The sequence below is a fragment of the Megalobrama amblycephala genome, linkage group LG9, assembly GCF_018812025.1.
Source record: "Megalobrama amblycephala isolate DHTTF-2021 linkage group LG9, ASM1881202v1, whole genome shotgun sequence".
Taxonomy (NCBI): Eukaryota; Metazoa; Chordata; class Actinopteri; order Cypriniformes; family Xenocyprididae; genus Megalobrama; species Megalobrama amblycephala.
The window spans coordinates 21,795,509-21,867,597 of NC_063052.1; the positions used below are offsets into that span (position 1 = coordinate 21,795,509).

General features: G+C 37.4%; 3 protein-coding genes across 10 annotated transcripts in view; all 3 read right to left on the reverse strand.

The window, feature by feature from the left end:
* The window catches only part of si:dkey-14o18.2 (neuronal pentraxin-1), a 55,147-nt gene extending 47,343 nt beyond the window's left edge, over positions 1 to 7,804 (reverse strand). For all 4 annotated transcript variants that reach the window (XM_048202073.1, XM_048202076.1, XM_048202075.1 and 1 more), the window contains exon 1: positions 7,613 to 7,804. The gene's annotated coding sequence lies outside the window, so the exon portion shown is untranslated. The remainder of the gene's footprint in view (positions 1 to 7,612) is intronic.
* A 3,756-nt stretch (positions 7,805 to 11,560) lies between these two features.
* Positions 11,561 to 25,461, reverse strand: cacng8a (calcium channel, voltage-dependent, gamma subunit 8a). Of its 4 annotated transcripts, none has more exons than XM_048202087.1 (6): positions 24,438 to 25,457; positions 21,847 to 22,131; positions 20,065 to 20,292; positions 15,039 to 15,122; positions 14,753 to 14,893; positions 11,561 to 13,139 (listed from the first exon to the last, which is right to left on the reverse strand). In XM_048202087.1, the coding sequence occupies exons 2-6, from the start codon at positions 21,875 to 21,877 to the stop codon at positions 12,340 to 12,342; spliced, it is 1,284 nt and encodes a 427-aa protein (XP_048058044.1). In that variant the 5' UTR covers positions 21,878 to 22,131; positions 24,438 to 25,457; the 3' UTR covers positions 11,561 to 12,339. The 4 variants fall into 4 exon arrangements, with proteins under 4 accessions (XP_048058044.1, XP_048058047.1, XP_048058046.1 ...); XM_048202090.1 differs by lacking the exon at positions 24,438 to 25,457 and adding an exon at positions 22,519 to 22,882; XM_048202089.1 differs by lacking the exon at positions 24,438 to 25,457 and adding an exon at positions 22,260 to 22,455.
* Positions 25,462 to 31,075: 5,614 nt separating this feature from the next.
* On the reverse strand, positions 31,076 to 57,829 carry cacng7a (calcium channel, voltage-dependent, gamma subunit 7a). 2 transcript variants are annotated; one of them, XM_048202095.1, is made up of 6 exons: positions 57,446 to 57,829; positions 50,060 to 50,255; positions 43,842 to 43,928; positions 41,845 to 41,985; positions 36,507 to 36,652; positions 31,076 to 33,896 (listed from the first exon to the last, which is right to left on the reverse strand). In XM_048202095.1, exons 2-6 carry the CDS (start codon positions 50,253 to 50,255, stop codon positions 33,447 to 33,449), a joined length of 1,020 nt encoding a protein of 339 aa, XP_048058052.1. In that variant the 5' UTR covers positions 57,446 to 57,829; the 3' UTR covers positions 31,076 to 33,446. The 2 variants fall into 2 exon arrangements, with proteins under 2 accessions (XP_048058052.1, XP_048058051.1); XM_048202094.1 differs by lacking the exon at positions 57,446 to 57,829 and adding an exon at positions 57,300 to 57,409.
* Between the last annotated feature and the right edge of the window lie 14,260 nt (positions 57,830 to 72,089).

Sequence of the window (72,089 nt, forward strand, 5' to 3'; positions counted from 1 at the left end):
TTGCCTTTGGGGGGACCCACATCTTTCCTGGCACATGAGAGGGCAGTGTTTCTAGTGTTGAAGCATTTCCTCTCACTGCTGAGGTATCACTACATGTTGATTCAGTAGGGTTGGCCATTGCTACGCTAAAAGTCTATGTGGCCGCTATTTCTGCTAGCCATTTACCTTTGGATGGAGCTTCTGTTGGGAGGCACCCTCTGGTGTCTCAGTTCTTGCACAGTGCCAGATGGCCGGTCACGAGTTCCTTCCAGGAAAGTCTTCACCTTTTATGTCTGGTTCGTGCTTTGAGGATTTATGTCCACAGCTCAGGCCAGTGGCGTAGATCCTCTCAACTTTTGGTCTGTTTTGGTGGTCGCAATAGAAGTAGAGGAAGCCATAGGAAGTGGAGCTCACGGCACATGGAGAGGAGATGGGGATGGCCGATCGATGGTCTGGGAGGCTGAGGCGGAGCCATAGCAACAAATGTCTGAGGTAGAGCCAGCATACCTGAGGACTGAGGCGGAGCCAGTGCGACTGAGGACCAAGGCGGAGCCAGAGGGAAGGCGGAGCCTGCTGGAGCCAAAGGGGTGCAGAGACAGAGTGCAGCATTTGGCTTGAAAGTCTGTGGTGGAAGCAGGGTGACGGCTGACCAAGGTGGAGCAGGAGGGACAAAGGAGCACGGCAGAACAGCACGGACGACGTTCTCTGGTGGAGCCGAGGGAGGGAAGAGCGATGGAATCAGCAGCTGGAGGCGGAGCTTTTGGATCTGCTTGCTTACTTGGACGAAGCTGGTGACCGGAAGACCTTAGGCATAACCACACAATGGCATGGTGTTAGGAGAGAAGTTGATGGGCTGAAGGGAACCAGTGGAGGCGGGGCTGATGGACCTACTGAATAATACAGTGGAGGTGGGAGAGGGAGGCTGGGCAGGATCAGTGACGATAACTCCATCTCAATACAAGACAATGAAACAGGCATTATGCTGGGCAGAACCAGTGGCAATGATGAAGGCTCAGAAGATACAGGGCAGGGCAGGATGGGAAGCATTACCTCCATTTCCCAGTCTATCAAGCACTCGTCAGTGTCCAGCTCCACCAATGTCTCCTCTGTTACGGATGTTGCCAGCTCACACACCTTTTCAGACTTACTTTGGGGCTCTGGCTCAGGGTCCATAGCGGGCATAAGCTCCCTGTCTGCAGTGGGCTCTGGCTTGTAATCCATGTGCGTCATGGAGGTTGGCTGGCTGGGCTCTGAGCTTAGCTGCGTAGTGGGATTTGGATCTGCAGTGGCTGTACCAGATGTTATCAGTTGAGGTAGGCCCACTGCAGACACCAGAGAACTGCTTCTCTCCATGTTTCCTGCTTCAGATCAGGTAGTGGAAATTTGCCCCAATCCAGAAAAGAGACTTTAAAGTGTTATTATCAAAGTCCATTTGTTTGGCGATCTGGCAAAAGCAAAGTGAAAATTCAAACAATTGAAGCCCATCACAGGCAAGGGCAATAAACTGAGACATAATCCTATTTAGTTTCTGGTATTCTGTAATGGTTTAAGTCTAAGGATGAAGAAGAATGTATAAATAATGACAGTCTTTATTAACCATAAGCCAACAACTTGAAACAGTGTGCCATGCACAAACAATACCGGACCATCAAATAGAGAAGGTGAGGAACTTCAATACATATTGGTGATGAACTAAATAATGAACAGCTGTGATGATCAAATGAATATCCATGGTAACTGATTATGGTGGGAAAAGGAGAACAAAGGAACAAAGGCAAACGGGTGATTAAACAGAATGATAGAAAACTAAGCATAACCAAAACTAAGCATAACTGTGACAGAAGAATGGATGAATATTCTATTATTATAGTACACCATATATATATATATACATGTAGTTTTTTAGTTTCATAATTTTTGACTTAAAATGTCTTAACGTACATATGCAATTTTATAATGATATTAATGCATAATCATAAATAAAGGGTGGTGCAGATCTTTGTATGCACTGATTATTATCCTAAACCTTTTTATGCATGTGCATCTACACATGGACTTCAGTATTTGTCAGATATGTGAAATGACATCCATGCTGAAGCCGAGATTCTATTGCCTATTTCCATCCATCCGTTTCGGATGTTTGGCATGCTCTCTTGATATGAATTATTGAGTGTGCCAATCATTGAGTGAACACAACCTTTTTTATGACTTGGATGAATGCAAATTTGAAGAATAAAATATCCACCACCTTGCCTTCATACATTGTTTCTTTTATTCACAGTCACATAGAAACACATGTCACTTTCTTTTTGACCTCCTTCCAGATTTCCATCTCCCTGTTCATCCCACTCATCTCATTTCCTCCCTCCTGCTTCCTCTAAATTTAGAGCGTGGCCAATCGCGCTCCAGAGGACGTAAGCAACACAAACATGGATTAGAAGTGCGGTTCCCGTCTCTTACCGAGCCAACTGAACCTATCGTAGAAATAGTGACCATCAGTATAGCTGATTTTTTTTACATCTAAACTATGACAGACACCAGTATGGTGTGGGTGTTCTACTTAAGTTTAGCTTTGGTTACATATCAGGTATCTTTACCTTCAGTGTGACCTAGATAAATCTGCAGGGCACATAGCAACTGAATCTTCTGATGAGTTACAGCTTGTTTATGTCCGCCTATCTTTAAACTCTGCCCTTGTTGGTTTGACCTCTGAAAACTCTGCACTTACAGTTGACATACACTTTCAGCCAGCTAATGATCACTAACGGTATTCCAATGCATGGGACACGACACCTGATCCTAAAGGCCCTATGAAAATGTTTGACGAGAGCTGTTTTCTTGGGATGACGTATTTCTTAAAATAGCCAGTAGCCTCAGTTTATGTCACAGTTGTGAATCATTATTTGCTACTTGCTAAAGCTAGTCAGAAGCAGGTAGTATAATAAGGAGAAAGGAGATTTTTAAAATAAGGAGAAAGGACATTTTTATTCAGAGAATATTTTATTAGATATAAATTTCTAACAAATTTATGACAGAATAATGCATCATCAATATTTTTGGCCTGGTTTTCTATAAACGAAAGACTTTAAGCTTTAAATCTGATTTAAAGTTCATTTAGTCAACTTTTACGAGTACACATATAGATGACCTCAAAAACTAAAACACAGGCTACTACCTATTACTTCTTCCAAGATTCTGAAGTGCGCATACAATGGACACTTTACTATACCATGAGGCCATGGGAGAGGAGTTGTGAATAGAGTTCTGCGGGGATGGCGTATTTATATTTTTGTTGTTTTTTTTAAAAGGCTTTTTTGGTTAAATATCTGAAATAAGGTCTGTGGTGAACACAAGCTCGAGATATTTTCATGCTTTATGCTATAACATAAAATGCATCAGTAATTCATTCATAGCCTACATAAAGCTTTTACCTCTGGCAATTGTATTTAGGCTTGTGAAGATTATCATGATGAACATAACATGTAAAAATCATAAACTTGTTAGTCACACATTTTCTGCAATAATCCAAAATCCAATGAAAAAAAATCCTCTTGGGTTTTTGTTGAGGGAACCAGGGTCATGCCAGCTTCCGGGTTGGCCTACCAAAATATGTCATCACGGCAGCACATCATATGTGTCTGCATACTACCATATAGTATGGGAAAAACAGTAAGTGAAAAAAAAAGTATTCACAGTACTCATAAAAGAGTAGGAAAAAAATTCCCGGATGACCTACTACTTCCGGCGGTATTCTGAAGTGTGCATACAGTGGATACTTTACTATCCCATAAGGCCACAGGCGAGGATTTGTGAATGACGGTGTAGTGGCGCAACTGAAGCTGGTAGTTCACGTGATAATGGCAGCCTGGTGAATGTAGTACATTCATTCTACACACATACTATCATACTCAAACTATAAAGAACATTATTTTTTAGCGGTCGTAAAGTGATTACTTGTTCAAAATAAGTACCTAGTCGAGAGTATGCGATTTCGGACACAGCCTCTGGCAGTTAAGCAATGCAACTGAGGCTGTAAGTCACATGACAAAGCCAACAAGAAGGATGTAATCCAGATTTCATTCATACTACACACATTAAGACCATACCTTTTTAATGGCCGCGAAGTTCAATAAATGTAGTACCTTCTCAGACAGTATACAATTTTGGAAACACCTCTGAGCTAAAAGCCATAAAAACAAACAAACAACAACAACAACAACTTGCATGTTATTGGCTCTACTTCGTCCTTTTGGCCAAACCTTTATACTGACGCCGGTTTGTGTGGATGCATTAAAATTGGTTTATTAACTTTTTCACACCAAAGCTGTTTTTCTGCGTAAAATACTAGTTTTATAATTATTTTTATAATTATTATTGTGTTAATTGTGTGATATGTTGTTAAAGTTTGATCCTGAACATGTTGTTTCACTGAAGATGTGTATTTTATTGCCGCTGTTTGTGGGTTAGACACAAGCGTTGTTGACGCTGATTCAAACTGTAACCCAGATTGATGACAGACGCACAGGTGACATTTTATTGCCTGGCACTTCTCTGAAAGGTATGTACAGGATGCCTGAATATCTGTGTAGGACTGGCACACATAAATGACTGTCCTCAGTCAGCATTTTTTTTTTATAAAAGTGAACGTGACACTCTAGTGTATTCTTTCTTTTAGTCATGTCCTTCCCTTGAGCAAGGTGCAGGCATTAATGCGTTACTTTCTTTCTAATTACTCTATTTGTGTTTGTGCATGTGTGAGAAATGCATGTGTCTCCTGAAGGCTTGTGAGGAGTGTTGACTACATAGACAGCATATTAAGGCCTATTAAAGTCCTCCTGTAGTGAATAATTTTATCCCTTAAAACTCATCTTTGATCACCAAAATGACATATTTAAATGTTTTTTTTCCTGTGAAAAACACCCTACACCCTTGCCTCATTTAATATACATGGATCAAAGAATACGCAAATTAGCCCCGCCTCCACTTGCTCATGCCAGCTCAGAGATCCACTTGGTCAACACTGCACAATGGTATCGCTCTTTACAACATCGGACACGTAGCGGTAATTAATATGATTAGCCTTTTGCTTGACTATGTAATCAATCAGCTAATATTGTGTTGCTAATGTTACCCAAACCATGTTCCCGTTCACCATGTCAGTCAAACAGCTGCCTTCTAACAATCAGTATCCTTACAGTATGCTTTAACAACTCAGAACGTCAGTGGAGAAAGGCATATATATATATAGTTCATTATAACATCGTAACATCATATACCCGCCTAGTTCGCGGTTAATGATATGCTAAAGCAGAGGTGTCCAAACTTTTTTAAAAGGGGGGCAGATTCGATGTCGTGGAGACATCTGGGGGCCCTCTAAGTGCCGTCTGAAATTTTCTTCTAAAATGAGCATTTTTATCAAGCTCGTATGTTTAGGTTCAGTAATTTCAGTAGTTTCTTGAAAACATAACAGATTTGACAAAAGCTTGAGCTGACAGTAGAGTAGTTTGAGATAGGACACAGATGCAAATTTAATACACAAACAATATCTATAAAACTTAACCTCATTTTTAAAGGGTGAAATTTAAATATTATTACTGAGTTAGAACTTTATTCTTATTTAAATTAAAAGTACTCTAATTAGATAACTGCAAGTAAAACCACACGTGGCACCTCACTACATGGTAAAAAGTAAAAATATTGTTTCTATATCAAGAATTTAGTCTATAAACATATTTAAAGGGATAGTTCACCCAAAAATGAAAATTTGATGTTTATCTGCTTACCCCCAGGGCATCCAAGATGTAGGTGACTTTTTTTCTTCAGTCGAATGCAAATTATGATTTTTAACTGCAACCGCTGCCGTCTGTCAGTCAAATAATAGGAGTGATTGGGAACTTGAACAATAAGAGTCGAAAAAACTTCCATAGACAAATCCTAATTAAACCCTGCGGCTCATGACGACGCATTGATGTCCTAAGACATGAAACGATCGGTTTGTACAAGAAACCGAACAGTATTTATATAATTTTTTACCTCTAATACACCACTATGTCCAACTCCGTTCAGCTTCCGGTTAGTGAGGTCTGATCGCGCTCTGACAACGGAAGTGATGTCTCGCGCTCATTGAAGTATATGGGCGAGACATCACTTCCGTCAGCAGAGCGGGTTTTTTGACCTCACTAACAGGATGCTGAACGAAGTTGGACATAGTGGTGTATTAGAGGTAAAAAATGATATAAATACTGTTCGTTTTCTCACACAAACCGATCGTTTCGTGTCTTAGGACACCAATGTGTCGTCACGAGCTGCAGGGTTTAATTTGGATTTGCCTAAGAAAGTTTTATTTACTGTTACAGTAGAAGTTCCCATCCACTGCTATTATTTGACTGACAGACGGCAGCGGTTGCAGTTAAAAATCATAATTTGCGTTCGACTGAAGAAACAAATTCACCTACATCTTGGATGTACTGGGGGTAAGCAGATAAACATCAAATTTTCATTTTTGGGTGAACTATCCCTTTAATATAAATACGAATGCACAAAACTTTAACTTTATGACAAAAAATAGTTTGTAATGTGGCCTTATTGGCATTTAATACAAGTCTACATTAAAAATGAAATAAAATAAGATATTAACCTACATTTCTGACAATATACCACAGTTACAGTTAGTGTTACCACAGTAAATCCATGATAAATGTTGGTGAATTGTTGGTTAAAAAATATTCTAACTGGATCAGCTTTGACTCAATGTTTCTCCTGATTTGCACGTTAGTGTTGTTGATTAAAGGGTTAGTTCACCCAAAAATGAAAATTCTGTCATTTATTACTTACCGTTCCACACCCGTAAGACCTTCGTTAATCTTCAGAACACAAATTAAGATATTTTAGTTGAAATCCAATGGCTCAGTGAGGCCTCCATAGGGAGCAATGACACTTCCTCTCTCAAGATCCATAAAGGTACTAAAAACATATTTAAATCGGTTCATGTGAGTACAGTGGTTCAATATTAATATTATAAAGCGACGAGAATATTTTTGGAGCGCCAAAAAAAAAAAACAAATAACGACTTATTTAGTGATGGCCGCTTTCAAAACACTGCTTCAGGAAGCATCGGAGCACAGATGAATCAGTGTGTCGAATCTGCTGTTCGGAGCGCCAAAGTCACGTGATTTCAGCTGTTGGCAGTTTGAAACGCGATCTGAATCATGATTCGATACACTGATTCATTTGTGCTCCGAATCTTCCTGAAGCAGTGTTTTGAAATCGGGCATCATTAAATAAGTTGTTATTTTGTTCTTTTTTTTTTTTTTTTTTTTGGTGCACCAAAAACATTCTCATCGTTTTATAATATTAATATTGAACCACTGTACTCACATGAACTGATTTAAATATGTTTTTAGTACCTTTATGGATCTTGAGAGAGAAAATGTCATTGCTCCCTATGAAGGCCTCACGGAGCCATCGGATTTCAACTAAAATATCTTAATTTGTGTTCCGAAGATTAACGAAGGTTTTACGGGTGTGGATAAATGACAGAATTTTCATTTTTGGGTGAACTAACCCTTTAAATCAGCGCTATTTCAACTGGCTTTAAACTGAATTCAATCACAGAGAGATTTGCAGAGTGTACCTGAGACCTCTACGCCGAACTTGAACACTTCTCGCTGGCTGTTTAGTGGTCGTGTGATCGAGACACTCCGCAAGTAAATACATTCGTGAGCTTGTGAGTCGCGCAGTGCGCACAAGTAGTACTGTTTCGTTCCGCTTTTGGTGCGTTAATGTTTCCCTTGCCTAAAATCTAGTACTGCCGCCTTTATGGCGTTATTTTACTGTCAATTGTCGAGAGCACATTATTGTGACGCGAGAGCATATCAATGTAATGCGCGAGCGCAAATCTGTCCGCTCGCGCGCGGATTTCCTCTGCTCTCGCGCAATCTGTCCGCTCGCGCGCGATTTCCTTTGCTCTCGCGCAAATCTGGACGCGCGCGCTCAAATATACAGTGCTCTCTTATGAACTGCCTCTCCTCTCGCTCAGATATTGCGTGTGCACGCTCAAACTGTTTCCTGCGTGCTCAAACGTGTCCTGCGCGCTCAAACTGCACATGTGCGCTCACGAATCTCTCCGTGCTCTTGCAGAAATTAATTTGCTTTTGGATTAAACGCTGTCAAAAGTTATAAACCAATCAGAAGAGACGACTGATCCATGAAAATACTACATGGAATCTTATTGGCTGAGAGTGAACTGCGCCTGGAATTCTTTCGACAAAGATATGTATTTTATTTATTCACAATTTAATAATATTTATCAAATGTAACCTAGTCTAACTGCATCACATTACAGGTCAAACCCCTATTTATCTAAACAAACAAACAAAAAATGTTTCTTAAAGTTATTGTGGTCATACGTTTTGTGTTGAAATTTTTTTTAAAAAAATAGGTAACATTTTACAATAAGGTTTTTATTTGTTAACATTAGTTAATGTATTATCTAACATGAACTAACAATGTGCAATACATTACTGTAATTATTAATCTTTGTTAACATTAAAAATACAGCTGTTTGTTGGTTGTTTACTTCACAGTGCATTTAATAATGTTAACAAATACAACATTTGATTTTAATAACTAATTAGCATTAACAAATATTAATAAATGCTGAAGAAGAGCAATTCATTATTAGTTAATGTTAACTAATGCAGTTAAATAATGTTAACGCAACCTTATTGTAAAGTATTACCAACAAACATCTTCTGATTTAAGACCGAACAAGATCAGGGTCAAATCGTCATTCCCTTAATACTTAATGTGGAGATCACATACCACCATAGTCAATTTCTTTTGAGGTCTGGTATAAAACATGACATACAAAAATACCTAAGCTCTTGTGTATGCACGATTAAGCAAAAGAACGCGATCTTATTCCTAAATGACAACGATTCGGTTATGTCTATTAAACCTTTTGAAATTACAATCATACCAGAATATTTAAACCTGCTTTTGCATTGCTGCTGAAAGCAGTGGTCATGTAAGCTATATGTTTTAAACAGCTTCACAAAGTGTTTTCAACAACATACTATTGCTACATCTGTGTTGCAAACATTAAATAATAATGCAAGTATTGCAATAACAATTTATAGTCTGAATATACACTGATTTCAGCAATTAAAATAAGTAGCTAAATGAATGTTGAAACTAATGTTGTTACACTGTTCTGCCAGTAGGTGGTGACCAGTGACTGTTAAAATGTATTTGATGTATCAGAATCATTAATTCCAGACCTCAAAAGAAATTGACTATAGTGGTATATGTGATCTCCACATTAAGTATTAAGGGAATGACGATTTGACCCTGATCTTGTTCGGTCTTAAATCAGAAGATATTTGTTGGTAATACTTTACAATAAGGTTGCGTTAACATTATTTAACTGCATTAGTTAACATTAACTAATAATGAATTGCTCTTCTTCAGCATTTATTAATATTTGTTAATGCTAATTAGTTATTAAAATCAAATGTTGTATTTGTTAACATTATTAAATGCACTGTGAAGTAAACAACCAACAAACAGCTGTATTTTTAATGTTAACAAAGATTAATAATTACAGTAATGTATTGCACATTGTTAGTTCATGTTAGATAATACATTAACTAATGTTAACAAATAAAAACCTTATTGTAAAATGTTACCTATTTTTTTAAAAAAAATTTCAACACAAAACGTATGACCACAATAACTTTAAGAAACATTTTTTGTTTGTTTGTTTAGATAAATAGGGGTTTGACCTGTAATGTGATGCAGTTAGACTAGGTTACATTTGATAAATATTATTAAATTGTGAATAAATAAAATACATATCTTTGTCGAAAGAATTCCAGGCGCAGTTCACTCTCAGCCAATAAGATTCCATGTAGTATTTTCATGGATCAGTCGTCTCTTCTGATTGGTTTATAACTTTTGACAGCGTTTAATCCAAAAGCAAATTAATTTCTGCAAGAGCACGGAGAGATTCGTGAGCGCACATGTGCAGTTTGAGCGCGCAGGACACGTTTGAGCACGCAGGAAACAGTTTGAGCGTGCACACGCAATATCTGAGCGAGAGGAGAGGCAGTTCATAAGAGAGCACTGTATATTTGAGCGCGCGCGTCCAGATTTGCGCGAGAGCAAAGGAAATCCGCGCGCGAGCGGACAGATTTGCGCGAGAGCAGAGGAAATCCGCGCGCGAGCGGACAGATTTGCGCTCGCGCATTACATTGATATGCTCTCGCGTCACAATAATGTGCTCTCGACAATTGACAGTAAAATAACGCCATACGCCTTGTGTTGACATTCTGAAACTGCACGATTTGTAAATTATGCATGGCGGGCCACACATAACATATGTTAATAGACAAGCTGAAAATTCATCCTCGGGCCGCAGTTTGGACACCCCTGTGCTAAAGCCTGCTGACACATTGACATAATTGGCTAAAAGGTAGTTTGTGACATCACAGACACCAGCGCAGTTTTGAGACCGTCTTTTTTTCACTGCAGATTTAAGGAGAAAATATTCAGCAATGGTGCTGACTTATGAATTTTCACATGGTTTGTCTTAAAGCATATTAAAAATGGCACATAGACTTATAAACAACATTAAACACTTGATTTTCACCACAGGGGGTCTTTAAGATACTTCATTTCAAAATTCAAAAGCAGCCTCTCCAGAGAAGATTATCCCAGAATACTGATGAAAAATTCAGGGAAATGCTGATTAAAAGTATATTTCATCAAATAACATTAAAAAAAGAATTGATCTAATTTATTTATGCTTATATGCTATTGGTATTGCTTTGCTAGCTTAGCCAAATGCTATTGCTAAAATCAAGGAATGTGTACTTTACAATGAGTTGTTGTCTATAAAAACTTTTCAGATGGTCACTTACGAGTTCTCTTAAAAGACAGCTGCCTATGCAGTTTCCCTTTAAGGGATGTCAGCAGCGATGATTACTAGGTGATCATAAAGGCACTCCATCGGTGTAGAGCCATCTCCTCGGAGTTTTGTACTCCTCCCAAAGTTGTAGATTGGAAAATAATGACTTAATTAGAGGAAGAATGTCAAAATATGTGTAAAATGTGGTAGGCTATATCAAATCCCTCTCTAGTCCCCTGGGTCTTGATGATGACCTTTCCTTTGACCCTTCTCTGTCATCCCAAATCCATCCACATGAGCACATACAGGCAATTCACACAAAGCCAAAAGGCAGAGCATTATGAATATATCATATATTAGATATGAATCATGCATACAAAGTTACAAATAAACATGAAAATAATACGCTGCAGTCAAAACTGCTAACAGTATGCACACAGATCTCAGTTTTAGACATTCATAGAATATATCATATTTTATTTTACCAAAAAAGTTTTTCCACGCACACACAATTTTATATATATATATATATATATATATATATTTATATTCATAATATACTATATATTTAATAGATTTTTTTGTCTTTTCTGGTGAGGTTTTTTAGGTATATGTATTGCTCCCCTGGAATGAATGCCTTTCACTTCTGTATTCTATCTCTTTCTTTTTCTCTTTTTGACTTCTAGTCTCAAAAGCAGTTTATTACATTTGCTATCCCATCGTAACAATATTAAGACTGTTAATATGATAAATAACTCAAATATATTTATATGAAGACTTAACTACTTGTACACTTACGGTTACAATGAAAAATTCCACAGATCTAAATATTATCAATCTTTGTAAAAACTAAAAAAAAATTCATAATAGTAATAGTTGTCACTCTCGCAGAATTAACACATGCTTGACACGGAATGACATCGTGAAATATTGTGTCAACATGTGCAAGAAAAAAAATCACAGTTTAAGTTCATCATTCGAAAGGAAATAAATTAAAATGGATACTTGTGCAAAAAAATAAAAATATATAATGTATAAGTTAACTCAGCAATAACAATTACCATAATAATAAAAAAAAAAAACAACAACTATATTGGAATGCTAAATAAGTTACAGGAATAACCTGATGATAAAGCACTGGAATTGAAAGAGCTCGAAGAACCGAAAGATCACCATCACACACATCGATTATTTCAACATGAATCAATAAGAAGTGCGGATGGAACTCTGTTACTCAAGTCACCATGTTCAAAAACGTAAATGGAGAGAAAAAAGAGGATGTATTGCCTTCTTGTTCACTTCTTTGTCGTCTTGTGAGCTGACCTTATTTTGTTTCTCAGCCCTTTCTTGCTCTTTTTGTCTCTCCCATTCTCCCCATTCCCACTTTACATGCAGTTCGTGTAATCGCTTGTTTTCCCCGTCACTCTCTTGCCTCCCCCTCGAGCTTTTCGTTACACAGGTGTTGTTCTCCTGTTGAGAGTGTTAGTGTTTGAACTGTCTCCTTTTCCTAGTCGATCCAAGGTTCCCAGCCCTCGATCCCTCTCCATGGTGGCAGAGGAGCCGGCGGACAGCGGCGGCTGCTGGGGGCCGGAGGAAGATGAGGTATTGAGGGTGGCGTTGGCCGACGCAGCCAGGTTCGACTTGGAAAGAGAAGGCAGTGTTCCCGTCATGAGCGCTCCTCCGCCTCCCTCCTTTGTTGGAAAGTAATTGTGCAGCTGGTAGAGCGTGGCACGGTCGACTGTGCCGTACATGGGTGGCTTACCTTCCCTGCCCAGCGTGTACATCGATATATCTCCCATTCCTCCTCCTCCTCCTCCTCCAGAGTGCGTATGCGGATTGGGAAGTGTGGCTACCGAAAATGGTGGCGGGCCGGCGGCCAGGGGTGGGCCGAAGTTCTTGGGAGCGATGGCAGAGGTGGGGGACTGTTCGCGGGAGCGCGTCGGCTCCGCCGTGGAGCGCGAGCTGGAGCGGGAAGAGCGCCGGCGGAAGCGGTATCCCGGCAAGCGTAACACCGCGGAGGTTGTGCTGCGGAAGAGGTCAGTGCGCGAACGGCAGCGCAGTTCTTTGTTGCGCTCGATGTAAATGTTGACAGCCAGCACGCCCACGACTTCCGCCAGGATGAACGACAGGCCTCCGAAGTAGAAGGACCAGCCATAGGAGTAGTGCCACTTCTTGTCCTCATCCTTTTTGGGAGAGATGTCGCTGAGCGCCGCAGAGATGTATACAATGACACCTATAATGTTGCTCAGGCCTGGATCGATTCAAGACAAAAATGTTTGTTTGTTTTTTCGTTAGTTTAGGTCAACAGATTTATTTTTAATACAAAGCAAGGACTCAAAGTATCTGGAGGTAATTCACTGAGAATGAATCGCGCCCACAGATGCTGTAGTTCATTTGAAATAAATTATTTTTTATAAATCTAACTCTAACCATAACAGCCAAATGTAAATTGCACCTGGCTAATGGCGCTGAGTTTAAAAAATGTGATATAACAAAGCTAATTTATACGGAAGAGGATTAGGGCCAAGCAATAATAAAAAAATAAAACCATCTCGAGATTAAAGTTGTTTAATTTTGAGAAAAAACTCGTTAACTTTCGAGAAAAAAGTCGAGATAAAATGTTGAGAATGCACTCGTTAAATTACAAGAAAAAACTCGTTAAATTACGAGAACAAATTTCGAGAAAAAAGTTGAGATAAGAAACTCGTTAAATTATGAATTAACTCGTTAAATTACGAGAAAAAAACTCGTTACATTTCGAGAAAAAAGTCGAGATAAAATGTTGAGAATAAACTCGTTAAATTACAAGAAAAAAACTTGTTAAATTACGAGAACAAATTTCCTTAAATTACGAATTTGTTCTCATAATTTAATGACTTTTTTCTCGTAATTTAATGACTTTATTCTCATAATTTAATGACTTTATTCTCAACATTTTATCTCGACTTTTTTCTTGAAATGTAATGAGTTTTTTCTCGAAATTTAACAACTTTAATCTCGAGATGGTTTTATTTTTTTATTATTGCTTGGCCCTAATCCTCTTCCGTAAATTTACATAGAAATGAAAAGAACAACAATGATTTGAATATTGCCATTTAATTCTAAAATATTTTTAATATTGGTATATTTGCTTACATAATAAAATGTATTTGTTTTTTTAAATATTTTACATTTTTAAAAAATATTTTAAAAATAAAAGTACTTGTTAGCCTAGTAGACACACACAAGGTGTGACAAAAGCTTGTGAATTCACCTCATCACAAATGACTAAATTAGGATGCTATAATGGTGCTTTTCCACTGCATGGTACGGTTCAGTAAGGCTCGATACGACACACTCAAATAGTACCACCTTGGCTGAGGTTCCAAGCAAGCTGTACCAATACTAAATGTGACATGTAAACACTGTAGATCACTGATTGGTCAGAAAGAATCATCGCTACCAGCGTCACTGAATATGAAACACGAGACACCAAACCCGCTAGATTTAAATAGTTAGCAACAGCCACCGCAGTATCATTTGTTCGTGAAACGACTTGCTTTAAACGACTGTCGCACACAACTTGAAAAAAGAAATGGCTGTATCGTGGTCAGTAGACGAGGTGCATACTCGTTGGTAGCCGAGAAGCGGATCCACGGCAGTCCCTGACAGCAACATAGTGTCGGCCCAGATCCGGCCTACACTATGTTGCTGTCTGGGGTAGAGGCGGCGCAACTATATGATCAGTCTATAATCCCACCCACTTTGAAGCGGTACTGACTGCAACGGAAAAGCAAACCGAAAGTAAAGCAAGCTGAGCCGTGCCGAGCCGTGTAGTACCATGCAGTGGAAAAGCGCCATAAGTATCATAATGAGAAATGTTACCTGCCACTACAAACAAAATGCCTGCTCCCAAAATGATGTGTCTTTTTGTCTTGTAAAACCGACTAGATGCCACACAAACTCCACCTAGCAGCAATAATATGGCACTGAGGATAGGAAATATACTGGAGGCCCTGACTACACCTGAGAAGAGAAAAAAGAAAAGATTGGCAAAAAAATGGCAAAAATGTATGTTTCAAATTCATTGTTTTCCCCATACCCGTACATTCAGAATGCAAACATCATCTTATAGGCCAAAAACATGCACAAATAAACACTCCTGACTCACGTAAAAGGTACTCTGCAGCATCCTGGTCATAATCAGCATCCTCTGGGAAATGATTAATCTGGGAACACACTCCTCTCTTCAATCCTAAATAGAATGAGAGAGAGAGATCCTTCAAAAGTGTCACCATATTTTCTGGTTTCTGAGCAAACTAAATAAAGTAGCACTTGGCATCGGTGATTCAGCACTTGCTTTGGCGACTTGCTTGAGTTCAGCCTGCAACACTCCACAATCCAGACTCCCCCTTTTCTCTAAAAAAAGTTGTCTGAATGGAGTCGGTGAGGTGTTTTGTTCTAAACGGATTCAGAGTAGATGTCAATGGCTGTGAGTCACCCCAGGTCAAAGGCGTCATGCAGTGCCCTCTCTCGTGTGATATGAGCCATTCACCTTAGACATGTTGATGCCCAGTGTCTTCCAGTGATTGCTGTCTTTATTTCATGCCAGGATTATTATCGTTAACTTAGGGCGTTTTCACACCTGGCTCGTTTGGAGCGCTTGTTTCTGAATCTGGTGTTCGCATATATGAACACGACAACTGTGCTTGAATCTGCACCAAAACAATCAGTCTGAGATCGCCTGAAGGAGGTGGTCTCAGCCCAATTGAAAACGAACTCTAGGGCAGTTTGGTTGAGGTGAGAAAGCAATCCGACCCAAACGGACCAACGAACCAAGCGGTATCATAATTCATAACGGGGAATGTGTTATATAAAAAGGAACAGTGTCTGATTCTTGTAGTGAATACATTAGTTATTGCAGGTGAAAACCAAAGAGCGCCTCTTCATGATGTTCAAAATGTGTAATTGCTCTTCTCTCTCTCCATGTTTATATATACATATATATGCACTGGAGTACGTCAGAAATAACAGGGCATCAGTTTACCTTCAGGAATTTATCGTGTTGCATCGCACATCATCTCGTGTAGACAGCATCACTGATTATAATGGGTTTTATTTGCTTTTGTCACGTCACATCACGGCATGTAGACACGGTGTAAGGGAGTCATCCTTGCAGCAGATCATCATTTTGTTTTTTTTTTTTTTTTTATCTATATCTAAGTTTTATTAACTTGGGTTAGTTCACCCAAAAATGAAAATTACCCCATGATTTACTCGCCCTCAAGCCATTTTAGGTGTATATGACTATCTTCTTTCAGATGAATGCAATCAGATTTATATTTAAAAATATCCTTGCTCCTCCAAGCTTTATAATGGTTATAATTTATAATGTATAGTTATTATTAACTACAATAACTAGCTTCCTGTAACGTTGTGCTCAGGCAACAAGATGAAGATAAATCAATCCAAAATACTCCAAGTTTAATCACAATAATACAACAGACAGACAGGCAGGGTGAACACAACATAATGCAACGTAGATCAGACAGAGACTGAAGGTGAAGGTACAACTTAAGTAGTGGACATAATGAGGATAATGACTAACACAGCATATGAACTAATAACGATGGTAACCGGGAGACAGACGAGTGGCGGAAACTAAACAATGGAACATGTGACAGATACAAACAAACTGAAAGTCCAATCAAACTGAAACTAAACAGTAATGAACATGACAGTTCTTCTGCGTTTTGGAGGTGGACGAGGTGATGGAGAAGGGATGGTGAGAGGCAGACAAGGAGGGATGATTGCAGGATGTGGTGAAAGGATAGTGATGGTGGGTTGATGGTGATTGGCCGATGGCACAGACCCAGAGCTCCCCAGTGCTAACAACCCACGGCGGAGACGAGGGAGGGAGGAGTCCAGGTGGTGACGAGGCTGACAACAGCTGGGGGACGACCGACGGAGACTGAGACAGAGCCGGAGGATCTGCAGGCGCAGACCAGAGGGTCGAGGGAGCTAAGAGACATCGCTGGTGCAGGAGACCCAGGCAATGACGCAGAGACGAGCATCGTAGGCGGAGCCAGAGTACCCAAGGACAGGGACGACGCTGGTGAGACCGAGGACAGAGGTGACCACGGAGGGAGGAAGGAGCCCACTGTAGCCATTGGGAAAAAGGGACAGAGTGCAGCAGATGGCCCGGATGTCCGTAGAATAGGCAAAGCTACGACAGTCCAGGCGGGACGAAAGAACACGGTGGAGTCTCTGGAGGAGCCAGGGTGGAGCCGTCAGGTCGACGGGCCGAGATGGAATGAAGGGATCCGAGGCCAGAAGCCTCCTTGACAGGCGCTATTGGTGGAAAGTGGCCCCGATCCAGGATAAGGTCTTCAGGGTCTCATCGTCGAGGGGGCTGGTGTTGGCAAGACAACAAAAGTTAACTGAAATTTACAAAAATTGGTGCTCTCTTGAGCAATGATGACAATTTTGGCCCGGTCGTCCATTTTGGGCAGTCTGATCTTCTAAGAAGATGAAGAAAGATAAATCAATCCAAAATACTCCAAGTTTAATCACAATAATACAACAGGCAGTCAGGTATAGGGTGAACACAACATAACGTAACGTAGATTGGACAGAGACTGAAGGTGAAGGTACAAATTAAGTAGTGGACATAATGAGGATAAAGACTAACACAGCTGACACAAATGAACTGTACACATATGAACATGAGAGCCGTCTAAGCTTACGTTACTCCTATATGCTGCATCATACATCGCGTCAGAGGATTACTCATTTGGCGCAAGTTGACTTACGCAGTATGCGTATGGCTGTCTACCGCAAGCTAGTTATTTTAATGTATTAAGTTTTAAATATGGATTTTTTTCTCATAAAAAGGCATCGCTTCGCTTCAAAGGGCCTTTATTAACCCCTTGTAGCCATATGGATTATTTTTATAATGGATGGATGAATTTTTTTGGGCTTCTAAATCTGCCCCCCCCCCCCCCCTCCCTTCACTAACATTATAAAGCTTGGAAGAGCAAGGATATTTCTAAATATATCTCCGATTGTGTTCGGAGATTGAAAGAAGATAGTCATATTCACCTAGGACAGGGATGGGCAACTTCAGTCCTGGAGGGCCACTGCCCACCAGAGTTTAGCTCCAACCCTAATCGGTCTTTAGGATTAGTAGAAAGTTATAGGCAAGTGAGTTTTTATCAGGGATGGAGATAAACTCTGCAGGACACTGGCCCTCCAGGACCGGAGTTGCCCATCCCTGACCTAGGATATCTTGAGGGTGAGTGAACTTTTCACAATTCCAAAAAATGAAATAATAATAATAAACATGTTTACATGCATGCATACAGTGCAATCAGTGTAGATCAATTCATGACTCTTATGAACCGGTTCTTTTAATGAGTTGTTTAAAAAGAATAACAAACTCATGAGTTACCTGTTTGAATCTTTCACTGAATCCTTTAGTTTTGTTATTGAATCATTGTCACTTACTGAACTTATATGTTCAGTAGAGATTTTTGTAACAGAACTATTATTGCAATAAATTACAATAGTGTAAATTAAAATATTAAAACATACATAGTGGAAGATGGAGCCATAGCCTTGTGGGCAGTGCTCCGACTCCGATAGCACAGTAACATTTCAGGTGACCCGAGTTTGAGTCCCGGCACATGGTCCTTTCCACAGTCACTGTCTCTCCTTGACTGTCCTACCCATATAGTTGACAATGCAAATATGTAAGAAACTCTATTAATAAACATATATATTTCCCTCAAAAATCAGATCAGTTTGCACTCTATATATCAGAGAACCAAAGTGAGCAATATAATAAGTCAAAATGACTTTGTTTTTGTCTGGTTTGATTATGCTGCAAATGAAATGAGAGCTCTGCAGGCACCTTTGACCTGCAATGACTCATCATATAATCATAGCCATTGACATGTACTCTTCTAGGTTTCTAATGCAAATGGGAAAAAATACAGCCCATGATTGTTTAAAACCTGTCTCTTGAGACCTGGCTAGAGCAAAGGAGGTACTCTGTACTGTTAAAACAACTAGCTTAATGTGAATACCCCTCATTGCAGAGCACACTGGCTAAAAGGATCTGGAGGCAACGCTTCCCACAATGCCTTTGGTAGTGTTAAAGTAACCTAAAGCTAGACAGTGAAATCATTTTGCGTTAGCGTTCTGACACATTGCCCTGGTTTTGTTTCCTCTTCCTCTTAGAAAATACTTCATGTGGTTAAAAATGTAAAGGTTTTATTAATGATTTTTTTAATATATTATTTAATATGAGGGAATCAACCTGGTTGCATTAGGTTACACCAATGAAAGTCATTTCCAGTCAGAAAGAAATAGATCCTTAGGAAGCTAACAATGTCTCCTGGAAGCAGACAGACAAAATTTAATTGCAAGTTGACAAATTTGTTGACTGCAATCTTGAAACACTTGTTGAAACTGATTGTGAACATTATAATGTTTCAATGAAAATATGAGTCTTTAATATTTTTATTATGTGGTAGCCATTTTGTAAAAGTAATAAGGCATTCGAGGCTAGGCTATTTTGTGAAATAGCCTTTATTATCAACAATCTTTAAAACATTGATAATAAAAGTAAATGTTTTTTGAGCAGCAAATCAGCAAATTAGAATGATTTCTGAAGGATCATGCGACACTGACAACTGGAGCAATGATGCTGAAAATTCAGCTTTGCCCTCAAAGGAATAAATTAAAATACATTAAAACAGAAAAATAGTTATTTTAAATTGTATTAATATTTCACAATATTTTTTACGATGTTTTTATCAAATAAATGTAGCCTTGGTGAGCATAAGAGACTTCTTTCTAAAACATTAAAACATTTTAATGACCCAAAGCGCATGGTTCAGTCATGGTAATAAATAAAATGTTCTCAAAAAAAACTGTATTCATTTTGCACTTGAGCACTTGAACTGCCCCTGCAAATAATGTATATTAAGTGGCACTGATCAAAACAGAGCTGAAATGTTAGGCCATCCAGACTGTATAACACAAGCTTAAATCCAACCATTTTCCCTTCTGCAATATAACTTCCATGAATCACTTGTGCAAACTGTACAGGTGGGAACCTCCTTCATGCATCATTTCCCCCCATACATCCATACATGACCCAATCCTTCGCCCCCACACAGCCGTTCACTTACCTTCCAGGCAGCAAACCCTCCAGAGGCCAGAGTGGGTGAGAGCTCCAGGATCCTTCTTGTCCTTGTTGTGTGGGTCATCCTGAGAGGAGTTGGCAGTGCTGTTGCAGATAAAGGCCCGAGCGTACAGCCAGTAGTCCGTGCCAATGGCTACGGTCATCAAGGCGAAGGCTGCGAATGCTCCCACAGTGGTGAGAAGCACCTGAATTCCCCGCTCACACCACACCATGGCTGGAGTCATAAACAAAAACACAGCTGTGGTCAAACGAGAGGCTAAGAGAGTGTGAACAGGAACCTGAGTCAAGTGGACACAGTTGAAAAGATGGGTATAAATAAAAGCATAAAGAAAGATTGTAATCGGAGCCCAAGGTTACAGGAAGAAGCAGATGAGATGAGTGTGTGATCCTGCTGAACATATCAAGTGTTGGAAGATCAGTTGACGAGGACATTTTGAACCCAGAGATGCACAAATTGTCATCAGTGTGCCCAAATATAAGTTACTAAGATCATGAGCAAACGCCAATGCAACATTGGAGAAGAATGCACATTTCAGAATATAGTACAATGAAAAACAATAATATGCAAAAAAAAATGCAGAGGTCAGAAAGGACATATATTTTAGATCATACCCAAACTGCTTATAGACCCATTGGGAATGTATAGTTGCCAGGCAGCTATTGTGAATAGTCACGAGACAGTTGTAATTGAGATTTCTTTGCATGGATAGATCTTTTATATGGAGCAATTCAAGCATGTTGATATGGACGAAAGATATTATGGGCAACGGTCCACTGCTTTTTTGTAGAAGATTAGATTGTTTGTGAGTAATAAAGCTAAATATATCTGCTGACTGCACGTCTACGGCAAAAAAAAAATACATAGCTGAACCAAAATCTGTCTGTTCAAAAAAAATCACAAAAAGATCCCAGACATTGCTATATTAAGTATGAGTACAATCATGTGACCGATATTTTATGTTTAATACAATGCTTATTTCAGTAACAGTGATACAAATAAGGTTGAATATGGCCATTATTTCTTAACATACATTCAAATCTCTTTTTTTTTTTTTTTTATTGAAAAAAGAACCCAATTATTCATTGACATTAAGTCTATTAAATATTTGTTGGAGAGGTTTTCCATATGATCTTACTTTAGACCATTACAAAATAACATAATGAACCCAAGCATGAAAATCCAAGAGGAAAAAAATAAATAAAAATAAATATATATATATATATATATATATATATATATATATATATATACTGTGAAAAAAAACATTAGCAGGACATTATCCAGTAATTTTACAGACATTTCCGTTAACCCTAAAACACAATGCAATGAAGTTCAAAATACAAAATACAGGTAAAATGCCTGTAAAAAATAAATGCAATATAACGTCTTCATGATCTGAGTGACATGAAAGTAGCAGCGGTATGTTACCATGGACAATGGTGAACTACACAATTTAGCGGCCATTAATCAAAAATATTTGACTGTTCTACAACTGACCAATCAAGTATTCCAGATAGAGAGTAATAAAAGAACACAATGAACTCAATGAGCTCAATCATGAGAAACCAAGCGCTTTGAACACTTCTGGAACATCTAAAGGTGACTGCAAAAAAGTTCCCTGATAAGACAACAGCAAGCTGAAAATGATGCTGTCATACAGTGGAACACACTTAGACTCACTCAAGAGCATTTCACTAAACATGATAACAAGCACAAGACACGGTGGTCTCTGCACAGCACCGGCGGCCATTAATGAGATCCGATTACCTGGAGGAATGTGTCTTCCCTTCCCATCCATCCCTGCAGCTCTCCAATCCTTGTCACTGAATATTGTGCCGACCAGAACGTCCAAGCAGCATCCATCGACTGTTATCCCTCGCTCTTTCTTTCCCCCCTCTTTCACGCACCCCTCCGCTCACTCTCTCTCTCTCTTTCTTTCTTTCTTTCTCTCTCCCCCTGTCTCCTGCCCGTGGGTGGGCGTAGATTTTCTAGGTTTCGCTGCTTTTCTCCTCTTAGAGAGATTTCATGGCAGGAATCCTACTGCTTCTCCTCCTGAGGAGAAACAAACAATGAGAACAGAGAGAAAGAACATGTTTAAGGTACATGCTGGAGAAAAACAACAGCTAGAGATTGTGTTATTGCCTTTAAATGATCATTATCATGACAGCAGTATGGTTTACATGTATTTCATCCAGACGAGCAGTGAATCTAGATGGTAACATCGCCCATACATCCGAGCAAGGGATATATAAAGAAAAAGAGAATAGAGAGAAAGCAAGACAGAGCGTGCGCCATTCCGTCACCATGGCAACAGCGCATTCTGAAGTCGAGAACAGAACAGGATGGTGTGTGTGATGTTGGTGAGTGAGGTGATGCTATAGTGTGTGTGTGTGTGTGTGTGTGTGGAAGGGGGGGGGGGGTGTATTCATCATAACATACCTAGTGATTTGCCAAACCCTCGACTGTCATGGATGTTCAGAATCCACCTGGTGGGTGCTTTCGATCAACACTCTTTTCTGTAATGACGATGCGGTAATGACATGCACAGCGAGGACAGCTGATTTGTCCCCCCATGACGAGCTCAGACTCTAATAGGCACTTACTTAGAGTTCTGTTCTGTTATGTTCAGAGTATTGTCACTCTTGCTCATTCTCAGAAACAGGAATCCAAATGGTAACAAACACCACAGCCAGACACACACAAAGGAAGTTACACAGTGTTTAGGAACGAAATAAGTTAACACAAAAGTAAAAAGTGAAAAATTCCCCAGAAATATACAAAAGAAAGCTTCTCATGCACACTTACATGCATTTAAAAATAATTTAAAAAATATAATATACCCTGGTCACTATTATATTATTATTATATTATGATAAGTAAGAAAAATAAAATAAAGCATTAATTAATTATTAATAAAAGTACTATTATTATTATGATTATTATGATGCCAAAATCAATAATTTAATTTATAATATAAAAATATTGATAATATAATAAATGCACAAAACTTTCAGTCTCAATCATAATAATAATAAGTGTTATTACTATGGACAGTTATACCTGTAATATAAATATAATATTTAAAAATATACATATGTTTTCACACACAAAACTTTTGGGCTCTGCAAAGATCCTAATAAAAATTTCACTCATCTGAAATATGCATATCGTTATTACTATTACGATGCTAACTTTAAATGTAATATTTAATTTCTAATATAAAATACTGTAATAATATAAAAAACTTTGAGGCACTAAACAGCAGGTCATCCTCTGGTCACATGTTAGTTAAGATTGTGGAGAAAAGATGATGATACATATGAATGAACTTCTCTAGGGCACTAATGGCCTCTCAGCACCAAAACATTCACATAACATGGCAACCATGTGTCATGTCTGATAGAACTGCAGAGGATTCAAGCCTTGCAGGAATGGTTCGACCTTGCTTATACCTCTTACAACAGGAGGAATACATACAAACCTCTCTAAACCAGTAATTTCATTTAAATTTCTCATGCAGCCAGTTCACATTGCTTACATTATTGATTTTGTCACATATAAAAGAATATATATATACTTTTATATGTGAAAATATATATAAATAATCAAAAAAATTATATATATATATATATATATATATATATATACATATATATATATATATATATAACATTGGTACTACTAAACACCAGGAGACATTTGTGTGAATGAATGAATGACTGAATGAATGAATGAATGAATGGAGAAGCATCAATGGTTCTGCTGTGGACTGTTATTAGGCTATATACGTGCATAAATGTAAATAACCTAAATTGTCAAGTATAAAGTGTCAATTAACATCACAACTCTTGGCTGTAAATCAGTGCCATGCACTAGTGCAACATGTAGTGATATTGCAGTGCCAACCGGACCGTCAGTCGATCAATGATTTGTTGTTTTGGTCCTAAAGGGAATGATACAACATAAAACCAATGACTGATTTCCCTCAGCCATCAAAATGACTGACAGATGTTTCTCCCGAGACCGTTAGAAGGGTTCAGTCCGCGCGCGTCTCCATTGAGCGCGCTCATCTGCCATCGAGACGCTCGTGAAACGATTTACAAATTTCACAATTTTCACAAACAATTGAATATAGAAACAGCATAAAACACGTTCGTTAAACATAAATGATACAAAAACTGATTCGAATGAATCGCTAAACAATCGACTGAAGCTTTCACACGTCAGTAAACCGACCACACAGCGTCCGTTAAATTTCCCTTTTCATTTCGGATATTCTATGAATAAATCTCAGCGAATCTACTTAAAATGTACCAAGTCGTATAAAATTGTAAATGCTTGATGCTTTTGTGCCTTACCTTTGCAGTTTAGACATGTATCCCTGTTGCTTTTTGGTCGTAATTCTTTGAGGCGGTTCTGGAGAGGCGGTGAATGAGGGGGCGTTAAGAGACAGTTGTGCTCATATGAATAAACGATGGTGAAGCAGGAATTATTAGCCGACAGGACTTGGTTAATATTGATCAAGAGACAAATCAGTTCTCTAGGAACAGGTCTGCAGGACGACAGAGCCGAACTAATCGAAGAAAGGATATGGATTCTGTCAGAATGTGAAGAATGGACTGATTGTGGCTGCTTGAGCATATGCCTAATATTTTCTGTCTGAATTGTTTAATTGTTTCATTACTCGACACATACTTTTTTTTTTTTATCAAGCCATTTTCATCTCTTAATCTAATCTGTGGAAATGGCAAATGCCCTAAGAACCTTGTTTAATATGGCTAATGAGGGCACTTTACACGATATATGTTTGGCCAGAATGTACCTTAGGGTAGATGCCCTGTTTATTTGCGTTTTTCCCTCCCAGTCTTATTTTCATTTGTGAGAATTTAAATATGGCATCTACCCCATAAGATCCATGAAAGATCCATGATTAAATTAATCTCTAAGATCAAATTTATCAGCAATTAAAACATAGGCATATGCAAAATTGCTGAAATTACATTTATTTTAAACAATATAGCTTAAAATGCACATAAAATATTGAAAAGTGGACATTTACAATATCAGTTGACATGGTAACTAGTTTTGTAACTCGCATAAAGGACAATGAAGTTCTGTTAATCGGCCAATATTTATTTCAGGACTCCTGGATAAGTGACTCTCATAAGAAAGGGAAAAAAGACATTAGATATATTTTTACAGTGAAATAATATCATCAAAATAATATCATCTGCTCATCGTCCGACCTCATCTACCCATCACATTCAAGTTTGATGACCCCCCCATAAAAACATAATTCATATCAATTTGAGCATTGCAATAATTAGCCTTGAACAACCAAAATTAGAGGATTCTTATAAGAGAAAAAGATGCGAAATGGAGCATGTGGTCAAAAAAGGTGGAAATTATATATATATATATATATATATATATATATATATATATATATATATATATACACACACACACACATATATATATATATATATATACAGATCAGGCATAACATTATGAGCACTACCAAGTGAAGTGAATAACACTGATTCTCTCTTCATCACGGCACCTGTTAGTGGGTGGGATATATTAGGCAGCAAATGAACATTTTGTCCTCAAAGTCGATGTGTTAGAAGCAGGAAAAATGGGCAAGCGTAAGGATTTGAGTGAGTTTAACAAGGGCCAAATTGTGAAGGCTAGACAACTGGGTCAGAGCATCTCCAAAACTGCAGCTCTTGTGGGGTGTTCCCAGTATGCAGTGGTCAAAAATGGTCCAAGGAATGAACAGTGGTGAACCGGTGACAGGTGATTCACGTGGGGAGTGAAGGCTGGCCTGTGTGGTCTGATCCAACACACGAGCTACTGTAGCTCAAACTGCTCAAGAAGTTAATGCTGGTTCTGATAGAAAGGTGTCAGAATACACAGTGCATCGCAGTTTGTTGCGTATGGGACTGCATAGCTGCAGACCAGTCAGGATGCCCATGCTGACCCCCGTCCACCACCAAAAGCAGCAACAGTGGACACGTGAGCATCAGAACTGGACCACGGAGCAATGGAAGAAGGTGTCCTGAATCACATTTTCTTTTACATCACGTGGATGGCCGGGTGCAAGTGTGTTGCTTACCTGAGGAACACATGGCACCAGGATGCATTATGTTCCACCTACCTAAGCATTGTTGCAGACCATGTACACCTTGAAGCGGTATTCCCTGGTGGCTGTGGCCTCTTTCAGCAGGATAATGCACCCTGCCACAAAGCAAAAATGGTTCAGGAATGGTTTGAGGCGCACAACAATGAGTTTGAGGTGTTGACTTGGCCTCCAAATTCCCCAGATCTCAATCCAATTGAGCATCTGTGGGATGTGCTGAACAAACAAGTCCACTTCATGGAGGCCCCACCTCGCAACTTACAGGACTTAAAGGTTCTGCTGCTAACAGATACCACAGCACACCTTCAGGGGCCTAGTGGAGTCCATGCCTCGACAGGTCAGGGCTGTTTTGCAGCAAAAGGGGGACCAACACAATATTAAGGAAGGTCATAATGTTATGTCTGCTCGGTGTGTGTGTGTGTGTATTTAATTTGTGTCATTTTTATCCATTTTAAAATTGTAAGGACTCCAGCAGGTTGGTGTGACTATTTAATCTTGTTAATCTTGTACGTGTGATGTATTTATTTTTATGCCTTGGCAAACATTGAAGATATGCAGCTTCAAGTGTACATTTGCTCACATGTTCCTCAGTGTTTTTTCCTCTGAGAGAGAAAAAAAAAGGGGAGAGAGAGAGACACACAGCCACTGTTCGCCCACACATCTTCAGGTAGAGAAGAAGCGCTGATAATCAGCACTCAGTTATGTAGTGCTTCGAACATCCCTGTGGTTTGAACACATTGAGAGATGCATGTATTAGAGACTGGTTCCTTATTCATGTGGGTGTTTATTCTGTCACCAGGGTATTTATGCCATGAAAGCAATTCCTCTGATTCAAGTGATGCTGTTGCAGCAATAATGCGAATTGTTGTTTTAAACAACAGGGAGCCTTTCCTTACAAGCATGGTGCATTGAGCACTCTGGGTAAATTTCCCAAGGTCTTTCAAGGCCATTCTCTCAAAGTCAGACATGAGAAAGCAGGAATCAATAGAATTTCACGCATGAAGTCGATACTGAATCTAAAACACATGGACCAAACATTAGCAAGTGCTCATTGCTGATGCACAGACCCATCAATTCACACACTCCTCCACAGTTTACTCATTTCTCCACAACCAAGTCACCTAGTCACTCATTTGCCCCACAGTTTCTGCCCCACAGACATGCTTACATTGTCATCTGATTATAGAGATCTATTAACTGTTTTTATTCAAATGCTTAAAAGAGATACATTCAATGTCCACGGGCAACATTTCTGTAATAAAACCACCTAGCATTGGCCTCTTTCTATGTTGTTTTTTAAATTGCTGAGAATATTAAAGGGTTAGTTCACCCAAAAATGAAAATTCTGTCATTTATTACTTACCCTCATGCCGTTCCACACCCGTAAGACCTTCTTTAATCTTCAGAACGCAAATTAAGATATTTTTGTTGAAATCCGATGGCTCCGTGAGGCCTGCATAGGGAGCAATGACATTTCCTCTCTCAAGATCCTTAAAGGTACTAAAAACATATTTAAATCAGTTCATGTGAGTACAGTCTTTCAATATTAATATTATAAAGCGATGAGAATATTTTTGGTGCGCCAAAAAAACAAATAATGACTTATATAGTGATGGCGATTTCAAAACACTGCTTCAGGAAGATTCGGAGCGTTATGAATCAGCATGTTGAATCAGCAGTTCGGAGCGCCAAAGTCACGTGATTTCAGCAGTTTGGTGGTTTGACACGAGATCTGAATCATGATTCGACACAGAAGAATCATAACGCTCCAAAGCTTCCTGTGTTTTGAAATCGGCCATCACTAAATAAGTCGTTATTTTGTTTTTTTTGGTGCACCAAAAATATTCTCGTCACTTTATAATATTAATATTGAACCACTGTACACTGTTAAATATGTTTTTAGTACATTAATGGATCTTGAGAGAGGAAATGTCATTGCTGGCTATGCAGGCCTCACCGAGCTATCGGATTTCAACAAAAATGTTTTAATTTGTGTTCCGAAGATTAACGAAGAACTTACAGGTGTGGAACGGCATGAGGGTGAGTAATAAATGACATTATTTTCATTTTTGGGTGAACTAACCCTTTAAGAAATGCAATACGATGAAACATGAAAATGATTTTAAAATGACTTGTCAAACAATAAGAAAACCAGTTAACCACATTTTATAAAACGGATAGTTCCGGCCCTTGATTCTGATTGGTTGAGCCGTCTTCAAAGCTATTGTAAAATTCCCAAAAACATACAGCTGACCGCATAACAGAAGTATGGCTGCTGCACTGAATGTGTAATCTGCGTCTGTCTTAGCAACCACTCTTAGCAACGTAAACATATGAGTGTATTACCTGCATTCAGATTTAGCATTTTCCTTCATGTCAGTCCTATGTTCATAATAAAAAATCAGTTTAAATGTCTGCTGCATATCTTGTCCTTTTAACATTTAATGGGTTTTCCCATGCCCTGCTGACACTGACAGTGCTAGTCAAAGCATTTGTCATTTGCGTCTTGTTTCGTGTTCACAACAAGTTTCAGTATGAAAGTCTGAGTGACTCGCTCAATAAAGACAATCTTTGCCGCCATCTAATGGCATAATAACGTAACTTCTGTTGCTGTTCACGGTCAGTGACTATTTTTTCCAGCGGAAGGAAGGCTTATAATGATTTTACTTCATGAAAGTTGAATTGATACATACTTTTTGGCTTTAATATTTGTATTGTGTGGTAACCATTTTATAAAAGCAATGAGCCCTGTGAAGTTGTGGTTTACAGTTAATTTATAACAGCTAAAGGGGATTTAGGCACTCCGCCTATAAATTCAAACCATGGCTTTTTGGGGCGTATTGCTTTAATAAAAACCACCAGCTGAAATTCACCATGCGATCAATAAGTGATTAACAACACAACAACTAAACACAAAAAACTTACCTGTTTTTCAACTGATTTTCAGTAAAACTGTTCAACTTAAGTTAAAATCTCAAAAACTAGCTGGGTGAATCTCATGAAACATGTCGGTCACACACTATATTGCCAAAAGTATTGGGACACCCCTCCAAATTGTTGAATTCAGCGATTCCAATCACTTCCATGGCCACAGATGTATAAAATCAAGCACCTAGGAATGCAGACCGCTTCTACAAACGTTTGTGAAAGAACGGGTCGCTCTCAGGAGCTCAGTGAATTCAAGGTTGCCACCTGTGCAATAAGTCCATTCATGAAATTTTCTCACTACTAAATATTTCACGGTCAACTGTTAGTGGTATCATAAAGTGGAAGCAATTGGGAACAACAGCAACTCAGCCACAAAGTGGTAGGCCACGTAAAATCACAGAGCGGGGTCAGCGCATACTTAGGCGCACAGTGCGCAGAAGTCGCCAACTTTCTGCAGAGTCAATAGCTACAAACCTCCAAACTTTTTGTGGCCTTCAGATTAGCTCAAGAACAGTGCGTAGAGAGCTTCATGGAATGAGTTCCATGGCCAAGCAGCTGCATCCAAGCCTTACATCACCAAGTGCAATATTATTTATATTATAAATTATATCATTATTTTATAATTTTGATTGCGTGCTGTGTGGTGGGTAAACACGCTACTGAATTTGTTTCTAGAAGAATGGTCAAAAATTCCCATAAACACACTCCTAAACCTTGTGGAAAGCCTTCCCAGAAGAGTTGAGGCTGTTATAGCTGCAAAGGGTGGGCTAACTCCATATTAAACCCTACGGATTAAGAATGGGATGTCATTAGCCCCATCGCAGCCCTGAAGTATCAGCAGAGATCGAGTCGACTAGATTATCCATTGTGAAGACATCATCAACACAACAGCCAGTGCCACAGTTCCTCAACAAACCATCCATACCGGCATGATGAATACGATCCTCAACTGGATGGAACTGAAATAAATACTTTGATTGTTGCGATCCTATCAGACTTATGATAGCAACCTGATTCGTAACAAAGCACTGTTCGCCAGAGGAGAACTGGCCCCCCGACTAAGCCTGGTTTCTCCCAAGGTTTTTTTCTCCATTTTAACACCTATTTGCCACCTGATGTCACCTGTTGGAGTTTGGGTTCCTTGCCGCTGCCGCCTTTGGCTTGCTTAGTTGGGGACACTTGACATTTGACTTGACATTTGATATTCAACAGTATTCTTGACATTTATTCAACAGTGCTTTGATCTGCCTGCATTGACACTATTCTTTAAGAGCTGCTGTGCAGCAAAAATTATGTACCAGTTATCAATGTAAAGCTGCTTTGACACAATCTGCATTGTAAAAAGCGCTATATAAATAAAGGTGACTAATGACTAATTAAAGTTCATGTGCATGTAAAAGCAGACGTCCCAAAACTTTTGGCAATATAGTGTAGTTCACCCTAAAATCAGGAAAACGAATTATATAATGCAAATATATATGTTTTTTTAAATTTTGACATTCTATAATTACATTTATACAAAATATACATTTTTCGCACTGTACTGTCAAAAAAATTGTCAAAATGGAAAGAATCTTAACGATCTTAAATAAGCTTAATCATTAAGCAAATTAGTCTTTTTCACTTTTTTATTGATTTATTTTAGGGTGAACTGTGACTGGACATGTTTTTACATATTTTCTCCTTATTTTTTTTTTTTTTTTAATTCACAGAATACTTGTTTCTCAAGAATATAATAAAATTGTAATTATAACAGAATCACAAATTTAAGCTGTATTTATGGGGTCATACACAACAGTTATAATCTCTCAAATTTTGCCCTGCATTTTTAAATAATAAATTAAAGTACAAGCATACAGTATGTACAGTCAGTAAGTGAATTAGAAATGCATTGTGCATAAAATACAAGTCATTTAATGTGCGATATTTTTCAGTTTCTTAAGTTTTATTTAGCAAATTCAAGATTACAAAGAAGAAATGCCACAGTTTTAATAATAATAATAATAGTAATAATAATAATAACTGTCATCATCATCTTAAGTATCAGGCACAATTGCTTTGGCATTATGAAATGAAAGGCATGCAAAACTGATAACTGAAAAACAGAAAACTAAAGACAGGAAGGCTGAGAGAGAAAAGAGAGAGAATTGAGGGGTAGTAGAAGAAAAGATATGTCATATGAGTGAGGCAGCTTTAGCTTAATGGGACTTTGAGAGAGACAAATCAAGACAAAGGACAGCCAACATGGATGATTTAAAAAAAAAAAAAAAAAAGTAAAAATAAATAAATAAAAAAAAGGGTATGGAGATGAAAAAATGTCATGCAAAATGGTACATACATATTTATAAGCCAGACCCTCAGCGTAAACCGCAACAACAACAAATGTCAACTGGAATCGTGAGAGCGGAAAGATCATTATAACGTAACTATTAGCAAAAGACGAGAAACAAAAACAGATATTCACACGTTTGAGACTTAAAAGCAGACTAAATTTGTACCATCAGCAATGCTCGAATAAATATTAGGATCAAAAATCATTCCTCTTGCTCTTTTAATTGTCCATATATCATACTTTCACTTCTGCATATTTCACTTGTAATATGGCTATAATATAAATGGTTATTCTATGTATTTCTTCTTTACTATCCAGCAGGAGCCAGTCCTGTTCTTTATAACTACTCATATTTCATAACTATTTATGTTTATAATATTTACACACAATAATGAGCTCTATCAGATATAACTCTCTGGAAAATATTTCAAGCTTTTGTGCATGAAAATAGGGCATAACAGATAATTATGATCATATTTATTAGTTAATATTTATTTAGGGATATTTTTCTACAAAGGTCAATGTTTATGGATTAGGGAAAGGGCTTTGGTGGAATTATAATAATTATACTGTACAAACTGTCTTTACTGCATTGCTCAATCGATGCAGCATCCGCAGGCACCAGGTATGGAAATGCTGACTCATCTGCCTCATTTTAGTCAATGAATCGAATACAGATTTCATATACTGTCGCTAGTACTTCAGTGCTTGTTTTGATGCACTATTAATGCTTGACCAGTAGATGGCGCAAGACACCAGGGGCAGAACAACCGTTCACTCAAGGTGGAAAACAAAACCATAACATATTGCTTTGTGCTATTGAAGGCTTCCTCATGATAATTTCTGTTCTTATTTTTCATTACTCTAAAACATGATCTCTGAAATACTGCTGCAACACGCACGGGACTGATTTACAACAGCTTCTGTAATAATATAACACATTTACAATTCATTTTGTATAATAAACAATTCAATTAATAGTTGTAGTGATAATATTAATAATAATAAAAGAGAACGGCTGCATTTTTAAGATGATGACTGAACAGTGAAGGAGAGTAAATCTCCGGCATTCATATAGGAGTCAGCCTCCATTTTAGGTTAAGGTAAATATGTTTAATATGTTCAAACGTTTCCTTTTTGTATCGTGCTATATCACTGCTAAACTTTTTTCTGTTTTTTTCGTTTTTTTTAAAACATTTTTTTTTAATATGAGAGCACAAGAAAACACAAGGCATATTGAGGGCCGTGGGGCCAAGCGTACAACATCCCAGTAAGGAAACATCAGCCAGCTTTGTAGAACATCTACCCTGATGTACAAATCTAAAAACATTACAAATTGATTGTAAAGGACAAATCGGACCCCCTGCACCTTTGCCCACATGATAAAACGTAGGTAAATATGTTGGACTACACTAGATGACTACCGATCTTAATACATTATGTACAGAAATGATGCATCTCGCCCACTGAAATAAATCTGCGACACCAAAATCTGCCACCTTTGGGGCACATTCGTGTCTTTTTGCTTCTGTATAAACAAGAAATGATATAAATAGCCTCATGATGCTCATGATATATGAGGTATGAGTGGATGGAAATACTGTTGTGGTGTGCAATAAGATTTAAACATTTTACATACAAATTTAAATACGTATACAATTGTTCTCAACTATTTTCAGCAAGTCAGTATTTTGTACTTTTGTCCTATTTTCTTCCACCTCCATACATTCTTTCTATATGTATAAATGCTATATTGCCTCACTTATTAATCTCGCTCTGAGAATCTGTTAAAACGTCATTCAGGCACAGAATTGTAAGTGAAGTGCTTCCTCGTCTACCTCTTTTCAACTTAGCACCCTTTTCTCCATTTTTCTCCCATAGTCTCTGGAGTACTAAAAGCCCCTGTTATCCTTTTAGCTAATGTTATGCTCATATTTCTGTTTAGGTATCGCATACGGAGGAACTCTAACATGGAGAGGCGCTCATACGCATATGTGCGTGGTAGCGAGGGGGCGGGACAGCGGATGGGGGTGTGGCCATTGGGAGGGACTGAGGGGCGTGGCCACCAGAATGGGAGGAGTGGATGGTGTGAGGATAGGAAGAGGAAGAGGAGGAAGAAGCAGGTGGGAGGTGATAGCTGGCCCCGGAGGAGGGGCCCGAGGAAGAGGGTGGATTGGCGGGCCCGCTTTTAGGCGGAGGCAGCGGGTTCTGGTTGAGCTGAATGGAGATGTCGCTGGACACCTCGGAGCCGCTGCGTCCGCGCTGAGGAGGAGGCCACGAGTCGGGGTGCAGGTACTGGCCGCTGTAGTCACTGCATTCGGACAGACGAGGGCGATACAGCGCAGGGTGGGGCCGGTACATCTCCTCCTCGGCGTAACGTTTCATGAAGAGATACACAGACATGACCCCAGCACCCTAGCAAAACAAAATCACTTGTTATTCAGTTCATTTTAAATTCATGGATTATCACAGATAAAATGTTCCTACAAACTAACAGCTGTGTATGTTCTGAGAAATTGCACCTTTCTCAGTGAAAGTCCTATGCGAAAAAAAAAGGAGTCGAGCTTGTGCCTCTTTTTTTTTTTAAATTAGAAAACTAACCAATTAAAAGTGCTCGCCACCCAAGGGGTCAAGGTTTGGCTGCTTGACATGACCCATTTAGCCGTAACTACACCATCTGGGGGCAAAAAGCATCTTTTTCCATTGACAGCCATTCAAAACTAATGTATTCAAGTAGTTTTGTGGAATAAACATAAAATAAAATAAAATATGGAATTTTTTTTTTTGCAAGAACAAATATCAGTCACAAATATTTCATTATATTTACCAGTGAGCTTTTGAACACTACCATTCAAAAGTTTGAGGTAAGTATGATTTTTGAAACAAAACAATAGTTTTTTATTCAGCAAGGACGCACAGTGTCTGTAAAGACATTTCTAATGTTATTTCTAATGAATGCATGCTGTTCTTTTGAACTTTCTATTCATCAAATAATCCTGAAATATCATGCATCAAGGTTTCCAAAAAATATTAAGCAACTGTGGTCAACATTTATAATCTTAAGAAATGTTTCTTGAGCATCAAATCAGCATATTAGAATTACACTTTAGTTTAGGTTCCAATTCTCACTATTAACTAGTGGTTTATTAGCATGCATGCAACACTAACTGCTGCATTTGGATCCAGCTCTTTTTTTCATTCATTGCTGTAACCGCAAATGACAGAAGGACAGACGAAGACATGGATCTGGCGGCAGTTTGTTTCCTCCTCCTCTCCCAGGGGACCGTTCCCTCAAGAGAGACACAGAGGAATTTTTAGACCTTGTCCATCCAGTACACTTTGATTTTTGTGGATCAAAACGCAACATGCCTTATATCGCCCCAGAGCCTGAGCCGTCTGACCAGGTGCATGAGCTGGCAACATCGTCTGTCACTGAAGGAATACTGGTGGAATTCGAGGGGATGGAGTGGAGCCCTGTCCCTTCAACCAATGCAGATATAAGTGTGCTGAACTCAGCTCCCTTATATTGTTTGAAAAGAGCACAATGCCTGTTTCGTTGCCCTGCACCGAGCCTGTTTTGTCGCCCAACACTGTGTTATTGATGTCTTTAATGTTCCTGCTCTGCCTCCAACTCTCGCCTCCTCTGCCTGTTCTTAAGAATTCTGTGTGTTCCGCATTGACCAACCATGCCATCCTGTTTCGCACTGGCCAAGAGGGCCATTCCTTAGAAGTCTGCCTGTCCTATATTGTCCAATAAGGCTGTTTCTTAACCCCCTGTTCTGCACTGCCCAGTCCTTCAGCCCTGTCCTCACTGCCTCTCATCAGCCCTTCGTCTCCTCCTACGTTGCATGTTCGGTGCATTGTGTATCCGCCTTGGGCTGACTGTTTGTCAGCTCAACCCTGTACTGCCGACCTGTTTTCTCCACATAAATCCTCAGTGCCTGTCACTCCACCTCTGTCCATCAACCTGTTGGCTCCACCGTGGCTCCTCATCCACTAAGATCCACCTGGACCCATCATCCCTACAGGTCCACCAGGCTTCCTCGTCTTTCCTGCTTCGCCTTGGTCAGTCATCGATCCGCCTTCGTCTGCGACTCATCCCTCCACCCCTTTGGCTCTGTCGGGCTCTGTCTTCCCTCTGGCTCCACCTCAGTCCTCTGGCACCTTGGCTTCGCCTCGGCTGCTAGTCTGCCTTGTTCTCCAGAACCTTCTGTGTCACCCGGTCCCTTCAGCTCTTCAGCTTTTTCTGGTTCTCCACCACCATTGGCTGCATCTAGGTCGGTCTTTTCCCTGGTTCCACCTGTCAAGTCTCAACCATGGCTCCTCCCTCCCTTGACTCCGCCGTGGGCTTACGTCCTGGGATTCCGGCTGGGGATTCTGCCCTGGGTCCTCCTCCGGCTATCTCCTCCTTGGCTTCTGCCTACGTTGTCTCTTCCCTGGCTCTTCTTCTTGTCTGCACCTCCCTGGATCCTGTTTGTTGTCTGTGCTTACTCTGTGTCCCCCATCTAAGCCCCATCCCGCCCTACTTTGATGGACTCTTTGTATTTTTCGTGATTGTTATTAATGAGGTGCAAGGTCATACCTTCTTGAATGTTATTGGTAATCTGCATTTGTAGGGTCTGAGACTACAAGTGAAAATGCTTTTTTTGCATTTCAGTTTAATCTTAAAACTGTATTTCCATTTTTAAATATAAAAAAAAAAAAATTAGTGAAATTGATTGAAAGAGTTATTTCAGACTTTGGACCCCACTGTCTATAGTTGAGGTTACTGCAGACACTAGATGCTGACATTTACAAATTGCTGCACTGAACTTACTGAATTAGCATATATGCAGCATAACGGAAATGTGTAGCCTTCACCCCAGCAAAAGCTAGGCTAAAATTAATGCATACTGATGAGGGCAGACCTATTGGTTTAGCAGAGAAAGCTGTTAACACAGCTGCATATTAATGAACTGAGCTCTGTGATAAGAGTACACACGCAGTCAGCTCGAGTGTTAACAGTAGCTGGTCTCTGTCACTGACCTCTTTGAGCAGGAAGGAGCTGGCAGCAAAGGCAAACGACCAGCCGTAGTGGTAGTGAAAGAACTGCTCTGGCTCTCGAGGCCTGTTCATCACTTCATCGTTGATACTGGAGATATACAGCACCAAACCGACCACTAAACTCAAACCTGAGAAAGAGAATAAAAGAGGATAAAGGCAGTAAATCATGGCAGAAAAAAGGGTAAATCATGCAAAACAACAACAAAAGATCAGAAACAACCCTCCTGAAAAATTGGTTGACTCTTCTAAGATGGTCTAAGCTGATTTAAGATGCTTTCCCAGCCTCACCAAACTTGTGTTTAGTTGGACTGCAGTCAAAAGACCAGCCTGACCAGCCTCTGGTTTGCTGATCTTAGATGGTTTAAGCTAGTCTTAGCTATAAGATGGTCTCCCAGCCTAACCAGGCTTTGGTATGCTGGTGTTAGATGGCTTAAGCTGGTAAAAAGCTAGTTTTAAGATGGTCTCCCAACCTGGAAAAACTTGTGTTTAGCTGGACTAGCCTGACCAGAAGAAATGTGTCCAAAATCCATCTAAATGATATAGCCAAAAGACCAGCCTGACCAGTCTCTGGTTTGCTGGTCTTAGATGGTTTAACCTGGTCTTAGCTAGTTTAAGTTGGTCTCCAAGCGTAGTGCCCCAAACCCCTATAAGACTAGCTAAAAGTCCAGCCTAGTTTAGGCTGGTTTAATGAGTTTTTCTGGAAACATTTTCTAAAGAAAATGTGAATGATGCTTGCAAATGTTTATGTATTGCTATGTGGTTGCTAGGGTGTTCGGTGTGGTTGCTGGGTGGTTACTTACAGGGACTAAAGTCTTTGGGAAAGAATTGGGATACCACCAATGCAATAAGACATTGATTTTTCATTCAAGATGAGTAATGCTTGTAAAAATGTTGTTGCCATGATACTAGTGTTGTGTATGTTTCCCAGGGTGTTGCTACATGCTTTCCAAAGTGTTCTGTGCTGTTTTATAATGTGTAAATCATTCCAATTAGAAAGCTAATAGCACACCTTTCCTCAACAAGCCACATAATTTGAGGTATCACTCATGTCCGATGTGAGTTACAGTACACCCTTATGTGAAGGGGTTTTGGAAAATAAGTATGCTACACCTTTGCATTAGTAAAGAGAGAAACTATTATATACACACAAAGGAGACTAAAAGCTTTTAATGAAAATGACAAATGAAAGAAGCAAATACAGTATGCATAAACATGCAATATGCCTAAACAAAGAGTTGATACCGCAATGTTTTTCTATTACAGTACTATACAACACTGTTTTCTTCCCAAAAGCTCTGTGCGGAGAGTGAACGATAAAGCAGTGCACCAACACGCAACCTGTCATAACAGACATTAACATTTATAGTGTGCTCAAATGTTGCTGTGTTATGATGGAGAAAGCTCTGCTGCGGTAATTTTAGTGTGCAGGAGAAAGAGAGAGACAGCGGTAAGGAAAAGCCTCTGGCATAATCAAACACATTATTGCAGTCTGTCACTGCCAGCTGTCTATGCTGCTAATATCGACAAGGAATGTGCATACATATTTCCTTTTCACATTAGAAATGCAAGACATTGGATGTTAAACTGTTGTCAAATTAAGGCATATATTTCCAGAATACCAAGCAAAAGCAGGATGCATAGAGACTATTCAAACTGGATATACCTGCTTCTATACAATGGTAAACTACAGTCTATAACATCACAGACTATGTTTTTTTTTTTTTTTTTTGCAGCGTTGTCTGTGTTCAGCACTTTGCAACAGCGCTGTTGTGGTGTCTTGTGCTTTATTAATAATTCTGTAGTACAAAATGCTGAGCTAAATGTAACATTAGCACCTGATGCAGCGCTACACGGCACAGCGCTGGGCGTCTGCGCTGCTGCTACACTAATCTGCAGTCGTACTTTCTCCTGCATTACAAAATCCATTATTATTAAACTGCAGTAGTGCATGCATTAGAGCCGCATCTGCTGCAACACATGGGGCATGTTGACCGGGCTCTGCCCCACCCCTATGCAAACGATTGGGGAGCTTGCTGATTCTACCACTGCTGCTGACTCCTTGCTTTTCCCTCTTTGTTCAGTTCCTGATATCTAATGAAGACGGTGAGGCAAATTAGATTTTAACAGCCACTCAATGATTTACTGTATTCTAATTAGCAAATGTTGATTGTTTTGATTGGAGTGTAAATGGTATTGCGTTGAAGTGCAAATCAAGTGCTGCAATTAAGCAATAAGTGAGAGACTAAGCTGCATTTATTGTTAATATAGAAATTTCAGCTCATAGTTAACAAGTTGAAATTATTGTATTATGTGAAATGTACACTACAATGTACACTACCGTTCAAAAGTTTGGGGTTGGTAAGATTTTTAATTGTTTTAATGCATTTATTTTATCAAAAAACAATAAAAACCATACTATTGTGAAATATTATTAAAATTTTTTCAAGTTTTCTATTTGAATATATTTTAAAATGTAATTTATTCCTGACACTCCTAGTTTCTGTTAATAAAAGAAGTTTGGTTTAAACTTTATTAAGACTAAGTGTTTACAATTTATTTTGATAGTAGAGTTAGTAGTATTAGTAGACTGTTAGGGTTAGTAGAATAAGTTGACATCTATTTATAGTCAGTAGAATGTCTGTTGGGGGACCATCACAATAACGTGCTAGCAGATATTAAAGGATTAGTTCACTTTAAAATGAAAATTACCCCATGATTTCCTCAAGCTATCCTAGCTGTATATGACTTTCTTCTTTATTATGAACACAATCTGAGATATATTAAAGGTGCCCTAGAACTTTTTTTTAAAAGATGTAATATAAGTCTAAGGTGTCCCCTGAATGTGTCTGTGAAGTTTCAGCTTAAAATACCCCATAGATTTTTTTTAATTCATTTTTTTAACTGCCTATTTTGGGGCATAATTAGAAATGAGCCGATTCAGGGTGTGTGGCCCTTTAAATCTCGTGCTCCACGCCCCAAGAGCTCGCGCTTGCCTTAAACAACATAAAAAAAGTTCAAACAGCTAATATAACCCTCAAAATGGATCTTTACAAAGGGTTCGTCATGCAGCATGTCTAATCGCGTAAGTACAGTGTTTATTTTGATGTTTACATTGATTCTGAATGAGTTTGATGATATGCTCCGTGGCTAACGGCTAATGCTACACTGTTGGAGAGATTTATAAAGAATGAAGTTGTGTTTATGCATTATACAGACTGCAAGTGTTTAAAAAATGAAAATAGCGATGGCTCTTGTCTCCGTGAATACAGTAAGAAACTATGGTAACTTTAACCACATTTAACAGTACATTAGCAACATGCTAACGAAACATTTAGAAAGACAATTACAAATATCACTAAAAATATCATGTTATCATGAATCATGTCAGTTATTATTGCTCCATCTGCCATTTTTTGCTATTGTCCTTGCTTGCTTACCTAGTCTGATGATTCAGCTGTGCACATCCAGACATCCTGCCCTTGTCTAATGCCTTTCATAATGTTGGGAACATGGGCTGGCATATGCAAATATTGGGGGCGTACACCCCGACTGTTACGTAACAGTCGGTATTATGTTGAGATTCGCCTGTTTTTCGGAGGTCTTTTAAACAAATGAGATTTATATAAGAAGGAGGAAACAATGGAGTTTGAGACTCACTGTATGTCATTTCCATGTACTGAACTCTTGTTATTTAACTATGCCGAGGTAAATTCAATTTTTGAATCTAGGGCACCTTTAATACATATCCTGACGCATCAAAGTTTAATAATGGCAGTGAATGGGACCAACAAGTATGAAGCTCAAGAAAGCGCATCCATCCATCATAAACGTACTTCACACGGCTTCGGGGGGTTAATAAAGGCCTTCTGAAGTGAAGCGATGTGTTGTGTAAGAAAAATATCCATATTTAACACATTATAAAGTAAAATAACTAGCTTCCGGCCAAACGGATTCTACTTACATCTAAAGCGTATATTACGTGACGCCATGATGTACTACGTGACGTAGAACGTAGGATTTCGCATAGTACATCTTGGTGTCGCGTAGTATGTCGCGTAAGTTACAAATATGGATATTTTTATATGGACATATACACCTAGGATGGCTTGAGAGTGAGTAAATCATGGGGTAATTTTCATTTTAAAGTGAACTAATCCTTTAAGTCTACTAATACTCTACTAATACTCTAATAAGAGTTAGTTGACATGTAGGTGCATCATTACTTATAGTCAACAAAATGTCTAAAGGGGACCATCAAAATAAAGTGTTGATAATACTGTAGAGTCAAACAAGCTGCTGCATTCTGTAAGGAATTGATTTGAGTTTAAACTATTTTATTATTTGAGAAGAGACTGTGTGTGGAGTGATACGAGAAACGTGAAAAAGAGCACAGCTAAGTGGAAAATCAATAGCCTTGGACACTGATCAGTTACACAGATAATTATACAAAAGTATATAACTACATGCAGCATTAGGCAATCAGAATCAAGTATTCCACAGTGCTGTTTAAAAACACGTCCTGATCCAGTGTTCTAGAACTGTTCAAACACAAGCTTTCTAAACCTTCATGGGAAATTTGTTCCTGCAGGCTGATTTGTACAGCTGTCAGCAGGCAACTGATACAATCAACTGATATAGTTCTGCTATATAGCTGTCTTTATGCCACACTGTGAAAATCACAGCTCCTTGTTACAGTCTGAATGTACTGGTACACCTTGAGAAAATTAGTAATTATATTGAAATATTATTTTTGGTATCAATCCAGCCCTGCAATATCATTCTTTGTGACGTTGTGTTTAGTGTAATACTTAAATAACGATTTATTTCAGAACATTCATGCACACCAGATCTGTTTTAGGACATACTTCGCATGCAAATTAGTCAAATCTAAACACACTCTGACATTCTTGACAATCTGTTTCTATTAGCCGAATGCAAATGACAGCTGTTGGGCAGAGCTCTGTTGACTGGATCAGAGAGACCGCTCTTATTAATTACTGTTTGTGAGAAAAAGGACCATTTAATGGATATTGTGTACCGCACATTACCATAGATGGATATCGGGAACACCATTCATTAAATATGCAAACCTCTCAGTGGGATTCTCAGCCTGATTTCGGACAGAGTTGTGGAGAATTACCAAGCTCACCACTGAAACTGAATATCAATAAACAGAATCTAATCTAGAGTATGTAAAAGGATGCACAACTATGGGCTGCAAAAGTGAGAACATCATGAGAAACATGATGGGAATCAAGAAGGCTTTTTAGCAGATTTTCATAATGTTATATTTCCATATAAGAAAGCACATACAACTTACCTGATAAGATGAAAAAGATCCCAGAGATGAAGGCCAGGATGGTGCGTTGAGGACGGATGTGGCCGATGTTGCTTATGACAAAGGCAGTGAAGACAAAGAGGAGGGAGACCATTGGGAAGGGGGTGGCCGTCCTGACCATTTCTAACAGAGCAAAGAGACGAGGACAGAACAAATGATTGAAATTATGAAATGTTAGTCAAATGTATGACATTTATTTTTTGTAAAATTTGTATGCATTTTATGGCCTCATATATTGAAAAACGTTAAATTGTCCATTTAGCATTAAAAAGCATTTTAAAAAGACTGAAAAAAAAAAATAAACTAAAATGCCTAAAATATATATTTATATATTTAAATAATATAATGTAATAATATTTTTGTATAATTATTATGCATGTTGATTTTATTGCCTAATATTATATTGAAAAGCTTTAAATTGTATGTTTAAAAATTATTGTGACATCAAAAGATATTTGATAACTAACAGGTGATTAAAACACTTAAACATTAAAGCAGATTACCATTTATGGTAGCTAAAATATACTAGATAATATAATACAATATATACTTTATATATAATATATAATTTGACTATTAATATTTTTGTTATAATTATTATACATTCAGTTTTTATGGCCTCATATTATACTAAAACACATTAATTGTACATTTAAAAATCATTGTCACACTGAAAACCTATTTAAATTGACTAGTTACAGCAGCTAATGTAAAAATATAATATAATATAATATAATATAATATAATATAATATAATATAATATAATATAATATAATATAATATAATATAATATAATCACACAAGTAGCTGTGCGATATGGATGTATATCAGCACGGCTGTAATTGTGTTTATACAACAGTTTGACGGCACAAGTGTGTAAATAAATAAAAACAACAATGGAGTGTCTTTAAAAACCCTCTTTTGTGAGGAACTACTTCCTTCTGCCACGGCTTCTAATCTCAAGTTGACAGTTTAACATTTGAGCCCAAGCCTCCATTACTAATGCTAAAACGCCACTTTAGGATTAGTAATGAAGGAACATTGAGTCGCTTCATTGAAACTCACTGTAGTATGTAGAGTATTATGAGAGAGAGAGAGAGAGATCGCCTGAGCAAGTGTATTACCTGCATCTAGCTGATATTCTTCAGGTCAATCTTATATTCATAATCACAAAATCAGTTTGAATGCCCGCTGAGGAAAGTGATATCTTTTGTCTTTGTCTTTTTAACATTTAAGACATTTCAATGTAAATATAAAGTTATGAAAGTTAATATAGCCCTTAAGCCAAATCAATTATCTCTGGAACAAGTAAGATTTTAATAAGACCAAAAATTGCCCATTTGATATACCAAAAATGAATTATACCTCATGTTTAAACACTATCTACATAAGAGTCAGCGGCAAATTCCCAAAGCACTGGCTGAGATGAAGCTGTTCGCTGTGGGTACATCTCCGAAAGCGTCTAAACAAATCGCATATCTGAGGTCTAAACAACTATATTCTTGCCCTAAAAAACTACATTCCATTACAAAATAACAGTAGTATCTATAAAAGATGGTGGGTTTGCTCGTCCGCCATGACACTCACTGTGAGAATGCTGACATCGGATTGATTCAAACAGATTCAATCAGATTCGAGAACCAGAAAGAACTGTTGTATATAATATAATATAATATAATATAATATAATATAATATAATATAATATAATATAATATAATATAATATAATATAATATATGTGCTCTCTATACAAACAATATATATAACTTTTAACCTAAAATCTAGATTTCGGGAAAAAGTTAATGCCCATGATTTCTATATATATCCAATTACAGAATATAATTGAATATTCACTTTTACTCTTTTGAATATTCTCTTTTACACTTTAAATGAACTATACTGAATTCAACATCTTGTACTCAAACCATTGTTTTCCCATATATATTCATATACAATAAAGTGCGTTAATTTTTCTTACTCAGTATATTGGCTGTGTTCTCAGTGGTGATCTCTATTTCGGGCTCGGTGAAGTATTCAGATGCCACACATCTCCCCTTCTCTGGCCCTGAGATAGAAAGAGAGACAGAGAGAGAGAGACAGGGGAACAAAGGGAGACAGGGACACAAAGACAGACAGAGAGAGGGTGTACAGACAGAGCGGGACAAAGATTGACAATGACAGTAGGGGAGACAGGGACAAACAGAAAGAAACACAGCAATGATTTTGGTCCAAACACTGAGAAGAGAGGCGAGAAAACTCACATGCATTACACATATAAACTGCACTTATAGTCAGAAGCATCATGCAGTTTTTTTTTGGACTAGTGGCTATCCTGACTTACTTGGTGGCCTGAGCAAGATAAGAGATGTATGCATTATATCCATATAGGAAGTAAGAAGAACAGGAGTTTTTTTTATTTATTTATTTTTTTTTTTTACTTTTTGATGCAAAATGTATGCATTTTTTGAGAAAAAATGTTGATATGAAGACAACAAAATTAAATAACTGACATTATTAAAAATGTTTGTTAAATATTACAATATATTAAATATATTGTAAGTTTACAGCATATCTGTACAGAGCCCCTAAATGTACATGGTGATGTAAAAAAATGAGATGGGGGGGGGGGGGGATTATATTTATAACTATGTTTTGCTCACAAAACACTTAAGAGGAAAATAACATGAAATAATATGAGGTGGGAGGAAAAACGATATCAGTACTTTTGGAAACACAATAGCTTAGCGAGTGAGAGCAAATGTTTCAGAGGGGAACGCAAATGTTTTGCTAGCAAAAGCATTGAAACATAATTTCTCTTTATATGCAGATTACTTTTTTTCTTATTGTTAAAAAACTGTCAAAATGATAAAAAAGCTAAAATGATTTCATGAATTTTGACCAGTCTTTGGAAAGCAGAATAAAATGTAAATAAACATTGCAAATAATAATTACATTAAACATATTTTATAAAATTTTAACTCTTGTGCGTCAATTAAAAAAAGTTACACATATAAGTCCAAAGAGGACAAAAATGTCCAAGTTCAAAAACTGTCATAAAAATGTGAAGCTTGGGAGCACAGCGTCATTTTAAAGAAGACCCTTGGCAGATTATTGTTGAAGTAAAAAAAAGTTTATTAATTTAAAGTGAAATAAGAAAAAAATTCTAGAGGTTTAAGTTTATGAAAATTATTTATGAACATTATTTTATTAAAAAAAAAAAAAGTATTTTATAAAACATGTTGAAACTGCTAGAAAATCAAAGCTATAAACCTAAATAAGTTCCAAATTTGATGTTGATATCTCAAAAAATGAGCTTTCGGTAAGATTTTGTTTGGGCGCAGTACCAAACTTTCCCCATTAGATGGCAGCAAAGCTCCCCTGGTACACACAAAATTTTTATTTTGAACCTTTGCCAACAGAATGAAAGCCTATTAACAAAGATTGCATCATTTTATTGTTAAATGGCCCTGGGATTAAAAATTGCAGTTTCAATGCGGACATTTTTATCCTGAGAGGAACTATTTTGTGTACCTATAGTGTTAAATAGGTTTATTAAAGGAAATGGGGGTGAAATAGTAAAATTCCGATAAAAATACACACCTGAGCCTAAATGTATGAAGTTGGCATTAACACAGGCAAAATTATCAAAATAAACAAAAATGAAAAAGACAAAAATGTACAAAGGTTAAGAGCACACATTAACATTGACATTTGCTTTCTCGCAAATCTTTTACAGACCTCCTTGTGGCCCCCAGTTTGAAAACCTGTTTTGGACAAAGTATTTTAACCTGCAATCATTTAAATTATTTTAATTTAATTAAATTCATTTTTCATTTAAAATCAACTTAAAAATCTGAAGAGGCACTAAATGGGCATGACGCTTCTGCATAATGTGCATGAAAGAAGGGTACATTAGACCTCGCTCTTGGCACACACACATATAAAAAAGATCCTTTTTAAACACATAAATCATATGCTCTCTAGAGCGCATGAAAAGAGTGCAAATTATACACACAACACACCTAATGGGCAAAAAGTCTTCCTGTAGTGATTTTTCAAACACCCACATACAGGCAGACTAAATACCAGAACTGGTTAAGCTAGAAAAAAGGTGACATCATCCTCACACTTCTCTTAGTCAGCCATTTGCCACCAACTGGCGTGGCATCGTTTCAGTCCACCTCAGCACTTCCTGTCAGTATCATGAAAACAAACCAGCATGCGATGCAAAACAACATATACAATTGCAACACACAAAAAAGATAAGGTCTTTTCCTTAAAGTGCCTCTATTATGCTTTTTTAAGTGCCCTCAAACACTGTAGTTGTAGCTGAGACCTGGTTCGTGTTGAGACCTGGTCCTGCTCTGCGTACACTTTGCATGTACTTCCAAAGGACGAGGAATTGATTGTTGTGTTGTTACTGTACATATCGCTGTGTACAAAAGTGTTGAGGAAGCCTCCGGAGCTGAAATTCAGATATGGTAATGGGTGTTTCATTTATGATATGTGCTGTAAGCGGTAGACCAATCACAACAGACTGGGCCATCTGACCAATCAGAGCAGAGTAGGCTCTCGGAAAGGAAGGGTTTAGAGAGATAGACTCCTTTATCAAACCATTTCAGACACTGTGAGAAAAGAGGTGCTGCCTCAATGAGTGTTTTTTTTTGTAGGAGACCTCCAAAACAAAATTAGGAACATTTAAAATAGCAAAATAGGTGCACTTTAAACAAAACTGAAAAAGGCATGTTTCACCTCATCTTTTATTAGCCTGTGGTTACTGATTTGGCATCTTGCAGTGGTTTGCCCACACAGACTCACTAGTTTCTGTTTCAATGTGTGGCACGATTTGGGAGGGTGATGCAACAGGATGCCACACCAGTGCGGTGCAGGGACACTGAAGACCAGCTGCATAACACAGCAGGACGCCCCACAAATAAACTGCAACTTAACCAAGGGATTTAGATGACACTACCATTCGATGATACACCGATGCACAGGGATTCACCTTTGGATCTGTGAGCAAAACCTGATGCAGGAGTCGACGTCGAGAGGAAGTGATGCTTGACACAGCATGACGCCACAATCAATTGCCATTTGGTTTTTAATCAGGCATCTGTCTCAGCAATAAACTGGGGTGCATTTCCCATATAATGATTAACTACTACAGTAGGTACAATGCATCACTGGAGAAACTAACCAACAATCATGACTGTTTCCCAAAACCGTAGTAACATGGTCACACCTCTGCACATTGGTTTACCAATATAGGACTGCTGCAGGTGCACTCAAAAAAAAAAAAAAAGAGAGAGATTCTAGCTGTTTGCTCAGTTTATTTAAATAAAATAAGCTGAAACAACACACATTTTTACTTAATTGTCATTTGCACTCAATTTAATGAAGTTAAATGAAATTAAATTTGTAAAATGTTAAATTAACTTAAACCATTTGTGTTAGGACTACATGAATCATTTCTGTTGCGTTGAATCAAACTGGGCAGTGGATTACTAGTTCCCAGCATGCTTTGTATACGGTTAGATCAGAAGAGTAAATGTTGAAAATCAGTGCTATTTAATGTGTTTTTTAGTAAAGGGAAAAGCTTGTTAGTGTTTAACCCTTTGAGCGGTACGGTCCCACATATGGGATTTTTATTTCAGTGCCCCTGGGCGTACGTTCCCACATATGGGATTTTTATTTCAGTGCCCCTGGGCGTACGGTCCCACATATGGGATTTCGAACGTTCAGTGACATCACATAACTGCCAGATTCAAACTGTGCTTTCGCGCTCTGGCTGCGAGACGGACGCGCGCAGCTCTTGTCATATATCACAACCATGCAGTGTTTTCAGCCACATAACGTTTCTTTTAAGGTTTCAGACATTTAAATACGCATAAGCACCATTAAAACAATATATTTAGAGTTTATAAAATACTGATGTCAGACATCAGTGGAAGGAACAATAACAATCCATTCAAATACAATTTGCCGACATTTATTCATATCAGACACACATAATGGGCCTAAGTAACTATAAAGTTTACTCTATTATTGTTCCAGTTCACCAGCCACTTACTTGCTTATATTTCGGGAGAAACGGATGAATTCACCTGCTGTAAATCCGACTGACAGGACTCTGTGAACTGCGGGGCAAACTAAGATGGCGGCGCCCATCTCGCATTATAGATCAAGATAAAGATCATTTATAAAGGCTTTTAAACGACAAAACACACACACTTACACATATTTGAGGATCGGAATATCAGATAGTTGATGACATGGTAAGCAAGTTTGTGAATATTTTAAATAAACAAGGAAAAACAAAATAATAGCGATCCATCTGTCATACAGTGTTATTGTGGCTGCGTTCAGTGCTCGTGACAAGCAAGACGCGTCGCTATGGAAACATTAAAGGCAAACGTTCTAAAATAACGGTCGCCTTAAAAAAACTCACTCTGGGGGGACAGTTAGAATATTTTAAACTCACGCTCGAAAGGGTTAATGTTCAGTTATGATGGACATTTAATAGAGTTTCTATTTTGAAATTTTTGTGGTTACCACTGTGCTGAAGAGTAGAGCTTGTTGTTACTGTAGGTTGTGGGTGGCGACATTAAATAGTAATTAGTTGATTACTATGCCCTACTCTTCATCACAGTGGTAACCACAACAACTTGATGAATTTAAGTTCATACAACACTACAATAAATCGGTCCAACTCAACAAATTATTTTTTTCTGATACAAGAACCTAAACTGATTAAGTTTGTTCAACAATCTATATTTTGTTTAAATTGACTTAAAGTCTTGTTGTATCAACCTAACTTAATTGTGTGGAAAAGTTTTCCTTAGTTCAATGAACAAACAATTTATTTGAGTGTAGAGGAGTATAATAACCTCTGCTAATTAATCTATTGTAGATCTCCGAGATGCTGCTGTAATGAACATGGTGCCTAATGACTACTTCAGTGTTTTTGTTCCATTATATTTTGCTTTATTCTATGTTTGATTAATCGCGGGTTCCCACATACTTCATTTTCCGGAGTTCTCTTGCGCATTTTACGCACATGAGCACTCTTCAAAAATGGTGCTGATTGTTGACACACTAAAATATATATATATATAAATAGAACGAAAGATATCCACCTTATTCCTGATGAGCCTATTGTGTTTTGAATTATTGGAATTTCCGGTTTGGGGAACTTCCATTCAAAAACACTGAAACGAATCATTTCAAATCATAAGGTTGCCCTACAAATAAAGCTTTTCCGTCATTTTTATTTTCAGACATCATAAGTATAAAGTAACGCTTGGTATTTTAACGTGACATGTTATAACAAGAATATCTATGGCAAGAGCTCTTTTTAGTTTTCCTCATGATTATTTTCTTTTTTCCTTTTGCATTCCGCTGTAACAGTATGAAAAAGGACAACATATACTGAACAACTGTGGTCTGTTCTCCCGATTTAATTTACGATATATCCCATTAATAAATCACTGGAATGCACAAAGAATCTCTTGCTTTCTCCTCAAATCCTCACATCTCTTTCCAGGATTGTTTTCACAGGTAAATACAATTTATGATTTGTCAAAATCACTTTGAAATAGTATCACGCAGTGCTGAAGTTAATGAACATTTTTGATTATTTAACCCTTCTGTTATTGCTGTGGAAAGAGTCGCACTTTTGGAGTTACTCATGGGCTGTTGAAAGAACCTTGTTGATGCTTTTACACTTTTAAATGTCCTTTTCAGTGTTTGAAGGGTGAGTAGAGTAATCTCATCTCATTGTACCCAGTTTATAAAACACGTATTATTGCGTTTGTAGAGCGAGCCTTTCACTGATTGTTTACAGCTTAATGGAAGTTACACCCATAATTCATGCAAAGCGTCATGGGGCGTAGGAATAAGATGGATAGAATGTACTGAATGTTAGGTTGCATATTGTGCCCAAGAGCATGATCTACTTAAGTTCACAAGTCATTTAAAAAGAAACTATGCTTCTAACCACATCTTGAGAGCTGAGGTTCCAACCACGTAAGTTTGCTATGCTGTTTGTGAATGTTTGCTAGAACTATGGTTTCAGGAAATGGCAAATCATTGAATTATGTTGGTAATGACAGAACTTGCGACCATAGTTGGCTAACAACGCTTTCAGGAAATGCACCCCTGGTTAGATGATGCAGCTCTATCAGTAATGTTACCTACCAGCCACAAAACAGACCCTCCAGAGTCCAGAATGCAGAGCCATCTTCACCTCATTGGTCTGGTTCTGCTGCAGGACAATGCCCTCTTCCATTAACAGCCAGTAGTCCGTCGACACAGCCACACCGACCAGGAGCAGCCCGCACGCCCCAAACACGGACGACAGGAGCGTCAGTGCCCTGGTGCTAAATGAACTCATCTAAAAAGAAGAAGAAACATGAATAAATAAACAACTAAATATGCAATATAAAAAATATAGCATGTGATAAAATAACATTAAAGGGTTAGTTCACCCCCCAAAAAAAGATATTTTTTTGATGAAATCCGAGAGGTTTCTGATCCCCAAGAGAAAGCAACGTAATTACCACGTTCAAGGTCCAGAAAAGTAGTAAAGACATCGTTAAAAGTAAACGTGACTACAGTGGTTCAACCATAATGTTATGAAGCGACAAGAATACTTTTGTGCGCGAAAACAAAACAAAAATAACTTTATTCAACTATTTCTTCTCTTCCCTGCGTTCTCCTACGCTGTTTATGTTGTAGAGACAGGTAGAGACAGGTTAACGTCAGAACGCCGACTCAGTATCTCTCGAAAACCTCTCGGATTTCCTCAAAAATATCTTAATTTGTGTTCCGAAGATAAATGAAGGTCTTACAGGTGTGGAACAACAGTAATTAAAGGTTTAGTTAATCTAAAAATGAAAATAATATAATTTATTACTCATCCTTATGTCGTTCCACACCCGTAAGATCTTCGTTCATCTTCGGAACACAAATTAAGATATTTTTGATGAAATCTGAAGGCTCAGTGAGGCCTGCATTGCCAGCAATGGTGCTTCCTCTCTCAAGATCCATTAATGTACTAAAAACATATATAAATCAGTTCATGTGAGTACAGTGGTTCAATATTAATATTATAAAGAGACGAGAATATTTTTTGTGTGCGAAAAAAACTAAATAACAACTTTTTAGCATTATCTAGTGATGGGCGATTTCAAAACACAGCTTTGGAGCGTTACAAATCGAATCAGTGGTTCGGAGCGCCAAAGTCAAGTGATTTCAGCAGTTTGACACGCTCTCTGAATCACTGAATCAACAAAAAAGATTCGTAATGCTTCTAAGCAGTGTTTTGAAATCGGCCATCACTAGATATTGTTAAAAAGTCGTTATTTTGTTTTTTTGTCAAACAAAAAATATTCTCGTCCCTTTATAATATTAATATTGAACCACTGTACTCACATGAACTGATTTATGGATCTTGAGAGAGGAAGTGTCATTGCTGGCGATGCAGGCCTCACTGAGCCATTGGATTTCAACAAAAATATCTTAATTTGTGTTCCGAAGATGAACGAAGGTCTTACGGGTGTGGTAATAAGTGAATAATAAATGACATTATTTTCATTTTTGGGTGAACTAACCCTTCAAATAATATAGAAAGTTTCCCCATCACAGGAATAAATCACATTTTAAAATATATTAAAGTAAAAGACTAGAGTTATTTTAAGTTGTAGCAATATTACAAAATATTACTGTATGTTTGATCAAATAAATGCAAGATTGGTGAGCATGAGACTTTAAAATCATAAAAAAATATTCTTACTGACCCTGAATGAATGCTAGTGTATGTTCTGAACGAAAAATAATACATCTGATCACATAAACAAACAAATAAATGAATAATAACACCTAAAATAACACATAACCTTATATAAAAGCAATCCTATCCTGTCACTATGTGTGTTTCCTAAGAGTCGAACCCATGAGCTTGATGTTGCAATTGAGTATCCAAATGACACAAACTGCCATTTGTATGTATTAATGTTGCTGCTTACCTTTTGTTGGATCAAACCAACTTAAGTTGTCACTTAAGTAGTCACAATTATTATTTTATTAATAAATAAGATAATTCTACTCAGTTTGAACCATTCAGCAACTTATATCTCTGCAAAAATTAAATAACCATTAGCCAATTGAGTCATTCTTTCTTAATTTCAAACTCTTGAATTGTTTTACTGGCTTTTGTTTCAATATCAACCATTCGCCACTTAAGGCAAATAGAGTGCACTTTAATAACTATAGGCCAAAAATTATTATATTAGCTGTGCCTGAAGGGCTTGATGAAAAATTCCTCTCCATCGACTACTGAACTAGTGTGTGACTCATCAACAGAACAAACAGATGAAGGACAAACAGTGTCCTTTAAACAGCGTATGACTAAAATGATTAGGGACAAGCATTCAGTGAGACATATCTTCAAAATTATATGAGTGCTTAAAGACACTATAAATCATTTGCTATTTCATTTTTATGGCTTTAGGCTGTAATGAACAAGATGGAATAGCAGGAAAGTGTGAGGGAGAGAGAGCGAGAATGGGATTGGGACACAAACTGGATTTTGCACCCTACTACCCACTGTGCCATGGCTCAATGTTAGCTATTAATCAACCAGCCCCTAAAAGGTCTGTATTCCGACAAATAGGCAATTACACAAGCAAATCATTAGCTAAATTCATTGTTTAGGGTTATAGAACCGACGGTTGTTGTAATACCCTGCAGTAAAGCATCACAGCTGCGTATCGCTTTATATCTGCTGAATAGATTGACACATCAAAGCTTGAAGGTAAACAGAAAGAGAGAATCAGAAAGAATAATCAAGAAATAGTGAATGTGAACAGTATCGGAAAGGTTTTGCAATGTAATACCTCCTGGATTGTTACACGTTTTGCACTCACGCTCTGGAACAAGAATGAGGATTTGATTGGCATGCCTCCAGAAGAGCCACAATTCCCTTAATTCACAGAATGGCACCATATAGCCGCTGGATTAGAAGCCCGGAAAATTAACATTTTTTTTTAGGCTTGGTTTTTGGCAGGGGGAGAAGAACACAATAATGGGTTATTATTGGTGAAATCCTCTTCGGTTAGTGTCGGGAGCCCCAGGGTGTGCTTGATATGAATGAAGGATTCGTAGTGAATAGTGGTTTATGTGTGAGGGTTAAGATAATCCATAGAGCATTGACAGAGCAGAGCAGAGCAGAAAAGAGGAGCTTTGAAGAAGTTAAAGGTGAGGAAAAATGGCTTCGGGAAAGATAATATGGTGAATAATGAAGTTCCTCTGAAGAACGCATTAGCACTTGGTGTACTAGCATTGGAATAGTAGTACATTTTATGAAGAAGTGCATATGCAAAAGTCCCTTTAAGGGATGTTGTGCGTGTTTGCCGGGCCATTACTACGCAGGGTCTGAAGTGTTCAGAGCAGCTAGGGAACTCTGGATGGTTGGTTACTGGCCTTTCAAAAAAAAAAAAAATTCATTCAGCAAGCAAAAATGATTGCTTAAAATAAATGTGTTACTCGATCTATGGTATGATATATACATTTATATTAGGGGTGCAACGGATCATTGTTGATCCATGATACGTACGAAACAGGCCCCACCGTTCGGAGCACATGTAATTTGAGCACCATGTAATTGCACTTAGCCATTATATAGTGAAAGTTAATTATTTGCACATTTGTAAGTTTGAACAATTTAAAACACTCACGTGTTTTTAATCAATTCAAATGCAAGAAGAGGCAAAATTCAAAAATTCACGCTGTTTTCTGTGTGCACACACCTTTCAGATGCCGCACAAACACATAATAGAGCGCTATTTTGCGACTCCATGAGCTTGAACGGACACATACACAAAAAAATTATTCTTGTGTATACAGTCGGTTATAAAGTATTAAGTGAACCTAAACAGTTGAGATAATCGGATGTGTTTCATCATATTGGTTCCGTGCATTCCGTGCATTATTTGTCAAACAACAAAACAACTTTAACAATGATTAATCTATATTTAATGTATACAGTGAACACTATTCATGCAGCATAATTACAATTATATTTATATTATTACATTTCTGTATCTAAATACTAGGCTACTGGTAGACCTAACTATTTATAAGTGTTCTATAGTATTTATCTCTGTTTTAATTTTCGTATTCTTATTTTTGCTGTCTGTTCATTTGTCCTTAAAGGTCCCGTTCTTTGTGATCCCATGTTTCAAACTTTAGTTAGTGTGTAATGTTGTTGTTAGAGTATAAATAAAATCTGTAAAATTTTAAAGCTCAAAGTTCAATGCGAAGCGAGATATTTTATTTAACAGAAGTCGCCTACATCGAACGGCCAGTTTGGACTACATCCCTCTACTTCCTTCTTTAATGACGTCACTAAAACAGTTTTTTGACTAACCTCCGCCCACAGGAATACACAAGAGTTGCGTTTGTAGAGTGTGTTTGTCGCCATGTCGTCGAAACGCTGTTATTTTCATCCCGCAGTCCAATCACCGGGTCTGATTCCAGATCAAATTGATAGGGTAAAATTAAAGACATGTTTTCAATAACACTGAGCGCATGCATCTCCACGTTATGGTAAGAGGCGTGACTTTTCCGGGCAAGATGCGCTAAACTGCTGTCGAATCACAACACAGGAACCGCTGGCACAATCAGAACTCGTTACGTATTTCTGAAGGAGGGACTTCATAGAACAAGGAAGTCATCAGCCCGTTTTTATGACAGTGGAAACAGCGGTATACAGATAAGTAAATTATGTGAAAAATACTGTGTTTTTTTTTACACGCGAAACATGAACACATGTTATATTGCACACTATAAACACAATCAAAGCTTAAAAAAACACGAAAAACGGGACCTTTAATAATGTTTAAAGTTTATTAGTTAGGAGTTTTTTTCTGTGGTATCAAAGTACTTAAAGTGTTCTTAAGTAGTAATAAATGGGAAGCAAAGTTACATTTGTCTTAAACCCCTCATTTTTATTTGTATTTTATTGATTTATTTATTCTTTTTTTTTACTGATCTGAAAAATGATCCGATCTGTGACTCAAAAACTGTAATATGATCTGAATCGTGAGTTTTGTGATCTGTTGCACCATATTTATATATATATATATATATATATATATATATATATATATATATATATATATATATATATATATAAAAGCCAACATTTTATATATTTAAAATACATTTTTATTAATTTTTTTAATTACAATTTTTTATTATAATAATTAAATAATAATGATATAATAAATAAATGGATTTATTTTAATTATTTGTATTTAAATTATTTGTAAATAATTTAATAATTTAAATATGTGTGAGTGCGTGAATAGTGTACACGTAGCATATGGTCATGTACAGATGATAAGAAACAAATACATGAATAAATCATAGTGGTCAATATGTGCAAAATTGTGCATACTGCAGAAACAGCAGGTCATGTGATACAGCTATTGAAATGTAAATGTGCAGGTACCAATGTAACCCATTTTAAAAGCCGTGAGGGGCGAAGTGAGTAGAAAGACACTCAGTGAAAGAGAAAAATATAAAAGAGAGCAAATCAAGGCTACAGGGTGGGAAAAGAAACAGTGAGGCAATTGGGAGCTGTCCATCACAGTGGTGCTGAAATCAGGCGACGCACAGACCTGTGTTCCTCCACCAAAAACTCTGTAATCTTGATCAAGAAGGGTTTCTGGGGGTTAAGCAATTTCTGTCACATGTTTATGAAAATACAAAGTATAAAATATTATATTGATATATAAAATACATATATATATATATATATATATATATATATATATATATATATATATATATATATATATATATATATATATAAAAGGAATGTGGATTCCAGAAAAAAGTAATCGAAAACTTTAGTGTAACTGTACAGTGCTGTAATATCTACATTGGGCTGAAAATCTGGCAGTCCAGTAAAGAACATAATAAAACCCTCAATGCCGTGACCATTAAAAACACTATAACATAACTCAACCAATCTAAAACATCAGCCGCTAGTCTTACAGCACAACAGAACAATATCCAGTCGTCCTTTATTTCTTCCAGGAGATTTAGGCAATATAGGTCTTACGTAGGAGGGCGTTCAACATATGCCAGACATGACCACATTTAGAAAGACGGCCCTCGTGGTGTACTGGGGGTTCCACAGATGGTGTGTCCACTCGACTGGGGAGCAAGAGCCCAGGGGGAGTGTAGTTTTCTGTAGAGAAGGCAATATGTTCCCCTGTCAGCAGGTTAGGCCAACTGGCAAGTGGGAAGTGTGTGGGAGGAAATGAGTAGAGAAAACAGAGAAATGTGTGCTTTATGAAAGGAAGGTATTCAAGTATTTAGAGCAAAAGGATTGAGAGAGAAAAAAAAAAGGAAGGGGTCTGGGGAAAGACCTTGGCCCAAAATATCTCAGAGGACAGTCGCGCATGCAGGCCTACACGCATGTGCGAGCTCTCAATGACACACGCACATGCATTCACATGTGCACATTCATGATTTCAGATACAGCGCACCATTCATAAAGCTCAAAGTGATAACTTCATTCCAGCAAAGCCACAGGAAGGCAGAAAATAATCATACCTGACTCAAGGCAGAATCAAAAAATATATATAAATAATTCGGCCATTCTACACGTCACTTTGTCCTCATCCACTCTCTCTCTCTCAAACACACACATACACCCCACCAAAGGAGACTTTCCTCAGAGTTCATATCCTCTCTAAACCTTACAGATACATTTCAAACATTTTCACGAGGACAGTAAGTTGAACCCCACAAAGTCATTTCACAAAGTCATTTCAGAATTTACTATCTTTGCGACCATTTGGTCCCTACAATATAAGCAGAGCCTCACAAACACATATATTTCTTTATCATTATGGGGACTTCCTTATACTCTGCTAATGGTATTTTCTATCCACTGCCTTTAAGCACAACCCTTACAGAAACATTTCTAGGTCCATAGCATTAGATAATTATTTAGCATATTTCTATAGTATATAGCTAGTCCCCACTATGTAGTGGAATTCAGGTTTTACTATCCTTATTGTGTGGACATTTGGTTCTCACAATGAAGGCAAATCCTGACCCCCCACACAAACATCGTGTCTCCTTCTCAAATCTTCACAACCGCAGTACTCTTTTCTCGTAGCGTTACCAAAAGTCAGCACTAGAGAAATGAGCAACATCCATGACACATACCAGTCCGTCCACGACACGAGCACATAACCTACGAGTCTCGCGCAAAGTGCGACAAAAAAAATTAGCGATACAAAACTCACAAATAACAATTTCGACCTTAGTCGCAAAATAGAGAAAATAATGTTAAATGAACACATGTAAAAATGAATTAAATCAGCGTTCCACTATAGTGCGTGGTCCGCAGGCTTACTGGATATGAACTGACTGGATCTGTCATACTTGGCTCGAAAGCACCGGAACGAATCGATCTCTCGACTTGAAACTATGCTGTCTAATCACGCGCCACTCATACAGCGACGGTAACGTGCATGAAGAAAGAAGAGCACGAGCACTCACCCTCCAGCACGCGACCCAAGTCAGCGCTGCACAGGCGTCGAGAGGAATAACCAAACGCCTGGAAAACCTTGACAGATTTTGCAGTTTTCTTCTCTCTCTACCTCACTCGCTCTTTCACACACTAACACACACCACACACACGCGTGTTCTCTTCCTCTCTTTCTTGCTCTCTCTCACGTCGCTCGCTCGCTCGCTCTCACTCTTTCAGCACTGCGGTGATTTGGCTGAATGGGGATGGGATGACAGAAGAGAGACTTTCACTCAGTTTGACGCTGATGAGGCTCAATAAGGTCACAGTTAGTTTTAGGTCTGCATATGTCGGTGAAGGCATGTGAGTCATACAGTATACGGTTAACATTTAATTAGCAGATTTTTCCTTAAACTACAAAAAATGTGTCCATTAAAACTATAATGCATACTTAAGTGTGCTTAATGTATAGGTTACTTTTATGCTATTGTATTATTTTATTATATAACAATATACTTTAACAGTATACTTTTACTTTAAGTATATGTTTGGTCTTAGAAATATAATAAATATAATATAAAATATATTAAATTCATACTTTTACAATAAAATACATATATTGTCTTTCAAAAATATATATTTTAAGGTAACTAATATAACTTTTACTAACATTTTATACAGTTCATATTTACACTAGTGTCATTTGGACTCTGTACATGTCATTTAGATGACTGTACATGTTTCAGTTCCTGACTGTAAGTCATTAAAGTATATAGTAATATAAATATACTGACCAGTTTTTCCCTGTAAAACAAATGAATAGCACAAAAGAAGACAAAATGATGTCTTAAAATTTGTCCAAATTGGTCTTTGCAGTAACTGTGTCTGTAACAGCAAAGGCAAAGCACAAACACAAAACACCACAAAGATAACACACAAGACACTAAAATAACACAATAATAAAGCAACATTAAAGGCAACCTAAAGCAACCCAAAGTACATAGATGATAACGCCAATCAGAAACTAATTAAAATCTAAACAAACTCACCCCTGGTTTCACAGACAAGGTTTAAGCTTAGTCCAAGACTAAAATGAGCTGTTTTAACTGAAAGCAATTTGCAGTGACATATCTTAAAATATATGAAATGTCTCAAGATGCACACCAGTAATGTTTTTTTTTCTAAGGGAAGTTTATAAAAGCCACTTCAATGCCCTAATTGAACTAAGGCCTAATCCTGGCTTAATCTAAGCCCTGTTTGTGAAACCAGGCCAATAATAGTTTGGAGAGGGATCGTCTCTTTACTTATTATATACCTACTATATAAGGAGATTGACACTTACTTACAAAATATCACTTTAACAAAATTCTTTTACATTAAAATACACTGCCTGGCCAAAAAAAAAAAAAAGTCACTGTTTGGATTTTAATAGGCAAATACTTAAGTATCTATGAATGGATCGTTATTACAGTGATTCTTATTTTTCTAGCATGTTATATGTTTGGCAATGGTTTTTTTAACCCTTAAAGATGGAGTGTGTAGCTTTTCATTTTTTAAACAACCATGTAGGAAGACACATGGCCATATTCCAGGATGACAATGTCAAGATTCACCAGAGTTTTGAACCAAAAATTGGTTCAGAGAGCATCATTTTCACACATGAACTGGCACCTCTGAGTCCAGAACTTAACTTCATTGAAAGTCTTTGGGATGTGCTGGAGGAGACTTTACAGAGTGCTCACCTCTTGCATTGTCAATACAAGATCTTGACCAAAAATTGATGCACCTCTTGATAAAAATAACATCCCAACATTTATTTCCATCGAGAGGTGCATTATTTTTTGTGGTCAAGATCTTGTATTGATAATGCAAGAGGTGAGCTCTCTGTAAAGTCTCCTCCAGCACATCTCAAAGACTGTGTGAAATGATTCTTCATGTTCCCTCCCAACAATTCTTTTACAATTTTAGCCTGACGAATCTTGACATTGTCATTCTGGAATATATGATACATGGTTGTTTAAGAAATGAAAAGCTACACACTCCATGAATTAGGGTTAAAAGAACCGTTGCCAAACATATAACATGCTAGAAAAATAATAATCACTGTAATAATGATCCATCCATAGACTCTTAAGTATTTGCCTATTAAAATCCAAAGAGTGACTTTTTTTTTGGCCAGGCAGTGTATATGAACTATAATATAAGACATATTAAAGTAATACTCTGACATTTTAAAATATAATATTCTGCACTGTATGGTTAGGTAATTAAGATAACCTTTTAGTAACATTTTCTACTGTGCATTTAAAAGGTTTTCACATACATTTTCCTTCTTTTTTTAGCTATTAGCTATGAGAAACAATATTAGGATTTAGATGCCCAATATGGATCAGCACAATTAACCTGAACTCTCAAGGAGAACAACTACAAACCTTTGTCTAAAAACGGATGATGAATAACAGATGTTTAGGTCCACAACACACTGTCAGATGTCCACTGTACTGCAGTAAAAGAAAGCTAATTCTGCTGTGGGAAACTTAGAGATACCACAAGACTGCAGCACATGAGCAGATGTTTATAACACTGCAGTGTGTTTGTGTGTGTGTGTGTTGTATACAGCCTTTACTGTATGTTTGTCTATATGTGATAAACATTTATGTGATAAAGAAAAATCGTGCGTGGTTCAAGGTGCAGCACTGCACAGCCTTGAGCTTTTTACTCCCAACCTGCCCACTGACATTTGTGGTGCATGTGCATTTGTGCATGTGTGATTGAACAAGGAAGCATAAGGTGAAAAACAAAAGCCTGTCATTTGGAAACATTTAGATTATACCAAATCAGAATGCATACACAACATACACCAACAATCACACACCCACGTTTTGTCCTTGGTTACTTTTTCTGCCTTAGTAAGACATTTAACATTCAGTCAATTCTATCAGGATCAATAATATTGTTTGAGGTTAATAATTCAACAGATAACTGAAGCGTTCTCATCTTGTATGCTTTGCTATTCATTCTGACAGTGAAAGAAAGAAAGAAAGAAAGAAAGAAAGAAAGAAAGAAAGAAAGAAAGAAAGGAGTAGAATAATTGCTCCAAACAGCGGAGGATCACAGCTGACACTGTAAAAAATAGAAACCTGCAAATGTGACCCCAAAAATGAAAATTTGCTGTTAATTTACTCACCCTCAGGCCATCCAAGATATAGGTGTCATTTCCTCTGTAGAAATGTAAAAAGAAGATTTTTAGCTGAAACCGTGGTCCTTGGTGATTCATATATTGGAAGTCAATGGGTGCCGTCACTTTAAAGGGTTAGTTCACCCAAAAATGAAAATTCTGTCATTTATTACTCACCCTCATGCCGTTCCACACCTGTAAGACCTTCGTTAATCTTCGGATTACAAATTAAGATATTTTAGTTGAAATCCGATGCCTCAGTGAGGCCTGCATAGCCAGCAATGACATTTCGTCTCTCAAGATCCCTTAATGTACTAAAAACATATTTAAATTGGTTCATGTGAGTACAGTGGTTCAATATTAATATTATAAAGTGAAGAGAATATTTTTGGTGCGCCAAAAAAACAAAAAAAACGACTTATTTAGTGATGGCCGATTTCAAAACACTGCTTCAGGAAGCTTCGGAGTGTTATGATTCTTCTGTGTCTAATCATGATTCGGATCGCATGTCAAACCGCCAAACTGCTGGAATCATGTGACTTTGGCGCTCCGAACCGTTGATTCGACACGTTGATTCATAATGTTCCGAAGCTTCCTTTTTTCTTTTTTTTTTTGGCACCCCAAAAATATTCTCATTGCTTTATAATACTAATATTGAACCACTGTACTCACATGAACTGATTTAAATATGTTTTTAGTACATTAATGGATCTTGAGAGAGGAAGTGTCATTGCTCCCTATGCAGGCGAGCCATCGGATTTCAACAAAAATATCTTAATTTGATTAAAGAGTCAAAAACAATATATACAGGCAAAACAAAATTAATACCCGTGGCTCGTGACGATACATTGAGGTCTTATGAAGCGAAATGATTGGTCTGTACAAGAAACTGAACATCATTTACAACATTATTACCTGTAATCCACAGCCTCGGCAAACAGTCCTGAGTGCGGTCATGGCAGTCTTGAGCACAAGCTTCCCGTCGCATGATGACATATGCGCGGGAGCGACCTCACACGTGAGCTGACGCTGTGTTCGTTTACAACAGAGAGGGAAGACATTGTTCATCAAAGTGGTACTTACTTGTGCTTATCCTGGATGCCACAACCTCTATAAAAATTTAAGATTACGTTCGATTGTGTGATCTTAACCGGGAAGATTGACTTTTTTTCCCACATATTCCCAAGGTTTGAGCTCCTGCGCATACATTATTTCAGGACCGTTTGCCGAGGCTGTGGATTACAGGTAAAAATGTGATTGTAGCTGTTGACTTGCATTATATAAATCACCAAGGACCATGGTTTCAGCTAAAAACCTTCTTTACATTTCTACTGAAGAAAAAAGACATCTACATCTTGGATGGCTTAAGGGTAAATAAAATTAACAGGATATTGTCATTTTTGGGTGAACTATCCCTTTAAGGAGATATTTCTACCTCATCTAAGCTTTGGTTGTGTACGAATATGACATGTAAATATAAATGTATTTGGCCACAATTTTGACATTGTGATACACAGACACGCTTCTGTGAGCATGTAAGATATATGTTGCTGCTTCATCAATAGGCATAATCTTGTAGCAGATCCAGGCAGGTGGAGCTGGGGGAGGTGGAGGGTTTCAGAGGAAGTGAACCAGGTTATATAAAAGTTGACTTAAATAAGAGTGATTGATTGCAGATTGCATGTGAGGACTATCAGCCTGTGCCATCTAGAGTTTCATGACTGAACTAAAACATGTATTTTGAAGAATTTGTTCCTGGATGGAGGAGGCTGGAACTGGCAAATGATGAATGTAACTTTAATAATAAAATATACAAACAACAAATGAAAGTAAGTCGGCAGCCCCTCACGGATGACTGTTGTATATAAATAAAATGAACCAATAACATGAAGTCCCAGGCCTGGTCCTCTCTTGTCCTCCACTGTCATCATTCCTCCTTTTATCATTCCAGAGCTCCTCAGTGGGATTCACTCCATTCCCACGGCTCTCGGCCTCGCCCTGCAAGCCACAGACTCCATTGACTTTCATTGTATTGACAATAATTAAATAAAGATATAACTAAAGGGTGGGTAAATTATGACAGAATATTTTCAACTATCTTTATTAAATAAAATCTAACACTTTTAGATCAACATTGTGTGTGTGTGTGTGTGTGTGTGTGTACCTGGTATTTACTACATTATGGGAATTATGTCCCCACAAGGATAATATCAGTAATTTATGACCTTGTGGGGACTTTTTTTTTGTCCCCCTGAGGAAAGCAGCTTATAAATCATACAAAAAGAAGCTTTTGAAAATATAAAAATGCAGAATATTTTCTGTGATGGGTAGGTTGAGGGTTTAGTTAATAGAATTTACAGTTTGTACAGTATAAAAGTCATTATGTCTATGGAAAGTCCCCATAAAACATGGACACTAGTATGTGTGTGTGTGTGTAAACTGAAGCAGACAAGGCTTTAAAATATATAGTGATAATATTTCATAAAACAGCTTTAGCTAAATGCATAAATCTGTCATATTCTATTACAGTCCATTTTCCGGTGATTTGCTCTTTAATATAGGCTTCATCCAATTTCTAGAGCTTGCACTGAACTCAGGCTTCAATCTGCACACACATACCAAAAAGGCTTGGCCACTGGCAGTATGTAATGAAGGATTCATTCTTTATGGTGGTCTCAAGATTGAGACCCTCTGAGGGTCTTCGTGATCAATCCACTCCAGTAGAAAGGCCACAAGAGGAAGAGCGGGCTAGTCTTTCACTTGCTCATTCTTCTTTCTTCTCTCCCTCCTACTCCCCACTAAACTGCCTCTCCCTTCCTTTTTTTTTTTGTTTTTGTCTATTTTTAGACCCCTGGTGGGGAAACCCAATACATGTGTGATAAAAATAACACACAGTGCTGTTGACTGACCTGATATCTCCATTCAAGGATGGCCTAAAATCTACATTTAAATCTCCTACGTAATATTGCACTCTCAAATATCACAGACAGCGTGACATTTGAAACCAATCAAAGAGCTTTCGCAGCATTCAGTGATGACAGACATGTTTTTAAATGTGCAGGGGGGGAAATTACACTTCTGCGGGTGAACATTTACAATTGTGTTTGAATGATAGCCATATTCACTCACCAAGAAAAATGCTAATTTTAGAGTTTGATTTATATACTTGGGACGATCAGAGAATCCCCAGCGTTCCACAGAGAGATAGCCCGCAACCATCCCCTCACTATCATGTCGTTGCTGTGACAACCGTGACTTCAAAGAGGTCTCATCAGAGAGAGGCGGGAAGTAGGGGCGAGTTAAAACATGAAATCAACAGAAAGAGAGAGGGAGAGTTAGAGTTTGATGGAAGAGGACAAGGGAAGGCAGGGATGCAAGAGGGAGAAGCTCACAGTCCAGCCAGAGAGAACAGAGAGCGGGAAATGCAGAAGCACCCAAGTGAAGATTATGCAAATGAGGACACAGATTATAGGGACATGTACAGATGATTGGAATTCATTTATGCATATATATGGATAACTCATAGGGATATAGGCAGCTTGTACAGGGAAAGATGGCTGGAGACAGTTTTCACCCTGTTGCTCTAGTTCTATTTTATGAAGGGTGAAAAAAAGAAAAGTTTAAATAATTTTTCAAAAATTATTAAAAGACATGTGTCTGGTCAATAATAATAAAAAAAAAAATAAAATAAAAAAAGAATATATATATATATATATATATATATATATATATATATATATATATATATATATATATATATATATATATATATTTTGTTATAATATATATATATATATATATATATATATAACAAAAAATATCATTAAAAAAAATCCCAAGGACTATACCCCTGCAGCTTTACACAGAAAATGAAATCAATTAATTGAAAAGGCATATTATTTCATGTAAGTGTCACACACACACACAATATAATGCCTAGTATTTTTTAATCTAAACTAGCATTTATCTTCCTTCTCTTTTCCCTGAGAGCAAAGGCAGTCCTGAAATCCCATAGGGAGTTAATTACGGGCATAATGAGCACTTATGACACATATATACAAACTTAGCTGGGTTGAACACTTGCACTGAAAGACAATCTCTTTCTCTCTCTCACACCCATCACAGAAAAAAAAGAAAAGAAAAAAAAACCCCACATTGTTTAGTATGTTTTTTTAAGCCATTTGGTTTACGACGACACAGGAAGTATCCTCATAAACCATAAATATATACGAGAACACACACACACACACACACACACACACACACACACTATTACACTCACTTTTCAGAGTGAGCAAAGTTTTTCAAAAGGTTTACAGTAAAATAAAAATGACAGACAACCTGATCACAAGTGGACTTATAAAATGAATATGGGCATTTTTTCAAGTTTGCTGTATAGTCGTATAGAGCTTGGAAATGATTTTAAGTGTTTGTGTGATGCACTGGATGTTTTTAGGACTGTTATGTTTTGTGGCTGTGACCCAGTTCAGGGCAGCGCTGTGCTGTGCCTTGATGTTCAGTGTGTGTGTGTGTGTGTGTGTGTGTGGCCTCGGGCTGTCCAGCTCTGCCACATCTGTGACAAAAATCACTGGAACTCAAAGTTTTTGAGGACTTAGTTCTGAGACGTTGCAAGATATCTTGAGTTGTGTTCAGTATGCAGGAGCCTTCAGTATTCAGGATATCAGGATATCAAAAAATTGAATCTGACACATTTGTCAAAAACATAGTATACACTGTAAAAATGATTTTATGGTGAAGTAAATACTACAGAAAAAACAAATGTAATTTTTACATACAAAAAGTTAGTTCAGGCAAGAATTTAAAAAACTAAGTAAATTCTATATTAGTACTCATTTTAAGCTTGTAGAAATGAAAGCGTAAATATCAACATAATAAAATTAATTAAAACTACTCAACTTTTCTGATACTGGTGTTTCCATCATGCATCGGGCCTTGAATAATTAATGAGGTCGATTTTTCACTGTTTTCCAGCTGTACTTACACTGTTTTATCATTGCTTTTGTGGTTATGTTTAGTAACTTGCCATTTTGTGACATTTGGAGTTCATTTTCTACTCAAAATGGCACATTCACACTAAAAAAATGATCCATCGAATATTACCGTCATTGTGTATTGTGTACCAATTGAGGTCTCTGTGTTCAGGTGCAACATAATACTTCTGAAATGTAGATATGATGTCTACATAATATCTATTGTTTTATTTACTTAGATGTTTCTAAGTAAAGCAAACACTTTAAAAGTATATCGTCTGAGTAAAATGTATATGTATTGCAAAGGAAACTTCAACTAAGTAGAAATTGTTCAACCTTTTAGCCTACTGGCTATGTTAAAATGTCTTATTTTCTTTGTTAATTTTACTTAACTTAGTTAAGTAGAAATTATTTAATTCCATACTTAAGTTGACTTAAATGTGTGTGCAAAAGTAAATTTTACATATTGTTTTTTTTCAGTAATGGACTCTTATATAAAAAAGCAATAAATCATAATATATTTATAAGCATTACTTAAGCAAAATTTACAAACAAAGAGTCAATAAAATTTACTGCCAATTCCCAAGTACAAACCCGATTCCAAAAAAGTTGGGACACTGTACAAATTGTGAATAAAAAAGGAATGCAATAATTTACAAATCTCATAAACTTATATTTTATTCACAATAGAATATAGACACCATATCAAATGTTGAAAGTGAGACATTTTGAAATGTCATGCCAAATATTGGCTCATTTTGGATTTCATGAGAGCTACACATTCCAAAAAAGTTGGGACAGGTAGCAATAAGAAGCCGGAAAAGTTAAATGTACATATAAGGAACAGCTGGAGGACCAATTTGCAACTTATTAGGTCAATTGGCAACATGATTGGGTATAAAAAGAGCCTCTCAGAGTGGCAGTGTCTCTCAGAAGTCAAGATGGGCAGAGGATCACCAATTTCCCCAATGCTGCAGCCAAAAATAGTGGAGCAATATCAGGAAGGAGTTTCTCAGAGAAAAATTGCAAAGAGTTTGAAGTTATCATCATCTACAGTGCATAATATCATCCAAAGATTCAGAGAATCTGTAACAATCTCTGTGCGTAAGGGTCAAGGCCGGAAAACCATACTGGTAGCGCGTGATCTTCGGGCCCTTAGACGGCACTGCATCACATACAGAAATGGTACTGTAATGGAAATCACAACATGGGCTCAGGAATACTTCTAGAAAAGTCGGTGAACACAATCCTCCGTGCCATTCGCCATTGCCGGCTTAAACTCTATTGGTCAAAAAAGAAGCCATATCTAGAAGCGCAGGCATTTTCTCTGGGCCAAGGCTCATTTAAAATGGACTGTGGCAAAGTGGAAAACTGTTCTGTGGTCAGACGAATCAAAATTTGAAGTTCTTTTTGGAAAACTGGGACGCCATGTCATCTGAACTAAAGAGGACAAGGACAACCCAAGTTGTTATCAGCGCTCAGTTCAGAAGCCTGCATCTCTGATGGTATGGGGTTGCATGAGTGCATGTGACATGGGCAGCTTACACATCTGGAAAGGCACCATCAATGCTGAAAGGTATATCCAAGTTCTAGAACAACATATGCTCCCATCCAGACGTCGTCTCTTTCCGGGAAGACCTTGCATTTTCCAACATGACAATGCCAGACCACATACTGCATCAATTACAACATCATGGCTGCGTAGAAGAAGGATCCGGGAAATGGCCAGCCTGCAGTCCAGATCTTTCACCCATAGAAAACATTTGGCGCATCATAAAGAAGATGCAACAAAGAAGACCTAAGACAGTTGAGCAACTAGAAGCCTGTATTAGACAAGAATGGGACAACATTCCTATTCCTAAACTTGAGCAACTTGTCTCCTCAGTCCCCAGACGTTTGCAGACTGTTATAAAAAGATGCCACACAGTGGTAAACATGGCCTTGTCCCAACTTTTTTGAGATGTGCTGATGCCATGAAATATAAAATCAACTTATTTTTCCCTTAAAATTATACATTTTCTCAGTTTAAACATTTGATATGTCATCTATGTTGTATTCTGAATAAAATATTGAAATTTGAAACTTCCACATCATTGCATTCTGTTTTTATTCACAATTTGTACAGTGTCCCAACTTTTTTGGAATCAGGTTTGTAAACTTAACTTAAACATTTCTAATTAAAGCTAATAATACTTATAATTATGTTTAGGCTTTTACTTGTCAAATGTTTGTAAATTTACTAGCCTTTTCTGAGTGAAAATTGTTTCCAAGCTTTTTTCAAGTAAATCCTACTTCAAATGTTTTTCAGTGTAGGAACATTATATATATATATTGCATTTACTATGCTGAAATATTTTACTATGCTGAAATATTTTAAACATTGCAAATTAATCAATTAAATGTTACTTTTGAAAAATATGTTAAAACTCCAAACATCCAACTATATCCAGAAGTTTGTAAACTTAACTTAAACATTTCTAATTAAAGCTACTTATAATTATGTTTAGGCTTTTACTTGTCAAATGTTTGTAAATTTACTAGCCTTTTCTGAGTGAAAATTGTTTCCAAGCTTTTTTCAAGTAAATCCTGCTTCAAATTCAGCCTTAGAAGAGGCTTCTTTCAAAACCATTTAAAAAAATCTTACCAACCCCAGACTTTTGAATGGTAGTGTACATCCTAAATACCAGACTAAATAATAATAATAAAAGTTCTGATTTTAAGATATTTACATAATGGTTCATTATTCCCAGAATGATTTGTCTTATGGAATATATGTAAATATCTTTAATCAAATATGTGCATCATTGCAGACCTAAATAAGAAGAATATGATCCTCTTATATTATTATTATTATTATTATTATTTTTATTTTTTTTTATTTTTTAAAGATAAATGCAAAAGGCATGTAAACTTGTGAACTGCAGAGAAATAGAGAGAAAGAATGACAAAGTTAAATTCAGTCAAGGTATATATAAAAACGAATATGTGGAACAACTCTTTGTTTATTTTCTCATACAGTTGCTCATTACTGTCAGAAATCTACAGAGTGCAAAAAGACACAGACTAGCGCACACAAACACTTAGAAACTTGCAAATTACATAAGCCCCTTTAGGTCAAAATACAGGCGCAATCTGTTCTTATTAGCGACACTCATACAGGGCTGCTAATAGTCTTGTTAGGAGAAACAGGCCCATTTATTAATTAATTTGACTAATTAAGATACTAAGGTGAGTCAGGAATGAACTAGCAAATGCTTCATTGGCCAACAGTTAAAACAAGCCTCTTTAATTATCACCTTGACTTTGCCATTAGTTATAGTTCAGAACATATTATTACCTAGAAAATGTCATAACTAAAGAGACATTTAAATTGCCATACACCCACTACTGGCATTCACTCCGGCTCCCTTCAATTATCTAACAGACAGAATTGAGTGTGCAGCAGCTTAAGGTGTCAGATCACAGTTTCTCGTTTCTCGATTTAACAAAATGTCTTAAGGCCACAGCTTGCCATTTGTATCTAATGATGTTTGGATTGCATGTTTGGAGCGTTTGTGTACTGCCGGCAGGCCTTGGTTTTATCTCTCTCATGTCATTAGAGCTTGTAAAAGTTTATTTTCCTCATATGTCGTATTTGACTTTTGACAACTCATTCCCAAAAGTGAGAAAAAACTTTGGGACTGTTTTGCTCTTTCATCCTTTTGTTTCTGTTATGCTCATTTAGACTGAAGATTTAAAATGAATTCAGGCAAATTAACACATTTACAGTCATCTCAATGGTAATGCTTACTTGAATTTGCTGTATAAAGTATGAAAACTAGTAGTTAAACAGACAAAGGTTATAAAAGTGTGTCAATTTATTTACATGTTCATGTTTCTTGATTAATATTTAAAGGGTTAGTTCACCCAAAAATGAAAATAATGTCATTTATTACTCACCCTCATGCTGTTCCACACCCGTAAGACCTTCGTTAATCTTTGGAACACAAATTAAGATGTTTTTTATGAAATCCGATGGCTCAGTGAGGCCTCCATAGACAGTAATGACATTTCCTCTCTCAAGATCCATTAATGTACTAAAAACATATTTAAATCAGTTCATGTGAGTACAGTGGTTCAATATTAATATTATAAAGCGACAAGAATATTTGTGGTGCACCAAAAAAACAAAATAATTACTTATATAGTGATGGCCGCTTTCAAAACACTGCTTCAGGAAGCTTCGGAGCGTTATGAATCTTTTGAGTCGAATCAGCGGTTCGGAGCGGCAAAGTCACGTGATTTCAGCAGTTTGACAGTGTGACACGCGATCCGAATTATGATTCGACACAAAATTAATCTGTAAAATAAACCTGATTAATCTGTGAACTAGTCTGCATCTGCAAAATTATTTTAAAAGTTACTTAATCACAAGTGAATGGAAAGTATTAAAAGTGTAAATAATTGTATTCACAGCTGTCAATACGATATAAACAAATTCTGTTTTTGTCTTGAATTTGAAAGTAGGCCTAATATTGTGTAGACTTATTGTTTAATTTCAGCAATTTTATAAAGACTAAATTTCTACACACTGTTGTTTTAAATTTTACTTGTAACAAAATACAGGATATGCTTATATAATGAGAGGCAGGAAAAACTTGCCATATTAGCTCCCACTTGCAGTTTTCTCATTCCTGATTATCTCTGGACGATGAAATATTTAATTGACAGTGACGTGTTACGAGATTTTTAGCGAGGCAAATTAAATTCTTCTGCGTCATAATTACTTGTCCAACATATTATCCAGCATATGCACGTGCGCGCACATATAAAGTGATTCCTCCTGTCAAGCTGCCCCAGTTCAGCCTGAGAGCGCCCCACTGCTGTCAGTTGTGGCACATGCGCAGCGCAGGTTAAATTTATCCACCAGTGTGGAGTTTATTGGTATATTTAATGCGTCAAGACAGGCGGGCCGTATTTTCTTTGTATGTTGTCTGCCACGGAGGTTCTTGACCTAAATATGGCTGGCTGTAGTGGATTTAATAGGCAGAAGGCTGTGTAATTGGTTGTCATTCCGATTTATGAGCTTTTGAATGTCTCCGTTTGGGATTTTCCTGTAAGGAAGAATGGAAATGCTGTCCCCTTGTGGCATGGTATGAGAATACCATGATTTGTGGGCCTTTTATTCGTAATATCATTACATTTTATTACATTGGAAATGTTCCATCACTGAACATACAGTGGAAAAGATTGAGACCACATTGAAAATTTGGACTTCCCCCAATTTAACATGATAATAAGGGATTTAAAAATAATAATAAAATGATTTAAAATGAACAATATTTCATAATCTCCAAACAAGTACATTTGTGACATTGATCGACTCCTTACAGATGTTCTTGCTTCTGTTAAGGTTCAAGATTCTCTTTGGATAACTGCTGGTTAGTTTTACATGTTAATTTTTTAATACAAAATTTCACTCAAATTATGCCAATAAAACAATTTAAATAAAACAGAAGCATTTATCAGACATTTAAAGCATTTTCATCAGGGATCTGACTTTATACCATCATAGTTTATTATTTTGCTTATAGGCCAAAACAGAAGATAGAAGAGGCTAGTTGCTTGAGAAAGCTTTATAGATGCTCTTTAGGTGATGATACACGGGGCAACTTTTTGATTGGGCAATTTTGCCGAGTGATGGTGTTGTGGGCACTTTCCCATTGAGAATGGGCAACAAATTTCTCTTTGGATATCCAGATTGAAATTTGTTGCCCATGCTCAATGGGAGCATCCAAGCAACATATTTCAGCAACATTTCTCAAAAAGTTGCCCTGTGTATCATCACCTTTTGAGCAGAAACAACACTTTGCTATAAAAAAAAAAGATACTTCATGCACCATTTGGGGTTTCTCTGATTGCCACACTGCAGGCAGAAACCTCTGGTGAACATAGGTGCCCTTTAAAAATGGAAGTTCCTGCAAGATCTTTAAAAAACACTTCAGGCACACAAAAAACATATTTAAAGTTTTGTCAGTAAGGAATAGGTATTAGAGATACCTTCAAAAGGATGTGTAGATGTTCTCCATAGGGTTCTTATCAGCGTGATGATCGGAGGAACCCCAAATGGTGCCTCGAGTATCTTTTAATTGTCACAGTGATTAGCAAGCTCCTGCCCTCCACCTCTCAGGATTCAAGTCGGATAATCTCACTGCAGGCATCCATTTCCTGTGATGCTGTAATCCAACTTCCACATAATAGCAGGAGCTCTATCAAGATAGAAATTTTCCTGAGTGCATTTCACCAGAGGCAGCAGTTTATCAGCGCATTTTCGCAAATCAAACCGTTAAATTAATTTCAAATTAATGTTTGTCGTTTTATCTGGCTCTCACAACCAGCCCCCCAAATCCCAGATTTTTTTCTTTTGTCTGTATGGCTGTCCTTCTCCCAATGTTTCTCAAATCCTCCTGTATGATTTTTTTTCATCTCTTATCGTCTTTCTCCTTGGCCTGATTTCTGCTCTATATT

What these genes read in the sequence shown, in the direction of transcription:
- cacng8a (XM_048202087.1), bottom strand. Translation starts at nt 21,877, where the DNA reads ATGGATGGGAAGGGAAGACACATTCCTCCAG. An exon ending in GAGGGTTTGCTGCCTGGAAG is followed by an intron (nt 15,123 to 20,064) that starts GTAAGTGAACGG and finishes CATTCTATTTAG; the next exon opens with GATTGAAGAGAGGAGTGTGT. An exon ending in CATTTTGTTTGTAGTGGCAG is followed by an intron (nt 13,140 to 14,752) that starts GTAACATTTCTC and finishes GAATCGATCCAG; the next exon opens with GCCTGAGCAACATTATAGGT.
- cacng7a (XM_048202094.1), bottom strand. Translation starts at nt 57,326, where the DNA reads ATGACAGATCCAGTCAGTTCATATCCA. An exon ending in ATCCAGTCAGTTCATATCCA is followed by an intron (nt 50,256 to 57,299) that starts GTAAGCCTGCGG and finishes TCTTCTTTTTAG; the next exon opens with ATGAGTTCATTTAGCACCAG. An exon ending in GATCTTTTTCATCTTATCAG is followed by an intron (nt 36,653 to 41,844) that starts GTAAGTTGTATG and finishes TCTCTTTCTCAG; the next exon opens with GTTTGAGTTTAGTGGTCGGT.